This window comes from Emys orbicularis, chromosome 7 (genome assembly GCF_028017835.1).
Source record: "Emys orbicularis isolate rEmyOrb1 chromosome 7, rEmyOrb1.hap1, whole genome shotgun sequence".
In the NCBI taxonomy this organism is placed as follows: domain Eukaryota; kingdom Metazoa; phylum Chordata; order Testudines; family Emydidae; genus Emys; species Emys orbicularis.
Window position 1 is genome coordinate 69627560 of NC_088689.1, and position 71709 is coordinate 69699268.

At 45.6% G+C, this 71709-nt stretch overlaps 2 protein-coding genes across 2 annotated transcripts; one reads left to right on the top strand and one right to left on the bottom strand.

The window, feature by feature from the left end:
• Positions 1-1252: 1252 nt before the first annotated feature.
• Positions 1253-25823, top strand: DRGX (dorsal root ganglia homeobox). Its single transcript, XM_065408656.1, has 6 exons — positions 1253-1286; positions 5315-5412; positions 5695-5796; positions 8303-8475; positions 8590-8702; positions 25558-25823. The coding sequence occupies exons 1-6, from the start codon at positions 1253-1255 to the stop codon at positions 25821-25823; spliced, it is 786 nt and encodes a 261-aa protein (XP_065264728.1).
• A 39392-nt stretch (positions 25824-65215) lies between these two features.
• On the bottom strand, positions 65216-69832 carry C7H10orf71 (chromosome 7 C10orf71 homolog). Its single transcript, XM_065408637.1, has 2 exons — positions 68639-69832; positions 65216-68608 (listed from the first exon to the last, which is right to left on the bottom strand). The coding sequence occupies exons 1-2, from the start codon at positions 69830-69832 to the stop codon at positions 65216-65218; spliced, it is 4587 nt and encodes a 1528-aa protein (XP_065264709.1).
• Between the last annotated feature and the right edge of the window lie 1877 nt (positions 69833-71709).

Consider the following 71709-nt stretch of genomic DNA (forward strand, 5'->3'; position numbering starts at 1 on the left):
TCGCTGTGAACAAAATCAAACTTTGCTTTGGTACGGTCGCTTGGAAAGACAAGACGTGTGCAAAGCGGAGCCCCAAAAAACCCATCCGCGGGCAATTAACAAGCGCTTTGTCAGACTCCGCATCCAGGGGAAGATGCCGTGTGATCGTGCCATGCACAAGTACTAACAGTCCCCCACCACTCCCATCAATAAGGGGGCAACCCAAAGGGGATGTACAGAGGGTCTGGGGAGCTCTGTGAAAGCGTAATGCATATAAAATAATGGGATTTTTTGTTCACATTCCTGATGTTTGCTGAGAAATGACGCTTTTTTTTCCTCCTCCACACACCACGTGGGCCATTTGTAGGGCCCAATAGACCTATCCAAGTTACTCACTGTAGACAGCGCTGGAAATAATCAGATTAAGGCCAATTATGCGTGAGATTATAAAGGCAAGTGCTGAGAGGCAGAGCATGCTGTAGACAGATATAAAGACATCTGGCCACTTCCAGAACTCCGCAGAGCCCTTCTGTCTCTGCAGCCAACAACTCACAGCATCTTATTCCAATTAAAATCACCCCAAATCTCACTGCTGATTTTTACCTCTGTTTGTTTTAGGTATGGAATTTTTTTTCTTCTTATTTACCTTCCGGATTTGGGATGTCACGCTATGTACATTTTAAGAGTTATTTTGCTTAAAAGGAAACTGGTGCCCAAACTGAACGCAGCTTCCAGTGGATTGGATCATTTGAAATGAAGACAGCCTTTAGAGTAATGGAAGGTTTTACTGCTATTTACTTGGGTCAGAATAGTTTAGATTGGAAAATAACTTTTTTTAAAAATCAATCCATTAGTATTTCTAGGTAGTTCTCCTTTGTGTACGTGTTTTATCTGTGGAGAGAGAGAGAGAGAGAGAGAGAGTATTTAGAAACTTTTGTTGGTTCTGAATGCTGTCCACCAGCAATGAACTCTTCTTCTTTTAAGATCACTGTATACAGTATTGGAGGCGATTATTTTCTGATACTGTTGAGATGGGGTGAGGACTCACCACTACGTTTCTACAGGAGCGCTCAGTTTATTGTCTGTTCATTAATAATTATTTGCCGCCTGATGAAATCTCGCCGCTGGGGTTTGTAGTTGTTTTGTGTGCGGGAGGGAGGGGGTTGGCTGAATTTTTGGGGGGGAAATCCGTATTACTCCGATCAGGAGAATGACTCTTTGGTGTTTGTTTCGCAGCTCTGGACAGCCGCCGTCCTTTGCCCTGCTCCTGGCAATGTTTTACTTCCACTGTCCCCCGCAGTTAGAGGGTGAGTGTTGTGGCACAAATTCGTGTAAGTACCGAAGTTTCACTTTGGGCGGGGCGGGGTCTGGGCAGTGAACCCCCGTGAACCTTGCAGATTTTGCCATTTCTTCCTTGATTTCCCCTTCCATCGGGAAACAGCAGAAAAGCTCAGCGTTACCCGAAGAGGAAATATAATAGCACCCCTTGGTGTTTCCTTCAGCCTTAGGATGGAGGCAGGGATGGGGGGGGGTATTTTTTTTAATTTGATTTATGTTGGAAGTGCCTTGTTTTTGTTGTGTTCCCTCCCCCAATGACATTTTGCCACCTGCCTCCCCTCTGTGGATAGAGAGCCACAGATCAGCCCCAGGCTACGAAGGAAATGCTTTCCTCCCCTCCCAGCACAGATGTTGGTTTCACGGCTGTAATCGGGACACTTTCAGGACCCCTCCCCCCCTTGTAGCCAAAGGGGCCGCATAAATCTTTAATGCTATTTTACAAACGTGCTGCGGAGCGGCTAGAAAGGAGAGGACTTTAAGGGGCTTTATTTTTTATTACGGTTATTGCAGCAATTGCGATTCCACTGTAATCCCGGTATCAGATCTGCCCTGTCACCCGGGCCGAGGCTGAAGGAGCGTCTCTTGCCTGGTCAGAGGCTAGGAATAAAACCAGATTCAACTCATGTAAAGTTCATTTTCGGAGCGGAAAACCCGTGTGGGGCTGACTCTCCCATTGTCCTTTGCATGTGCTCCCGATGATTAAATAACCAGTGGAGGGTTCCTACCCAGCTGCCACATTTCCACCCAGCACAGGGGATTTTTCCCCTTTTCAGCCACTTACAGAACTAGCCTGCAAACACCAGAGTCAGGGATTTCAGCCGACAGAAAATACCCCATCTCTTCACCCGAGCTTTGATGTGCCCAGTTTTGTACACGCACCCCCGCTATTCCAGCTATTAAACCGGACCAGCGCTAACCAAGTGTTTTATATAGGGCTTCCCCCAAACTCCCATTGCATGCCAGACAATTTGTTCATGTAGTTTATTGCTCAAAAACAGACACGCTGTGACTTTTTAAAAAATGACACATTCAAAAGCGACCGTGGTGTGTTCAGAGATCAGCCTGAAGCCGATCTTGTCAATCCCCTTCCTGAAAATGACACCTGAAAGTTGTTTTCACTTTAGACGAAGAAGCAGAAGCTTGGCATATGGGCTGGAGTTAAGGCTATCAGCACCTCTCCTACGGAACAGCCTCAAAAATAAATTCTTTCTTCGTGAGTTTTCTCAGGATGTGATTTTTAAAAAAAAACAACTTGGGGAAAATATTTTGGCAATTTAAGTTAAACTCTCTTTTTTTAAAGCTCAAAATGCTCCTCTAGTACCCCCTCCCCCCCCCCCACACACACGCAAAAGTGTCATAACTATTTTTGTTTTTTGTTTTAAATGGCAATCGATTAGTGAATGACTCACTTTTCTCTACTTACTATCTCTGCTTAGGAAACTGGCTGAGGTACTAAATTATTAGCCACTGTGCATGAGGAGTGAGAAACTTTCCACACAATAACAGGAGTACTTGTGGCACCTTAGAGACTAACAAATTTATTAGAGCATAAGCTTTCGTGGGCTACAACCCACTTCTTCTCCTGTTATTTTTGCGGATACAGACTAACACGGCTGCTACTCTGAAACCTTTCCACACAATATGCATCGTGATTTGCTGACATGCAGATTCGGTCTGTATGTGCAGTAGAGAAACTGACACGATACCCCCTGGTTATTAATCTATGAATTATTTTTTTAAATAGATCCTCTTTCAGAGCATTCCCCCGGGTCAACATCCACTTTCTATAAGTATCTAAAGATTAGTTTATGAGTTAATTCTTATTTCCAAAATTAATACACATGCAAAATGCACGCCCAGGATAGATGAAAACACCTCCTTATCGCACATTATAACAGCTCCTTATCAATTTACACGTGCCAGATGTCATATAATACAGAACCCTAAAGACATGCCATATACAGGTATTCAACATGCAACTCATTACATGTAGTGCATATAATACCAACATGCCATTCAACTAATTAGTCGTATTATTTTTAAATAATTTGTTTAGTGAATTCTGAACAAGTACCATTCAGAACAATATCGTGTGTAAAATATGCATAAAATAGCAGAAAAGAAATATTTCGCTGGGAAAGGGGCCATCTGATCAAATAACTCTTGATTGCTCCTTTGTTGTTACTGAAGGGAAAGGAAAAGAAGTATAAAAACCAGATTTAAATAGTACTAACTCCGTGGGCCATAAACACAAAAAAGGTTATACTTGAAGTGAGGGCGACTGCATTATTTAAAATCTAGACTGTTTGTCTCCCTACCGCCAGCCCTCAACAAAAGGGGCATTTCCTCTGTTTAACACCCGGGTTTGATCTGAAACATGAAAGGGCCGTCATTGCTTCTGTTAGAAAATCCTTGTACAAGAATGGACAGGAACTGATTTTACAGTACTACATATTGCCCTAATGCAACGTCTATCTAAGATCAGTATCACACAGCCAGTAAAGGGTGCATTTTCTCGCTCTTCATAGTTTCTATAGACTGCTGGGATTCCTATTATTATAATTTATTTCTAGTGCGGTAGCGCCTAGGAGCCTAGATAATGGACCAGGAGCCCATTGTGCTAGGAGCTGTACAACCATAAACTCCTGTGTTCAACACATCATTCGGCTTTCGGGGGTAGAGGTTAGTAAGCAAAGCATTAGCTCTAGGGTGACTTTGAGTGCTTGCGGGTGAGTGTTTCTAAACATTCAAACAAAATAAGTTTTGCTGTTTAACAAACAGAAATGCACTGATCTGGGACTTTTCAAATACTATTCTATTTTTTAAAATACCTGGTTTGTTTATAAAAGGTACATTTGCAATTCAATCATCCATAATGTATGGAACAGGCTTTTGTTTTATTCTTTTTATAATTGTGAATGGACAGAATGTGAATATTTACGAGTTAGCTGCTATGCACGCATGCAACTGTTTCGCCGATCTTTTAGAAACACATACCACTGAATCGCTAGCATAAATTATCGAAGGGAATGAATGCAGTCCGTCAGGTGAAAAGTTCACTTGTTAATTCAGATTCATGCTATAAGTGGTTACTTCTATTTACACTATAGATCATAGCCATTGTGGTTGATCAGGAAATGAATACACATTTATATGTCAGGCTGGAGCCTTTCAGGTAAATAATATGCAGTTGATAATGCGAGAAGTTAATTTAATCATAATGAAACTGATGCGCTGATAGAGTTCGGACTTAATATGTATTTGTAAATACCCTAAATAGCTACCTGCCCCAAGTTACAGAACAACAATAACCATCTATTCTGTCCCCCTCTGCGTCCAAACCGCTTCAATATAGGTTTCTTTCTTTTTCTTTCTTTCTGTCTTTCTTTCTTTCTTCCTTCCTTCCTTCCATCCATCCAATAAGGGGACATAAACCACAAAACACAGATGTAAGGAGTTGAGTGCCTGAAAGCAGGCACCCTGTGTTCTTTCTCGCTATGCCCAAAGTGGTCACCCTGGCTGGCTCGTGTGCTGCCATCTGGGTTTCCGTAGCAGCGCCCCTTGACTTCAGCGGAGAGTCCTGTTGTGAAATGGATTGATTGCACCACGGCCCTCACACGCTCAGGAACAGAAGTTCAGAGCAGAGTGTCCGCTTCCAGCACCTCTGCGCCTTGCAGTCAGACACTTGGCGCTGGGTAAACGGAGAGGTTTAGGGGATATTTATAGTTTGGTACATTTTATTGTATTTTTGGGATTGGACAGGTAAAGTGGACATAGGGCCCGCTGGAGATCTCAGCCAGACTGATGTGAATCCGGGGTGACTTCAATGGAGTGACTCCGGATTTACACCGCCCCGAGGTCCGAGTCCGGGCCACAGGGGAGAACTGGTCAGGGGGAACCGCGCGCTGCAGGGCGCAGGCAGTGCCGGGTTCCTAGCAGGAACCTACGCAGAGCCCCACGCATTCCTCAGGCACTGCCCTGTCCCTTGCCCCCATAGGTTCTGCCCCCTTCGGAGGCCACTCCACGGGAGACTTCGACGATGGCTTCTTACGCAGGAAACAACGCAGAAACAGAACCACGTTCACCCTGCAGCAGGTACGGGCGCCTCCTTCCCTTCCCTGTCCCTGCAGGCTCACCTCTGCCCCTCCCCGCAGAGCGCAGAAAGCCCCTCGGATCCAGCTGAGCCAGAGCCTGCTGCCTACAGCCCGCAAGGTACAGCCTGACCGGCCTGGCTCAGTCTGCCCTGGGGCTGTGCTGTGGGGAACACAGCATCCAGAGATCCCCCCTTTACCAGCCTGGATAAAGCCCAGCAACTCAGACAGACAGCAAACCCAAACCCCTCCTCTTGATAGATATTTCCTCTTGTCCTTTAACCAGCTGGAGGCACTGGAAGCAGTTTTTGCTCAAACCCACTACCCCGATGTGTTCACTAGAGAAGAGCTGGCCATGAAAATCAACCTCACAGAAGCCAGGGTGCAGGTAAACATTCTGGTGAATTATTTAACTCTGATATTAAAACTGGCAAACTTTTTTTTTCCCTTTTGACATCATGATTGCAGAGTGCACATTTGGCCAAAGAAAGCAAATGAAGACGATCTGTCATTTTCATGATGCACTTTAATAACATCAACATAATGTGGAATATTAGATTAGGTTGATTAATCGGTCATTCATAATTAACTAGTGATAATGTTCTACACTAATTTGTCCGCGTCTCTAAGGTACTAAATTACATCAATGCACATCCATTTCCTTGCTTTGGAAAAAATAAAAAAGAGCTGAGACGTGATTCTCCAAAGCAGCTATGACCACTACCAAGCAACGGGGCTAGTCAATTGCAGGAGTCCAGTTGCCAGAATAGAAACCCTTCTGCATCACTTTAACTTTTCTCCCCTTCCACTACTTTCCAAATGCTGCATTTAGGTGGATTAAAAAGCTCGCAATACTATTTAAACACCTTTAATTTGATCCCATAATTAGCACGGCCCACAAACACCACTTCTTAAAAAAATTCCCCAGATCCATAGATTAACTTTATTTAAGTGTTTTCAAACTCTGCTGAGAGCTGCAGTCCTGCAGTCGCATGAGATGGATGCATATAGCTTTGCAAGCATCCACCGCTGGTTTTCAAGCCATTCTTTGAGCACAATTATGTATTCATTTTATTTATGGAGCTTTTCTGCATGCTGTTTTTCCCCCAATGTAGGTGCTCGGGGTTAAGACTATGCAAAGATCTAATTGTAGGAAATATAATAGCTTGCCTTTTGTTCCCTAGGGTCATGTTAGTATCTCTTAAAACCCAATGGCTGAAGAGCGATAATGGAATTCACCGCAGTAAATAGGGGATTGTAAACAAATTATTTCTCCTATAATCAGATTATGCGATCCTGATTATTAAATCTGAACATGAATCATTGGTCATATACAGGCAAATTAAACTGATTATTATTTGGAAATGAAAATCTCCTTTTGCCAGTGCATTGTAGGTGCTGTCTTTTTTTGCTTTTTTGTTTAAATAATGCCATTTTGGCTATTGGTGCCTAAAGACTGAACTGCAAATTGAGATAAATGGGACAATTATCGAGCATTCAGAAGTGGAAGATCATAACTTCTCTCTGGAAGGTGCAAGGGTGAGATAGGGGTGGTGACAATTAGATTGCTGAGGACTGGTGTTTAGCCTTGTTGTTGGCTATTATGCAAACAGACAATAGATGCAAGCATTTGTTTAGTCTGCTTTCATGCAGGGACATGGGGAAACACAGAGGATGGGAGATATGTTTACATTTATACCCCTTGCTCATTCAAATATGATTAATGTGCTATAAAGCAGAGTCTTAATCGAAGATGATGTTGTCAAACAATAACTAAATAGGGAAATAAACGACTTCATCATGCTCTTTCCTCAGAAGCAGGCAACTGTCAGTGCAAAGTCATTAAAATATGATAATGAAAAATAGCTCAATTAAATGTTGTTATAGCTGTGACCTTCATTCAATTAAGACGCAAGAAAGTGTCTGCATTTTGCTTTGCATTTAACTGCCCTAAATTTAGAATATAGATAAAATCATTATTCAACGTTTGCTGATACATGCAATTAAAAGCTAGCTAAATACAAATGAAGTTGTAGGAGAATAATAATTATAATAACAATGCTGGCCATTCTGTGATCATGAGGTGCATTTCCTGCCCCATGGCTCAAGGGGGGTTTTCAGCATTTTCAACCTGCCTAACTATTTGAAGGATGTAAACACCAAGGGGGAAGAAGAATGATATGGGGATGGGAGGGGAGAACTAGGAATAATGGAATGAAATTAAGAACATGAATGTTTAAGCTGAATGTCAGGAAAAAGTTTCAGACAGTGAGATCTGTTAGACTGGAATCTAACAGATAATCTACCATCCCTTGAGACATTTACTGTAGGCAACAATGCCAGAGAATATACTGTAGGCAACATCCCACCACTAAAAACTGGATGGAGAAAATGACCTCTCATGGGCCTTTTCATGTCTGACTTCTTTGATCCTAACTGAAACTTAGTAAGGATTTAGGTCTGAAATCATCTAAGCACTTAGACAAGTCCTTATGTGCATCTATCCCACACTTTGGCATGCACTTAATTTTAGTTACATGCTTAAGTCCCAAATAAGTCAATGGAAATTAAAGTTAAGCACTTGCTGATGGGTGTTGGTCAGTAGGGGCACTGTGTTGGATTGGGGCCTTACTATTGAAGAAAATTGTCATTAAAAATATTCCTATTGAGTGTTTTTAAACACAGTTTGGTTTTCAGAGACAGAAGTAACTGTGCTTGTAAGGGCTTAGCAAAAATCCTGCTGAGGACACACTTGATTGTTCCACAAGAGAAAAGGAGAAGTTTTCGGCAAGCTTCAGACAAATGTCTCTACTGAAATAGTAATTCACAGGCAGCTTTATTGCTTCGTGTCTGGTTAAACAGGGCATTCATCATTGATTTCTCTCCTCTTTTAGGTATGGTTCCAAAATCGAAGGGCTAAATGGAGGAAGACGGAACGAGGCGCATCAGACCAGGAAGGCTCTAAAGAAACAATGACTGAGGTGGCACCCCCAGTGAGGAACTTAAATTCCCCCTCTCCAGTTGATCAAACTAGGAACAAGAAGGAGAACCTAGAGATTCAGCAGAGGTAAGGGTAATGAATGCATTAATAATTTCTCTCTCTAAACGTACACACACACACTCACTGATGTCTTGAATCAAACAATTCTGCTTTTCTAAGTTGCTTTCTCTTCTCTGTCAGCCTAAGCCGATCAGTTGGCCCCACCGGGCCTTTCTTCCCCTCATGTCTACCTGGGACTCTTCTCAACACAGCCACCTATGCTCAAGCTTTATCACACGTCGCTTCTCTGAAAGGTAAAGAGTCTCTTTGTTTAAATGTGGAGTGAAGGACAAAAGTGGATTTTTCAGGTTAAAGGGCTTGCTCCCATGAAAAGCCAAATCCTGCCTCTCTGCACTCATGTGGTTAACCCCGCTGACTTTGATGGGGAGGAACAGGTGCAGTATTGGTTCCTTAACTGAATATTTTGCATGATTTTGAGTCAAAGCCTGCTCTCTTTACTCTAGCAGCTAGTCCTATTGCAGTCAGTGGGTTTACTCATAGGAGAAAGGCAAACAAGAGTTGGCCCTTTCAGATGTACTTTGCATGCATTTTTTTAGATTCAAATTTATACTAATAAATTAGTTCTACATGTCCTTTTGCAATATACATTACCTGGCACTATTACTGAGTGCCCCACCCGTTCTCTGTGTGCAGTTGCTTTTGCAGCAGATCTCTGTGTAAAGCCCAATCTTTATCTTTCTGCCTGGCAGGACCTCTCTAAAGAATTACATTACTTGAGTGTCAGTGTGTGAGGATATACAAAGGTAATTTCCCATTATTCAGGTCCATGCATTGAGATGGGAACACTCCGTACCCACGCCCCTTAGTGTTGCCAAAATGCCGCAGTATGCATCTTTTACAAATAAATTACCAGCTGATCCATTAGCTGTTCTTTGCCTAGCAATTTATAAGGCTACGGGTGTAACCAGGATGAATTCAATTTATAGATTTATAAAACATGAAGTCCCATAATACTGCCAAGCACAAAGTGGTACATTTCTGTGCCACATGCATCTATGTATTAAATACATTTCATAAGGAAAGTTACCGAGAGTTTAAGTGCATCTCCTGGGAGTAAAAACTGAACCTTGTCCCCTTCAGAATACTCTCTTGATTTGTGTTCATGCCACTTAGGCTGGTAGCAAGTGTTATCATTTCAATAAATGTACTTTGGTGAATTTTAAAGCAGGTTAATATTTGCTGATGCTGAGTCTGGCATTCTGGGACAAATCCAGCCATTGCTTCTACAGCTGCAGAATCCACACTAGTCATGAAGCCAGTGTAGTTCTGGTGAACAAAGGGCCAGGGACTGGATCTGGGAGGAGTCGCACAGGGTGTGCCCTGGACCAGACCCCAGCTCCAGAGAGGCTGCTGGCATGACAGTTCTCAGGAATTGGGCAGGAGGACATAAAAAGTTAGACAATCTGATGCTACACAGATCTTCTACACAAATCCTCAGCAGCAGTGGCAGGTTGGGGCTGTGGAGGTTGGCTTCATCCCTTGGGTTGAAACAGCCTCCCTGGAGCAGTCCCAGGGCCTCCGGGCAGGAGGATTCCTTTTCCCTAGTTTCCTGCGGAGACACAGAATATACAGTCAGCTACTCCGGCTGGGGACTGGCTCCCTGAATTTGGCTCCAAATATGTGCTTTGAATTGAGGCAGGTCAGAACTAAAGCTAGGTAGCTGAGCATTCCCTTCCCGCACAAACTTTGAAGAAGTTTGCACCCAGACCCAGATTTAATGGCTCAGACGCATGACTAATATTTACTGCCGTGCACAGGGGAAAGTCCTGAGCATGGCTAGGAGCTCTGGGCTACTGCAGAATGGTGTTACTTAAGAAATCCAGGGTGGATTTGCATATCTGTCTGTAGGGGGGGCTAGGAAGGGTCTGTTCTGCCTGGTATGTCACGACATTGCCAGTCACAGAGATGAACTAGTGACCTGAGATGCTGCTTTGAGCATAGGATACATTTTTGTACAGTTACCTTTTGGGGAGCATTGTATTCTATTGTATGTGTATGGGAGTTGGTTATTGTTGTTTGATGTGATAGGGTTGATTTCTAGCCCTTGGAAAATAATTGCAGCATCCCCTTTATGGTGATCACATGCAAAACATCGTCACCTTTCCCCGACACTGCTCCTTCCCACCTCCAGCGTGTTCCCTTTCTCTGCAGCACTGACTGCAATCCACATGGCGTGGGAAGGGGCTGTGCAGGTAGGGGAGCACGTGGAAGTGGTACACAACAAAGGTGTCTCTCAGAGAAGAACACAGCTCTCTCCCTGACCTAAGATATCTGCTGTGATCTCCATGGGAGTGTCAGTTGGCAAAGAGTAAGGAGAGACTCCTAGAGAGTGGGGTTGGTCAGCATCCGCTATGGCACATCATATTACTGGAGATAGGATGAGCCCAAGTTTTGCCACCTCCATCTCTGCAAAGGCCTCCCTCAAAGATCAGGTTTCAGAGGGGTAGCCGTGTTAGTCTGTATCAGCAAAAACAATGAGGAGTTCTTGTGGCACCTTAGAGACTAACACATTTATTTGGGCATAAGCTTTCATGGGCTAAAAGTGGGTTTTAGCCCACGAAAGCTTGTACCCAAATAAATGTGTTAGTCTCTTAAGGTGCCACAAGGACTCCTCAAAGATTAGTGACTGCAGAAGTGGCCCTGGAGATAAAGCAATAGGATTAAGAAAATTATGCACAGGGTGGCGGTTCAATGTCTGCATCCATCTCAGCCTTTCTTAACGGGTGTGCAGGGCATCTAAATGCTGTGATGATGGGTGCATTAAAAAGACAATGGATGTGATGAAAGGCAGACAGACTTACCTGGTAGGATTAGTCATAAAGCAAATCTCAAAGCAGGCATGTCTGAACAGGCAGGAAGGACTTGAGTAAGAAAAGGTTTGGGGCCAATTTAACAAACTTCTTCCCCTTGTTTGTGCTGTGTGATCCCAAACAAACCCCAGTCCACTGGCCTTTCAGGACATGATCTGCAGCATGGAAGCCAAGCTGAATTTTTATTGACTCTGGATTTTTTGTGGGAGCAAATTTGCTTACACTTTCCCAGCTCACTAGAGCCCTGAGTCAGGAAAACACTTAAGCATGTGCTTAACTCCCATTGAGCTCAGTGGGACATAAGCCTGTGTTTACTGGATGAGATTGTCTAGCTTCTGTTATTCAGGAGGTCAGACTAGAAGATCATAATGGTCCCTTGTAGCCTTAAAAATTGATGAGTCTGTGACTTTAAATTGTTTCTTGAGTCAGGACATAGGTTTGCAAATCTTGGACCATATCATATCACCAGTTTTTAGGTGGACATCCTCATTATTAAGACTTAGCTATGTTGGGTAAAATACTGGTTTCTGACCACACTGCAGATTTCAGTTGCATAATTGATAAACCTCCTATTTACATCAACAGAAGCTCAATATTTGCAGGATTGAGTCCTCAGCTGGTAAATTAGTTTCATGGTCAAACGGTGTTGGGTTAGAACTACTGGGCAAAATAGCCATGAGCCTTATCCTGATCTCAGTTATGCTAGCTTTTCACTAGTGGAATGCTACTGAATTACTCCTGATTTACACCAGCGTGAAAGCAGAACCAAACCCCAGATGTCAGTTTGGAGGGGAAGTAAGGAAAGGGAGAGAGACACAGTGTTTAAGAAAGTCTGTAAATCATTTTTACATCTTGTTGAATTCAACCAGTCAGAGGCTTGGTTTGTCCCTCTCATCCTGTGCCCCACAAACTATGAGTAACTTACATTGGTTTGTGAGTTAATTTGTAACCCAGGACAGTGGGGAAGTAGGGGAAAATCCAACCTCTGGGTAGATATTACTTTGTAGATATTTCAATCCCCTGGGTAGATATTACATTTTTATCTTTGGAGACGATTGAAGTGGCCTACATGGCTAGAAACTGCTTTTAGAATCACTTTGCAAGAGGAATCAGGGCTGGATTCTGCCACAGTTACTCGCACTGAGTAGGACCTTATCTTGCAAGTAGTCCTGTCAACATCAATGAGGGGTGTAAGATGCTAGTCTGGGTGAGTAACAATGGCAGAATCAGGCCTTCCATTTTTTCTTTGAGGAATGGGGAGGGGAGGAAAGGGGAGAATTAAGGAGAGTCTAACTTTGCAGGGAAGATCTGAAGCATTTTTGCAAAGTGCAGGAGTCAGGTGACCTAAAACTCTTAGGATCTCTGTCATGCTGGCCATGAGTGACAGCTTTTGAGTCAGCAGAAGTATTTATATCCTGTGGAGGTAAAACAGGCCCCCCAGAATCAAGGTGCCTTTTCCATAGTCATACACCACCCAGCATGAATCTCCCCAGAACAATGTTACCGGTGTCTCTGGATCCATCTGTGGTGGGTCCTGTGAATGGCAGCAAGGGCTGTGCATGCCCATGATTGGGAGAACAGCCCTTGCTAATGTGTTCCTTGATAAGACAGTGAAAGCAGCCTGCCTGGCAAGCAGTGACTCACAGATGAGTGGTGCATGCCCAGTGAACCAAACATTACGGGAAAGTTTAGGTTATTTTACAGTTCCTAATGAGAGAAAGGATTTGCTGGACTGTATTGGACCACTGAGCCATCTAGTTCAGCAACAGGCCGGTATCAGTGGACAATATTCAATGGATGTTTTAGAGGAAGACAATTAAAAATTAATGCTGCTAATAATAAATGATGATGATTCGCCTAGTTAACCATTATTCTACCCCCCAAGGCTCATTTTCATTCCATCACCTGAAAGCTCTACAACTAGGGGCAGCCTGTGTAAAGAAACCAAAACATTTTCTCCTCTCGGTTTTGGATCACCTGGCCCAAGTTCTCCAAAGCCATCCACAAATGCCATCTGGATCTGACACCTTGTGATACAATGAAACCATGGCAGGATGGGGCCTTCCTAGGGGAAGGCAACCCAGTTGAGACAAAAGATTTAGGCCTAGCCTCGTATGGCGCAGGGATTCAAGATGAGCTTCATCCTCAGAGATTACTACTCACTCGGCACAGCTTTGCAACTCTGGCCCGAGCCAGGGCCACCCAGAGGATTCAGGGGGCCTGGGGCAAAGCAATTTTGGGGGCCCCTTCCATAAAAAAAAGTTGCAATATTATAGAATACTATATTCTCATGGGGGCCCCTGTGGGCCCTGGGGCAAATGGCCCCACTTCCCCCCCCCCCCCCCGGGCGGCCCTGGCCCGAGCACAGCGAGTGCTACTTCCGACAGACTAGGAAATGTTGCTGTAGAGCAAAGCAAAGTCAACCCTGCTCTCTCAGGAAAAGAGCCCCATGCCTCCAGACCTCTGCTGGTTCAGGAATTCAGATCTGTTCCAAAGGGAATATTCCCACTCTAAGGCCATCCAGGAAGGAAACAGGGCATTGGTACTATAACATCAGAGAATCATGGTGCAGAACATAGACTATTCCACAGAGTAGCGCATCTTGCCATCAGGAAGTTTTCTTGATTTTCAGCCTATATTCTCCCCATATTAATTGTATTCCATTAACCCCTTCTATCATCTGGGACAATTCCTCTCCCTCCTAGGTGTTTATCCCATCAAATACTGTATTGAGACAGTCATCATCAAGCCACCACGAGAGCTATACATTTGGGAACAAACATTTGATAGTGGGCTTGTCAATCTAGCAGAGAAAGATCTAACACACTCCAATGGCTGGAAGTTGAAGCTAGACAAATGCAGACTGGAAATAAAGTTTACATTTTTAAAGGTGAGAGTAATTAACTATTTGAACACTTGACCAAGGATCGTGGTGGATTCTCCATCTCTGACAATCTTTAAATCAAGACTGGATGTTTTTCTAAAAGCTCTGCTCTAGGACTTATTGTGGGGCAGTTCTCTGGTCTGTGTTAGACAGGGGGTCAGACTAGATGATCACGATGGTCCCTTCTGGCCTTGTAATTGATAAATCTATTAATCAAGATGATACGGTTTAGCAGTTGAAGAATCACCATTGCATTCATAAATGGGATCAGCCTTTATGAGGGATATGAAGCCTCATGTTTCAGGATACTAGTTATCCACTAAGTTCCTGGGGATTGGAAATAGCTTGTTTTAGTCCATCAAAGCATCAGGGGTTGGGCACCATCAGAAATTGGACTAGGTGGACGGGACCACTGCACTGGTCCACTATAGCAATTCCTATGTTTCCCCTATGTTCCAAGATAAATCACTTACCGTAAACCAGGCCTATGCAGTCCATTTAGCAAATTTAATTGCAGAGCCTCAAATAAGAAGGGGAAATACTAGCTTTATTTATGGGCTGCATAACAATAGTCATCAGGAGAAGCTAGTGTTCTAAATGGAGAGACCTCAGAGCACCTCCTTAATGGATGACAGTATGAATGCAATTCATTAATGGAGAAGAGGTTATTAATGCGTGTAAACAAGAATCTCCGTTCTTAGCGGAAGTGCTCTGCTATTCTTGCGGCTGAGGCCAAAAGCGCGTCCGTTAGATTCAGCTGAAACTTCCTGAGAACCTGCGATACATAGTGCAGCGTATGTGGAGAAAAATAATTACACTTGCCAGGGAATGACTTTCATAATTCACTCTCAGCTCCTTCCCGTGCGAGTGAGAGCTGGCTCTGTTTTCCTAGCAACCCCATGCCATGGATAGAGAACCAGCATTGCACGTTATATACCAAAGCGGCTATTCCAAAGCAACATTGATTAGGGTCTTTCATGGTTGGTTTGCTGCTGTGCTTGCAGTTGGGAGCATTATGGAGGATTAATTGTGTAATGTCCAGTAAACGGGCTAGAAATGTAGCTCCGCTGTGCTTCAATTTTTATTATGGACAGATGAGGAGAATTTGTCAAACGTCACTTCAGTAGAGAGAGACTGGGAATGAAACATGCAAGAACCTGAGTTATGCTTGAACTGGTGTTTACAAGATGAAAGAAATGTTATCTAGTGTAAAAAATAGGGGACTGGAAATCAGGACTCCCAGGTACTCTTCCCTGGCTCTGTCACTAATTTGGACCCTGCTTCAGGAAAGCACTTAATTACGTGCTTAAGTGCTTTCCTCGGTGTGGGACCTTGGGCAACTCATTTAATCTGTCTGGATCTCCTTCTGCTAACCCAATGCAGTGATCTGGTAAGGTGGAAAAGCTGCTGCTTTGTGCACAGGTGAACACAGGTTCAAATCCTGGCTTATTTCGTGCAGAGAGGTAAAAGCGCTGCTGCCTTATGGGGGAAGGGCTGGTGCAGTTGTCAGAGTGCCGACCTGGGCTCAGTTCTCTGATCTGCAACGGATTCCCTTTGGGAGCTCTTGGACACGTCACTTGGTCTCTCAGTGCCTCAGCTCCCTGTGTACAAGGGGTATGCTAGCACTGCCCTACCTCACAGGGATGTTGCAAGGATAAATACATTAGAGAGCGTTAGGTGCTCAGATACCACGGTAATGGGGGCCAGATAAGTAGCTAAGATAGAATGAGGTAGATGGAAGTTTTGCTGTTGATTTCAGTGGGAAGAAGGATCAGGCCCTTTGTGCCATGGCTTTCCTCATGGGGGATGACAGCGATGGTGGGAGGATTGAATCCTGCCAAGCCTTGGTGGTAAGACCGATCCTTACTGGTGCAGGTGTTCACTCCGACCTCACACAGAGTGGCACACATCCACAAGGCGAAGGATTGGACCTGTTTGGAGAGGACTTGAAGATGCTTAGGGAAAAGGTGGTGGAGGAGGTGCTAAATTCTGGTTGTTTCTAAGGATTATTGTTGCTCTCAGATACACATGCCCTGCCCTTGTGGGCTTCCCTGCCCATGCAGCCAAAGGCAGAATCTGGCCACAGGTTCCTAAATTATTTTTGGAATTGCACTAACAGCACATAAAGGCTGGATACGGACTCCTTGGAGCTGGGATTGTCTCTTCTCACGTGTGTGGGCAATGTTTAGTGCACCACACATACTGCCCTAATAACAGGAATAATGGAAAAATGAGCTTCCCTTTAATGTAAAATGGGTGAGTACAATTCATGTAACGTGAAATACCCTGGGCACAAAGCTGTATTGTATGCCAGCCAAAGCTCACATTGAAATAACCGGGCCACCACCTCAGCCCTGTTTTGCCTGCTTTGCGCTGCTCCAGTGGCAAACCTGGCAGATCTGAAATCGTGATGGCATTAGACTATTAGAGCCAGCGTAACCTGTTCTGCACCACCCTTTCCCAGCCTCCAATGCAGAGGGCGTGGCTGGAGGAAAAGAGATGTGGGTGACATTCCCCTACACTAGGGCAATTGGGGAATGTGAACTTATAGCAGGTGTGAAGCTGCTCTAAGTTACACCGGGAGCCAGGTGGGCCCTTACCAGATCTAGGCTGAAGGAGCTACAAAGTTAGCAAAAGGCCACTTTTACCCTCCCACTGATCAGTCCTGAGTGCAACTAGGTACATTGGCTGTTTGTAGTAATCATGGAACACTGGGTTAGGCCCCCTTTGAATCAAATCTCAATAGCAATTTAAAGTCTGTATTCTGGGTATTGGCTGGCCATACATCCCTGGTAAAGGCAATTTTACTGTGTGGGGTTCATGTGGGTGCAAACAAGTTGAAAAAAAACCCAGCTGAATATTATAAAGAAAAAACTCTACCCCCACCCCCACCCCTTTACTGTAAATTAAACAGCATTTAGTGGTGTGCCACAGCCCAGGATTTTAAATGAGGATTTCAAAGGAGCAGAAGGTAGTTAGATACTCCATTTCCTACAATTTCAGGTTCCAGCTAAGATTTTCACCCCCACCCACAGAGTTTGTGAGAGGAGGAGAATTGGTTTTTGGCTTTCAAGAAGATGATCTATTGAATTTCTGAAACTGTTGAGCTAAAATCATATATACCCGATATATATTTTTGAATATTCCTAAATCGATATATGCGCCGCTCCACTTCCATTTTTCTAGGCTGACTCTGAACATTAAAACAACACAGCCTGGGCAAAAGGGTTCTGTGTGTAACCCAAATTGTAGTTCAAGTACCCTTACAATTAAAATGTGCTGTTGGCAGAGACAAGACAGAATTAATTTAATTTTTCCTGTCAGTCTCTGTAGTAGATCAATTAAACTGCCAAGTGGATCAAATATTTCAGACTGTATTTATTACATTAAATATTTATGTTCAGGCTGAGCCTTTAAAGCATGATGTCATATAGGAATGCAAGGAGGCTTCGATCAATTCAGCAGAATTTGCTGTAACTTAATGGAAACCTAATTGTGTATTTTAATTTAGTATACAGGAGGCAGAGAGTTCTTGAAATAAAACAGTTCACATGCTGTACTTGAGCAGCCTGATCCAACTCCCTTTGAAATCAATGGAGTAACTCTCATTGATTTCAGTGGAAGGTGGATCAGGTACATCTACGCTGGAATAAAAGATCCGTGGCATGGCCGCGTCTGGCCCGGATCAGCTGACTCAGGCTCACAGGTGTCAGGCTGTGGGGCTAAAAATTGCTGTGTAGATGTTCAGGCTTGGGCTGCAGCCCCGGCTCTGCGACACTCCCCTCCTCACAGTGTCCTGGAGCCCAAACATCTACACAGCAATTTTACAGCCCAATAACCTGAGCCCAGACCCGGGCCAGCCATGGCTGCTTGTTTGCTGTGTAGATGTACCCTCAGTAATTAAGAACAACTGTTTATTTTCCAGTAGTGTTGTATGCACTCCCAGGCTACTGCAATGAGATAACGGGCCAAGTTCTTCCCTGGCAAGCGTGGATGCATATACCAGTGAAGTCAATGCGCTCTTCCACCATAGGCCCACTGACAAGCATGTAGAAGGCAGGGGAACCGATTCTAAAGTCACTTATGCTGCTTTATTCCGATATAGCTCCACTGACTCCATTGCACTTACTGCCCATTTACACAGGTGAGGTTAGAATCAAGTCTGCCTTCACATGACTTGCTACTGTGTGTTGTAATGAAGGGCCAGTTCCTGCTTTCATTGACACCAGCATGACCCCGGAGCAACGACACTAGTTTAAATTGAGTTATTCTGGATTTATACAGGATAACTGAGAATGGAATTTGACCCACCGTCATACAGGCATTTTAGTGGCAAAGAAAATTAGGCAAGCAGTTCATGGATGAATTATTGATGGGGGTATCCATGTGTTCACCGGGGGTAGCTCAACTGCATTCGACTGCAGAAAGCCACTGGGTAATAGCAGATCTAATTATTAAGCAAAGAACCTAGATTGGTACTGAAAACTGATAAATATTTTATCCCTTGCTAACCATAGAGCAAAAATTATTCTTATTCGATTGAGTCTATTCACACTCACCTGAACTCAGCAAGGGTGGCCTCAGAAGGGGAGATACTAATTTCTACCTCCCCTCTCCTCCCATACAGCTGGCCAAATTAATGCTAGCCTCGCTTTTGTGTTACCTGGGCCCACTTCCTTCCCTTCCAAAGGACTCTGAGTGGCCGTGTCGGGAGGTCGGCTATTCTCACAAAAGGTTGCAAAAAATGACTAGCTGAGTTGGGTGCTGAACTTGATGAAACAGCAGGACTTTTCCCTCTCTTGGTTCGGGACCTAATCCTGCTGCCACGGAAGTCAGTGGGAGTTTTGCTATTGATTCCAATGGAGGCAGTGTCAGGTGCTCTGTGACTAAGGCCATGTCTACACTACACAATTAAGTCAACCTATGTTCCCAATTCACTACACAATTCAGCTACCGCAGTAATTACTGCATTTTTTCCGTGTCCACACTACCCTCCTTCAGTTGGTGGTGTGCATCCTCACCAGGAGTGCTTGCATCGACTTCAGAGGGGCAGCATGGGGGTCTGAGAGCTCCCAGCTTGGCTACAGCCCGTGATCTCAGTTCCCCGGTCCCCATGGGAGGGAGCTCCCAGCTGGAGCCTACCTGGCGCCCAGGATCTCAAGTCCCCGTGGGAGGGAACTCCCTGTGGAGGGGGGAGCTGAGAGTCTGGGCAGCAGCCGGGCTCCAGTTGGGAGCTCTGCAGGGAGGCCCCAGCCTGCGCTCTCAGTGCCAGGCAGCAAGACTGCAACTGTCAGCACTGCTGGGCTCAGAGCTGGAACACCCCCTCCCACCTCAATTTCAAAACAGGGATCCTACCAGTAGTGAAATTGACATTCTTGTCAATTTCACCACTCTGGCTGTCAGCCACCCTGACAGCCAACAGGCGATGCAAGTAACGCAGTGTCTATACAGACAGTGTCTGTATAGATACTGTGTCACCCGAACTATGTCGACCTAAGCCTTACGCCTCTTGTTGAGGTGGGTTTACTAGGTTGGCATAGCAAGCGAGTTACAGCAGCAGAAGGAACACTGTAGTGTGTACACTTACATAGTTAGGTTGACGTAAGCTGCATTACGTCCACTTAACTTTGTAGTGTAGACATGCCCTTATAAATCACAATGTTACAGCACTTGATGGCCAGTGGGAAATAATGACAGTGACGGAAATAACACAGCATTACTATCTGGATTTTTAAAAGAACTGCTGAATATTAGCATTGATATTGTGGTAGAATCTGCTGGCAGTTGCCACATCTGGATTGGTTCCCATTTTGCTAGGTGCAGTACATATAAACAAATGAATGATAGTCCCTGCTGAGCTTTGGATCAGATCTCATTTTGAGATCTAATTTTTGGATATTTTCTTTCCCTGTCTGTTTCTTTTTCATAGTGAGAAAAAGCAGCAACATTTCTTAAAAGCCTGGAAAAACCTAATCACGTTTTTTTATTGTAGAACATCATAGTCCTGCTTCCTTTCCTAAACTGTCATGATATGCTGCTCTGTGCTGTTAAACCGTTGCTGCATTTCACCCCAGAGGTGGCTGCATTTCAGTGGGGATAAGCGTACTGATGTATTTGTTTGTGGGTAGAAAAAATTATACTTCATGTTATATACTGTGCAGATTTTGTTATAAATCCCCTTTTTCATGTGCTCAAAACTTCACCTTGTTATTTAAATTTGAAAGCCACAAAATTCAGTATGCTGTGTTGTTGTAGCCATGTTAGTCGCAGGATATTAGAGAGACAAGCTGGCTGTCGTAATATCTTTTATCGGACCAACTTCTGTTGGTGAAGAGACAAAAGCTTCAAGCTTACACGGAGCTCTTCTTCAGGTTTGGGAAATGTACTCAGAGTGTCCCAGCTAAATACAAGTTGGAACAGATTGTTTAGCATAAGTAATTAGCACATATTTCAAGGGACCATTCAAGATGAAGTGGCCAGTTAACACCTCTCTAGTCACAGGGAGGGGGGAGGAGAAAAAAAAAGCTGGGGGCAGAGGGGGTTAGTGGGTTATAGATTATTGTAATGAGCCATAAATCCAGTGTTTCTATTCAGTCCATGATTTTTAGTATCTAGCTAAGTTATGCATTTAAGCTCCCAGGCTCATCTTCTGGAGGTGTTGTGCAGGTTTCCTTTGAGGATGAGAACTGAGAGATCAGATATAGTGTGATCTTTGTGATCACCCACCTTGTCTCTACCAAATTTAGTGTCCGATATCAAACACCCTCAAGGTAGAGATATTCAGCCCACTAGAGACAGCAACATCTGCAGGTTTGGATTGTGAATGCCAGTTTGGGAGGTTTAGTATCTGGGGTTTGTGCAATGGGTTAGGGCCCGTACACACTACCACTTATGTCGGTATATCTTATATCAGAGGGGTAGCCATGTTAGTCTGGATCTGTAAAAAGTGACAAAGAGTCCTGTGGCACCTTATAGACTAACTGACGTATTGGAGCATAAGCTTTTGTGGGTGAATACCCACTTTGTCGGATGAATGGGTGTGAATAAGCCGCCCCCCGAGCGACGTAAATTACACCGACCCCAGCGCAGGTGTGGACTGCTCCCACTGACATGCCATCACCTCTCCTGGAGGTGGTTTTATCTGTTGACAGGAGAGCTCTCTGGTTGGGATAGAGCGTCTTCACCAGATGCGCTACAGCAGCGCAGCTGCATTGGTGAAGCTGCGCTGCTGTTGCGCTTCTAGTGTAGACTAGCCCTTAGTAACACTTGCATGCACCGTGGGATTAATTTGGAAGTAAGGCACGGCAGAAGTGTTACTTCACCGGTCGTAAGCTCTGTGTCTAGGAGAATTGCAGGGGTTAAAAAGACAGCTCAGTTATATTAATAAACTCTCCACACTTCCTCCTGACTTTTTAGAAAGCATTTTCTCAAGAAGCCTTCCTACGAATAACTAATATCCAATAACTGTCACTGGGAAGTTTTGCTAATGTCCAGAAAACAAACAACTGTCTAGATTCATGTTGACCAAGTGGCACTGAGATTAGCTCTGTAATATGAAGAATACCTGCTTCATGGAGGTTATAAAATCCATCACTCTGTCATGAGCCATTTAACTTGGATATTAACTGCTGAAATTAACGCAAGTCCTTGGCTTGGAAAGATCAGACGCAGACGCTGCATTGCATCAGTAGTGGTCTGTCGTGCCATTGCCTGCTGGGGATTGGCTGAGGGTAGGATTCTGCCCTGAGTACTGAAGGGGGCACACAGGAGCTGTGGGGCTGCTGGAGTCCCTTGGAGGAATTCTGGCTGTGAAGCTCCCCATGGGGAGTGCATGTTGGAACTGTAGCTCAGCCATCGCTGCAGAGGGGGAAGGGCCATGGCTCTGCCCTCAGGTTGTCCCTGAACTCCCCACGCCTTTCAGACACGACCCAAGGAGGCATTAACGGGGATTCCACCCCCCCCGGTGGGATTCCGGCTTGCTCAGTGGTACAAGGGGAGGGAGTTAGACAGCAGTTGCTATGGGTTATTTAGCACACACTTGCCAGGACATTGAGGGGCGAAGTGGCAGCATGGGGCAGGCAGACAGAAAAGGCAGGACTGTCTGGAACTTAGAAAAGGCAGAGACACATTGCCCTGCTGGGGACAAAGGGGAGAGGGGCTTTCGTTCAGTTTGTCCCAGGCCAGTAAATAAATGTCTCCCTGGCCCCACTGGCCTTCATCTGCCCCCAAATCCTCCCAAAGTAAAATACAGCTGCACTGATGTAATGGGACTCCTGGCGCATAGCCGCCAGGTGAGTCCATCAGCACAACCTACTTCCTTCCAAAGCTCCCCCTCCTATTTCCCAGCAGGCCTTACAAGAATCTAGAATTACAAATATGACCAATGGCAGGGACTACATTTCTCATCACACCTGCTTTCCTGGCTCTCTGGGGGAGCCTGGCTGGGAACTGCCCAGGGTTTAAAGTCAATTGAACAAGAAGGGGGAGTTCTCACCACTCCAGCCAAGGAGTGGGGGCACCCCAGGCTAGGAAGAGGAGGGGGCTCTCCCTTCTGGTTTTAGCACTGGGGTGGGGAGGAGAAAGCCATGCTCCACACTCTCCCTATTGTTTTATCTCCTGCCTTGTCCCTCAGTCCTGCTGGGGGAGGGCAGCTCCAGCCCAACCAGCTAATGGAACTCCAGGCTCAGGCCCTAAAGCCAGGTATGCAACCTCAGACCACTTCCCCAGACCTCCGCTCCCCCTCAGGAGTCACGTCCTCTGCCCCAGAGATGTTGTCCCAGGAAAACCTGGCCACAAGGGCTCCCCTCAGTGGGTGGGTACAGCCTGTTAAGGCAAACATGGTGCCCATCTAGCTACAAAGGAGCCAAGTTTTTAGTATGGAACAAGTCACCTTGTATTTCAAGAGACGCCCACTCCCCTATCTGGTGTCTTGTTGTCTCTCCTAAGCTAAGTGTGAACAAGTGGGATCAGAATTGGATGCGGGGCCTTGTCAAGGACAACCCAGGAGGTAGTGCTAACTATTCAGTCAGTAGTGCTTGTTGCTGTGTGTTATGGCTGGGGGTGCTGTGTTGCCTTTTGATGAGCCATACAGCCAAGGTCCTCACCACTTGAGTTCATCAATGATCCCACAGCACTTTTTAGAAGAGTAGGAATGTCTCTGTTCCATCCATCCCATCTCCCTAACTACCCCTGTGCCTTCATGTGGATGTGGGATTCTTCCCTGCCCTGAACTGCTGGGTGGCGTAGCAGAACGTCTGCATTTCACGAGACTGCAGATCAACTGGTGGAATAAGTGGTTTCTTGCTAGAGATGGCAAAGTTTGCAGTGCCCTGTGGGATGGCAGGTGCAATGAAGCAAAATGATCCTTACAACACAGATAGATGTAATTGACACAGTAATTGACTAACAAGGCTAATGGGTGCGTGTTACTGCACTCAGGGTTAATCAGTTAATACCTGCCCCACAGCCCTGCTTGCCCCTTTCCTTTCCTACTTTTTCTTTCTCTGCCTATCGCCTGTGTTTTCAACTCCACCCTTACTCCAGTGCTCTGGCATCTGCACTTCCCCCAGGGCACAGGAATTCCTGACCCCCTCCGGCTGCCAATAATTTTCCCCCTCATTCCTGAAAAGAAAAATAGATCCAGGATCAAAGGGGTTAATGAACCCACTCACACAATCTGCAGTTTCCTGCAGTTGATCCCAGTCATGGACATTTCCCACCAGTTTAGCTAGTTTAGAGCCCAGCTCTTAATGTCAAACACAAGATACTGGGCTCACTACAGGCATAACTGGGTGAAATGTAAATGGTCTGTGATATACAGGCAGTCAGACAGTTGATCTAATGGCCCCTTCTGGCCTTAAACGCTAACCGTAATGCTTTTAGCACAATTGCCCTGATCAGGCCTGACCAAAGCAGCATGTTCAATATGCCCCTCGGACACTTCTCATAACTGGCAATAATGTCTTGCTTGGAAGGTCATGGGCAGTACTCATGAAACACAGAGAGGGGGATTTCCCAGGCATCTCCTGGCTCTTTGTTTGAAGACGAATACAGCACAAAATTGAAATGATGGTGATTTGCACAGACCTCTGGCATCATTTGGGCCCGGGTGCTTTTACACTTTAATCTTATTCCTGTTTCTGGGTGGGTTTTTTTTTTTTTTTTTTTTTGCTGAGGCGACTACCCATTTAGCACAATAAATATCCAGGGTTAAAGTTCAAAGATGCCTGTAGGGCTCAGAATTTCATTTCGGGGATCTCAGTATTAAGGATCTCAGTATTGGGGTTGATCTCCCATATGAAGCATAGGGAAATGAATTCAGCAGCATCAAATTGCACCGTGGGGCTTGGTGCTGAATTTGTGGAAGAAGACCACATATGACTCTAAACGGCACGACCAACTTCTATCTATGGGCCAGATTCTGCTGCCCTCAGTCACATTGATTAGTAACTTACTTTACAAGTTGCCCTGGGTAACTTGCGAAGCAAGGTACTAATCAGAGTAAGGGCAGCAGATTCTGGCTCTTATGGGTACTGATCCTGCAAGGACCTGAGCATCCACAACGCCCACTGACAGCAATTGAGTGCACTCAACTTTTGGAAGGATCAGGCCCTATAAAGAGGCCAAAATAATACCTGAGATGTAAGCATCTGTTCTCTCCAATTTTGGAGAAAGTTTGGATCCCAACTTCAGGGTGTTGGATTCACCTTATTGTTCATGGAGACTTTTAGCTTCAGAGCTAAGGAAGGGCCAGAATCCGAGCTGGTGTGGATCAGGGAACCTCCCTTGCTGCCAATGGCACTGTGAGGTTTACACCAGCTGGGAATCAGTCCCGAATTGTGTCATCAACTTGCGCTGGTTGAAATTTTTTTGTCGTAGTGGTTTTTCAATGGGAAATGACATTTTGATTAAAATGAAATTTTTTCATGACATTGTCTCACTTTCCATGAAATTTTGTTTAGAAAAAGAATCGGGGGGAAAAAACATTTTGACGTTTCTGGAAAGAAAAGCTTTGACTTTTCGTTTCACAACCTTTTTCTGTTTCAAAATGTAATTTATTTTATATACATTTTTTTTAAAAAAGATCAAAAAATGGTCAAACTGAAACATGATTTTCTAAATGCTGGGTTTTCATCCTGAATGGTGACAAATATTTTTTTCAAAAGCTAGACATTTTTCAGGAATGGAAAATCCATTTTCCTGCCAGCTCTAAGTTATCATGAAGCTGATTGTAGCTTTAGACCCAGTGAAGGTCCAGATCCACAGCTGCTGTGAATAAGGGAGCCTCTTTTGAAGGCAATGGTGCTGTGGGGGTTATGCCAGCTGGGGATTTGGCGCTGGTTGTGACACCACATTATCAGAAGCTGACAGTGGCTTGTCTCTTTCCTCCCCCAGGGAGCCCTCTGTGCTCTTGCTGCGTTCCAGACCCCATGGGCCTCTCCTTCCTCCCCACCTATGGCTGCCAAAGCAACCGCACAGCCAGCGTGGCAGCACTGCGCATGAAAGCGCGGGAACACTCAGAGGCCGTGCTGCAGTCCGCCAACCTCCTGCCATCCACCAGCAGCAGCCCCACCCCCTTGGCCAAACCTGGCCCGGAGAACAGCCAGGATAACAGGTCGTCTCCGGCCAAGGAACAGATGGATGGGGAGAAGAGCGTATGAGGATGGATGATCCCCACCCACCAGCTCCTTGCAACGAACCCTTGGCCTCAACCTCGGGAAATGCCATGTAATGGACTGTGACGTGGGCCCTTCCAAACCAGATGCCATGAGGCCACCATGGATCCTGAGGATCCAGAGCAAATACGAGAGAACTCCGGCTGCGCGTCACACATCCCTGCTTTCCTGATGCCGCTGTAGATTTATTCCTTTGATTTACTGGCACCTTCTGTGTTTGGAACTGTCCGTGATACCATCTTTAGCCTCCTTGCATCCCAGTGATACCAAATCATCCAGGGCTCTGGCCTGCTCCTGCTGAACTCAGCGATGCCCCCTGGCATTGGCTTTGTGAGGAGCAGGATTGACCCCAAACACCTTTGGCCTGGCCTGGGACAGTGCCTCGGGGTAGCCCGGGCCTTCCCGGCTTGGAGTCAGGGACAGGTGGGTCTTTACCTGGCTCTGAGCTTCCTTTGCGTGATGAGCGCCCACTCCCCAGAGGAGTAGCAGCACTCAGGAATCCCCTGGATGCCTCTCACAGAGCATCTGCCTCTCAAAATGGTGGTGCCTAGAAAATGACAGACAGCTCAGGGGGTGGAAAGCCACATATCACTGCCACTGGCCATGCACCTTCACCTCTGGCGGGGAGGGAGTTGGGCACAGGGGGCTGATGGGGAGACTCAGCAGTGCTAACTAGTGCAGTGCCTTGCAGTGGGACTCCCCAGGTCTGCTCTTGGCCAAGCCAGCCAAAACCACAGAGCCGCAGGGCTGTCACACAGCGTGGCTCCTGCTGCTTCTGGTGCAATGGGGGAACTAAGCCACAGAGGCACCGTGTATTTGGGGGCTGCCCTGGCCCATTTAGCTCTACCCCATAGGAGAGCTCGTAACACTTTGTGTGCCAGTTTTGCCTGCTACTTTCCACTGTCACCAACTTTCACTGAATCTGTCCCAGCCAGCCTCGGTCTGAAAAGCAGAAAACAGTCAAACACATTCCAATCGTACTAAAATGAGTGAAACTTCCATCGAGCGTTTCAGCAGAATATAGTGATCACCAGCAAAATGAAACTGCTAGTGATTGAAATCCCAGCGCCGGGCTCCATGTTAATGTTTTTTCCATTGTTTGTGGTACTTCCTGTATCCACTATAGGGAATGCTGGAAAGTACCATGGCGGCATGAATAACTCACAAGCAGCAATGTCAGCATTGTACTGGAGATGGCAGTAATTTCTGGGAATTTAAAGGCTTTTTTTAGGTGGGATTGTTGAGCTTTGAAAAAGTTCTAGGACAATTCCATGCCATTTTGCAAACGTGTTTGGAAAGAGAAGGTGGCAAATGGAGTTGCAAAAGGGCAAATGCTTCCTTGTGTGTTGTATTTTTAATAAAGAGGAAGAAAGGATCTCTGGATATTCCTTTATTCTAGCCAAAAACAGGCTGTCCTGTCTCCTGATGCTGGTCAGTTTACTGGAAAGCCAGGAGTACGTCTTAATTTGTTGGCTGTATGCACAGTGAGAAGGAGAAATTGACCCTACTGGAAATATAGTCTCCTCTCCAGCCCGAAACTCACCCTAAACATAGTAGCATATGGACTAATACTCTAGAACTCAATCTAAATTGCACTGAAGTTAATGGAAAGACTCCATTGACTTCAATGGTCTTTGGCTCAGGGCCTAAATTAATCAGGTTACAGAGCTAAAATCAGCCCTGGTGCAAATGGGGAAAATTCCACTGAAGTCAACAGAACTGTGCTGCTTATTGTAAGGGCTGAATTTGACCCACGATCTCAGCCAAGCACTGTTTGCAGTGCTGCATTATCCACCCAGGCACTGTGCTATCACTTTGGATCTCACCCTGTGTGATGGTGTGCTGAGAGCCTCCTTAGTTAGACGGGGTGGTGCCAGCACTTTGCAGGACTTGACTCTTGTGGAGCTCTGCTCCGGTGAGCCATGCCTGGAATAGGACTGTGCTGACTGCTATTGACAGGAAAATTCCTGCTCCTGCCTGTAGGATCTCAGTCCAGGAGTTTCACAGAACCTCATGACCCCTTTGGGATGCAAAGGGACTCTCCATTGGCTTATGGTGTTGGCAGGATTTTGTTAGCCCTAAACCATCGCTCGTTAGAAAGCGGAGAGGGGGAACGAACATGCAGGCCTGGTCTCTACAGGCTCAATCCTGCAGTCCTAAATGCCCTCAACTCCCATTGACTTTGAGGGGGTCGAGACCCCTCAGCACCTATCAGGAATGGGCCAGGAGTGAAGGGCAAACGCAGGCAAAAGGCGCAATCCCGCTCCTGTTGACACAGGCTGATCCGGGCTACGGTTTTTATTCTGGCGTCAGTCTGGTCACAAGGAAAATTCCAGTGGGTCTGGCACTGGTAGAATGGGATTCATTTTTGAATTTGGCCCTTCTTGAACTTTTTCTCCTGCACTGATGCTAAAACCATGTCCTATCAAAGGGGGAATGTGCAATAGCTTGTGATCATTATTGTTCCAACGCTGCTGAACGGTAAGTAATGAAGATTTCACTGACTATAAATTATGTCTCAATTCAAGCTATTATTATTCTTTTAAACAACAGCAACAAACCAACTCCTTCCTACCACCAAAGGAAAAAAGAGCTTACGTCCTAAGGGACAGGGGAAATCATTGTTTTCTTAGTGATCTTTCCAGTTATAGTTTGTGTTTTAGATTTCTGGAGCAAAAAAAAAAAAAAAAAAAAGATCTGTCTAAAATGGGCAAACCCAACTTCATTTCAACATAATTACTTTGCATTCAGTTACACTCCAGCCCCTCTGTACACTAACTCTTCAATCTAATTGTTTGATTAAACTCGTATTTCCTCCAGAAAGGTACATAAATAAGTGAATTGTTGAGCAAATTAAGAATACTTAACAGCATTGCATCTGAAAAGTAGTTACGCTGATTAAATTTTCTGTCCTTGAGGATTTTCAGGAAATTACTTTTGATCGTCAATAACACAATTAAGTAAACTACACGCACATTAGCATGAATAATTGATAAGAAATTATGTATTACCACGAAGCACTGATTTAATAATTCATGATGCGACACTCTAGTGACTGTGCAAAACTGGATAACATCAAAAAGTCTGCCTGATGTTGCTGGAAACTCTGCAATTACAAATGACACCGTAGTTTTGTTGTACAATAAAGAAAAGTATCTGATGCATGTTGTAGTTTCTGTTTGTTTAATAAACAAATAAATTTAGAAAAACTACACCAAGAAGAGTTCTGTATTATTGTCATTCATGACAGTTTCTCCATGAAAGATTCTGTTCTCATATTGATCAAATGCTGATTCTGCTTAACCATCAAAGTTATTGAAATGGGAAGTCTACTCCAGGATATGTGGTTGAAGCCCTGCTATCTTGCAGTTTTTCAGAACTAGGTGGCTCAGAGCTTTGCAGAGTATATTGTAGAGAACAAACGTCCATTGGCCACCCACAGGAGGAATGACCCAATAGGTCTTTTGACGCCCCAGTTTTGGATGATTCTGTGATTCCAATATTATGCTAAGGTGCTAACTCCAAGCAGCATTAAACGCGGAATTTGGATTTGCACTTCCTGGGTTTACAGAACACCATCCAGCTGAGACCCCCAAAGCATTTCACAAACAACTCTTGAAACTTCATTTAGAAGAAAGTAGATATTCTCATCCTCATTTAACACAGAGAGTCAAATTCTGCTCTTAGTTATAGCTGTGTAAATCCAGAGTTTGGTGGAATTATTTGGATTTACACCGGTGTCCCACAGCGGGTAAGTGACTTTCTCAAGGTCACAGGGTATCACAGTAGGAGAGGCAAGGCTAGAATCCAAGAGTCCTGAGTCTTGGGCCCCACTTTAAACACTAGACCTCACTCTCTTCCAGACTGGGGAATCTCACTGCAAATGGGACACCCAGCTGCCATCTGTGCTAAGTGTACTTGGAGATGTCACATAGATATATCAGAGCCATGCCCCTTAAACCACTACTGTAACGGTTGTCTCAGTATCGCTATGATTAAGTCTGGCCTTTAAAAGTTTATAACTCAGCTATAAAAAGTCACTCAGGCTGAAACCTGGCACAAAAGGCCCCACCCCCAGGGGATGATTTATACACACACAATTCAAAACCAGCACAGATGATATTTTTCAGTTCTAGGGATGAAAACTAGAAGCCTCAGGTTTGGGAGGCATTTCACATGCAAAGAATTTTTTGAAACGACTTACTTCAGTTTGGATTAAAGTCGATCAAGAGATTTAATTGTTCACTAATTGATATCACTGTGTCAGCCAGGTGTAGTGCAACCAGGCTAAATGCACACTTCAGCTACGTCATCCTGGCAAAGAAACCTCAGTCCTGAGCTATTGATGCCCCTTAGTCCTGACCCAGAACACAGCTTAGATGATGTCCCTCAACCCCACCTAGTAGCCTCCCCTCGGCCACTATCCCAGACTTTACTTCCCCCCCCCCCACCTCCCAGCTCCATCGACATCCCTCCCTCAGTCTTGCCCAGCACCCCCGCTATTCCAGTCCGGGATTCTACCAAGAGTCCTGTGACAGAGTGCTGAGATCTGACAGGTGGGTCAGCACTCTGATCCCGGTAGCCTCAATTAGTTTCCCCAGTCACAGGTGATGGAATAATTAACTAACCAGAAGGAGAGGCTGGGGGGGTAAGGAACTAATTAGCCCTCAGCTGACCAATCTGATAAAAACCCCGGATGGACTTGTTACGGGGGATGAGGACAAGGCTAGCTGAGCTACAATGAAGGAGCTCCCTAGAGAGAGGGAGACCTCCTAGGGTCCTAGCAAAGAAGGGCTGACTGGAGTAGAGGTTAAAACTGGTGTTGCACTACACTGGTGTTGGTGGATGGGGTTAGAATCACATGCAGCCTGAACCCAAAAAGAAAGTGGGTCTGAGCAGTTTTGGGGGCGTCAGAGGATGAGGGCAAGGCATGGCCCCGTCACAGGTCTCGATTAATTGCTGTTGATGCCTGGGAGGTGTAATTTGCCAGTGGAGCCCTATTGAGGTGGGAGAAGATTCACTCACGGAGGAGGCCATTACCACTTCCCCCATGTTGGGTTAAACTGGGGGCAGCTGCTCCAGGGATAGCAGGGAACCTTTCTATTATACCACAAATTAAAGGTCTGATCCAAGCCTATCCAGGCTGATTAACTGGAGTATTTCCATTGACTTTGATCAGGCCCTGATGCAGCTGCTCCAGAGAAATCTCTGATCCTCGCCAAGCCAACTGGGAAGGAGAGATTGGCAGGCATGCTCTGATTTGCTGCAGTGGTATTTCAGAAAGAGCTAATACTGTCCTCTCCTGAATCAATCAGTGCACCCTCGTTTGCATGTAACTAGCTAACATTGCACCTGGCCTCGGCACTGTGACCTCTGATGGGAGTAAACCATGTAAACTGGCCCACATGGCTGCTGTCAGTTACTCATGGTGAGGCTGGTTGGCTGTTACATCACCCTCCTCTGCCTGCAGGTGCTTTTCTGCTGTCATTACAGCCACCAGTTACCTGGAGGTCTGGACAGTTGGGTAAGCAGGAGCAGCTTGAGCTAGAAAGTGGCTTACCATGCCATTCAGCATGGGGAGCTAGGCTCCAGGACTGCTCCCATCCTGAGCCCCAGCTCCAGAGTCCAGCAGCAGCAGTGTCAAGATCCCTCCCTCCCTCTAGTGCCGAAGTCAGTGGAAGCAGGAGCATCTGCCCAAGTAACTCCCAAAGAAGGCAGGTCAGGATTGAGGGGGGAAGGACGAGATTGACAGAGTCCTAGGCCTATGGGGGAGCAATAAGTGTCGGGCACACAGGATAGTAGGTAAGAGATGGGCAGTGGCCCCAATTGACTGGCATAAGCTCTTTGGGTCCAGATCCCAAGCCTCTTGACACTACTGCAATATCAATGTGTAATGACACAGCAGTGTCAATGGTGACTGAGTGCAGTGGTTGTTGCACTGAGCTGGCTGCTGTTCTGGGGGACGATGCTGTTAACAGGGTTGGGGTTAGTGTCATGTCATGGGAGCATCTCTATCTGGTGGCATCCAGATCTGCCAAGTATCACTGTGATGGGGTCTATACCAACCTCATCCTGGCTCTGCAAGGGTTAATGGGGGCCTGAAAGGCCAATTAACCCACTTGGTTGCATCCGAGGGGGGGGGGGGCAGGCCTAATTAAAGAGGAAGCCCAGCTGGGGAGGAGCTGGGCGGTGCTATAAAGGCACAAAGCCTGGAGCAGAAGAGGGTGGTACAGGAAAGAAGGGAGAATTCATCAGCCAGTCTCTTGGCTGTGGAGGAACACAAAGGAGCAGCAGGAGCTGGTGCAGAGCAGGTTGTGATGGAGCTGTCTAGAGCTGGGATACTCTGCCGGTCGAGGCCTCGTGCGGGGCTCAGAGGTAAAGGGGAAGAATTAGCTCAGCCAGGGAGAGACAGAGCCCAAGAACAGGAGGACCCTGGAGGGGTGTGGCAGGGGTAGGACTTGCAGGCGGAGGGACCTGGGGAGTGGAATGCTGTCAGGAGCCTGGATGTGAGGGTTGAGGTGAATCAGGACCACAGCCACGGGCAGGATCTGGACTTCCATGGGGAGAGTCCTGGGAGGTGTTCAGAGGAACAGAGCAAGGGAAATCTATGAGGGACTAACGGTGAAACCAGAGGAGGATAGAAGTTGGGTTAAATTGGGGATTTACTGGATGATTGCAGGGTGGAGGGAGCCCAGAGAGAAGGGTGACCATAGAGTGGCCGTGGGAGAGGCCTACTGACAGGCTGCAGTAGGAAGGAGTCCATGGAGACAGCTTCAAGGAGTCTGACAGAGCAGACCTTGGCTGTTGGTTATTCGGTCCTTGGACTGGAACCCAGCATAGTGAGAGGGCCTGGGATCCCCTGCCAGCCAGCAGGAAAGTGGCCAGACACTCGCGGCAGTATGGGGATAAGGACACTTTAAAGCCCTGAGAGAAGGGTGGAAGGATCCTGGGCCCCAAAGCTGGGGCTGAAGACCCTCCTGTAAGGACGATGGACTCTTACCTGTTGGACTTTTTGTTTTCCCAGAAGGGGTGGGACTGTGTGTGACCTGGTTGGAAGGCTGAGTAAGAAGAAGAGGCTGATCACCGCAGAGCCGGCGGCTGTTGGCAGGGGGTGCTAGAGAGGAGGAGCTCTAGATGCCTGCTGGCAGAGCAGCATGTCTGGGAAGCTTGTCCTGCTGCTGCCCTGTAGATAAATTGAAGGCTTCATTGGCGAGGGCTTTCTGGTCCCTGCCTTTCACTAGCTCTGAGTATAAGCACTATATTTTTTAAACCTGCATTTTTAAATCTGGCAGAGGAAGAATGGTCCAGATGTTAGGGCGCTAGACAGAGATATGGGTTCAAGTCCCTGTGCTGCCACAGACTCCCTGTGCAGCCTTGGGTAAGTCACTTAGTGCCTCTGCCTCAGTTTCCCCATCTGTAAAATGGGGATAACAGCCATTGAAGATGGTGAGATGCTCAGGTGATGGACGGAGGGGCCACTGAAGTACCTTAGTTAGATTGTTTATGGTTATATGCAAACTTGTTGCAAAACATGCAAGTGAGCTCACTAAATTTATTTGCATAAAATGTCACAAATCGCTCTGACAGCCCTAACTGGCATTTGGGAGGAAGAGTGGCACCTGTGTTCTAAGTATCAGAGCGGTAGCCATGTTAGTCTGTATCCACAAACAACAATGAGGAGTCCGGTGGCACCTTAAAGACTAACAGATTTATTTAGGCATAAGCTTTCATGGGTAAAAAGCCCCACTTCTTCGGGGCTTATGCCCAAATAAATCTGTTAGTCTTTAAGGTGCCACCGGACTCCTCATTGACCTGTGTTGTAGGTTGTGCTGGCTTTCCTCTTTCTCCTTGTACCGAGGGCCCTGCCATGGTGTCTCTTTCGGTGGCCAGGAAGGGGCCTTCGCGGTCTGGTCCTTAAACAGCACACAGCTGGTTTACAGTGTGCTTGGAAAGCAAGCCAGTGGGAGTCAGGCAGAGGGTGTGTGTGTGTGTTAAGAGGATGTCTGGCAGTCAGAGGGAGGGCCCTAGTTGCCAGGGTGCTACGCTCTTTATGACATCACTCCTTTTGAAGAAGCCTAGGGGCTGCATCCCTGGGAAGGGAGAGGAGATCAAAGGCCGGTACCCGATGGAAAAGACAGGGTATGCCAAGGAGGCAGGATATAAATGTTCCCCTGGGGCAGAATTAACACCTCTGGCCTCGGAGCTCAGAGTGGTCGGGGGACTTCAGTGGTGCGTTTCGTGTGAAAAACAACTCCTGTAGCAGCAGTAGGTGAGGAAGGATGGTCTAGTGCAGGGGTCTCAAACTCAAATGACCACGAGGGCCACATGAGGACTAGTACATTGGCCGAGGGCTGCATTACTGACACCTCCCCCTGCCACCTTTGGCCCCGCCCCCACTCCACCCCTTCCATGAGGCCCTGCCCCCATTCCAACCCCTTCCCTGAAATCCCCACCCCAACTCTGCCCCCTTCCTGCCCCCAGGGAAGGGTATGGGGTGTGGTGTGCAGGAGGGGTGTGGGGTACAGCAGGGGGTTGGGCTGCAGGAGGGGCTCGGGGGGCGGGCTCCGGCCCGACACGCACCGGGGGCAGGGCAGGCCGCCTGCCTGCCTGTCCCCGCACCACTCCGGGAAGTGGCCGGAACCTGGGGGAGGAGGGGCACAGGGGTCTGTGTGTTGCTGTTGATTCAGGCACCACCCCCAGCAGCTCCCATTGGCCTGGAACGGGGAACTGCGGCCAATGGGAGCTGCTGGGGGTGCTGCCTGAAGCAAGAGCAACACACAGATCTCTGTGCCCCCCCTTCCTCATGTTCCGGCCGCTTCCCGGAGCAGCAGGGGGCAGGGCAGGCAGGGAGCCTGCCCTTCCCCCGGTGCGCGTCGGGCTGGAGCCGGTCTAGGTAAACGCTGGGGGGGGGGGGGCCGCGAGGAGCCCGCGGGCCGCAGAAAACAACCCCGCGGGCCGCATGCGGCCCCCGGGCCGCGTGTTTGAGACCCCTGGTCTAGTGGATGGGGACTCAGGAGATCTGGATTCACTTCCCAGCTCAGCCACAGACATCTTGGGAAAGTCACTTCATCTGCCCTGTGCCTCAGTTCCCCATCTGCCCAATGGGGTTAATACAGCCCCACCTCACAGGTCTCTCACACTAACCAGGATAAATCCCTTCATGGTCCTGAGGTGCTTAGTTACTATGGTGACGAGGGCCATGTAAGTATCTGGATAGAGAGTGCTCCCGAGTCCTGCTGGGGGACTGGTTCAGGACTGACTGGAGGGAATAGCACCACCTGCTGAAGTAACCATCCCACCCTCTGCAGCATCTGGGTTGTCTTGGAAGTTTCCCAGCCCAGCCCCGATCAGGCCCAAACCTGGTTAGTGTGAGAGACCTGATAAGATCACAACATAAGGTTCGCTGTGTCTGTGGTTCCTTTGGCTTCTGGTATGTCTGTCAGCCACAGGGTGCCATCATGACAGGTGAAGAACATTGGTTTTTAAAATCCTCACCTCAGCTGGCTTAATGAATTTTCAGAGAAACCAGCACAAATACAAGCTCCCTCAGGAGTGCCTGTGAAGTGTGTCCCCTTGGCTCATTCTGTCTCTTGGGTAAATACATGGGAAACAGCAGGATCCATTATAGAGTGAAATGTGTGGAAGAAATATCCCGTGAAGAGAGGAGGACGAATGGCCACTGAAAGTCGGATTATAATATTGAATGGTCTTAACTCATTTGTCTGTGTCTTTCTCGGAGATGGGGGCGAAATTCAAAGAATATCCCATCAGTTTTCATCCTGATTTTGAAATGAGCTTGCTGTGGGTCTGATTGTTTGGGTTCGTGTTCCAGAGAGGCTTGAGTGGTTGAGTTTGGTACAAGTGTTGGTGGGCAGAGGATCTTTTCAGTTTAATCAGTGGCAGATGCAGTGGGAACTCCTACAAAACCAAGTGTGGATGGTTTGAGTTTGTTTTTCATTGGATTGTTTTACCACATGAAATAACACGAGGTCTGATCATGGGTTACCTCAGCTGAAAAGCTGAGAGGAGACCAGATCTCATGCTATTTCAGCCCCATAAATGGCTCCACGAGACATTAAAAAAAACAAAAAACCTTGTGATAAACCTAATCATGAATAAAAACAAATACAAGAAGTAATCGGTGTCAAACCCCTGGCATATCTGACCTGTTTGATGTACTTATGTGGCCTGCATGACACATTCAGATTCTGCAGAATCTCTGCTTTCTCTCATCTAAAAAGTAAACTTCTAGCCCTCTTTATTGCAAAGAAAAGCTTCTGTATATGACCCAAGCATAAATGACAGTGACATTTGCCAGAGTCTGCAGACAGCCTGAAACAATAGCTCTGAGAGGTGTGAACACTCATCGCGCCTCATGAATGTAATTGGGTTAGTAATTGTCAGCATTAACTACATCATTGGCAATCATTTCAGCAGCTGGGGCGGCTGAGTGGGTGGGAGTGAAGCTGACATGGTGGAATTTGGAAGTTGCTGCAGGGCAAGAAATGCAGGAAGAACAGAAGAGAGACAGGCAGGTGAGAGAGAGAGAAACCGAGAAAAGAGGATGTGGGGAGGGAGAGAGAAGAGAAATGAGCAGAAATAGCTATAAGAGTAAGTGGGCTCTCAAGGGAAAATATTGTCACATTCAGCCTCACGTATTGGGAAAATAAGTTATTCTATCAGGTCTCTTAAACTATACTCTAGTATCTGAGCTCCATCCAGTAGTGCATTAAGCAATGTGACTAACATCTGTCGGGTGTGATTCAGTCTCCTCATCCTCTCTCCAGGGGGAGAATTGTGTGTGCAGTGAGTGTTTTGTTTTGGTAGGGCTCTGTTTTGAGTGTGTGTGGGGGGGAGGTGCGGTGTTTGTTTTAATGGCTGTACTGCCCTGTGTTTCTACTAGTGAAGCGAAGGCAGGTTGGAGAAGTGCGCCAGGCACATGGAGAGGAAGGTGTGCTTAGTTCCTAACTGAGTTTGTTCCACAGCCTTGGCCCACGCCCTGAGGTGGATAGTTCCACTGGGCCTGATGAGGGCAGTTCTTGACCATGGAACCCATCCCACAGCTTTAAGCTCTTTTAAATACCCTGAGTCCAGGGCGTGGAGTTCCTCGAAGATATGGACTGAGACTTTTGAACTAGACTCTCTAGTCCATGGGAAGCCAGTGCAGAGCGCAGAGGCCAGTTTTGATGTGCTAGTGGTTGTCTGCGTTGCTGAGGAGATGTTCTGCAGCAGTCTGTGCTAGTTAACGTTTTCTAAGGGAGGATGCCTTCATGCCCAGCTATGTCACATTTCTGTAGTTCCACTGAGAGATGACAAAGGAGTGAATAACTGAGCCAGGCACCTGCTGGGATGGGATGGAGTTTCCTAGCCAACCAGAGATGATAGAAAATGTTACTCGTGGGTGCTGCTATGTAAGAGCTTAGCATCAGTGAGGAATCCAAGAGCACTCCTATACTATAGGCTAAGCTACTGAACTATTAGTAAATAAGGACCATAACTAAGAACTAGATTGTGCCTGGACTGCGTCTCTGTGTGATCCACCATAATACAGTGTGGATCTTTGTCCCCCTCTAGTGGCTAAAGCACAGGAAGCGGTTATGAGTCTGCTGCTAAAAGTCCAGCAGGATGCAGGTCATTACCTCAAATAAGAGCAGTCCCTGCTCTTGGAGGTGGAGGCCCCGCGAACAGTACCTACAGGCATCCCTGTGAACATGGCTGAATTATTTCAAAGGCGATATTTTTGGTTTAGTGACTCCATGCATCTGAAGAAGTGGGTTTTTTACCCACGAAAGCATATGCCAAAATAAATCCTTTAGTCTTTAAGGTGCCACCGGACTCCTCGTTGTTTTTGTTGTTTTATTGGGGGGGGGGGGTTGTGAAAAGTGGTTGACTTTGTCAGTATTTTTCTTGTTTGTGAAAAATTTCATAACATTTTTCATGGAAAATGTCAAAATGGTTACTAAAGCTTTCTGATTACTGAGGAATGAGGCTTTGATACACATTTTAATGAATAATAAAAAGAAAAAGGGGTGTCTGTTTAGAAAGAAAGCAACTTGGGAATTTCAAAGCTCGTCTCAAAGCTGGACTCTTGCAGCTCTACCACCCAGGGGCATTATTACCATTGGGCGTTTGTGCCGCTTGCGTCCCTGCCTCTGGATGAAAGCCTGAGAACTACCTGGCCTAGCAGCAGATAGGTGTGTGGGCGGCAGGGCCGGCTCTAACTTTTTTGCCGCCTCAGGCAAAAAAAAAAGAGCGCTGCGCCGCCGAAACCCCCGCCCCCCCGAGCACCGCAGAACCCCCCGCCCCCCCCCCGAGCGCCGCGCCACCCAACCCCCCCCGCCCCGAGCGCCGCACCGGGCCGGGCCACCCAAACCCCCGCCCCCCCCCCCCCGAGCACCACGCCGGGCCACCCAAATCCCGAGCGCCGCACTGGGCCGCCCAACACCGCGCCGAGCGCCGCGCCAACACCCGCCCCCCCCCCAGCGCCGCGCCGCCGAAGCCCCTGCCCCCCCAGTGCCATGCCGCTGAAACAAAAACAAACAAACAAAAACCCGAGCGCCCCCCACCATCCCAAGATTGGCCGCCCCTTCCAAGGTGCCGCCCCAAGCACGTGCTTGGCTGGTGCCTGGAGCCAGCCCTGGTGGGCAGGCAGGGGGAAAGGGCACTATGTACCTGCTACTACCACTACAGGAGCAGGGCGTAGGTGAAGCTTTGGATCCAGTCCCCAGTGTCCCAGCCAGGAAAGCTGAATCAGTGTGGCATGGGAAGTAATAATTTGTCACTGGGATAGACCATTAGCCCACAATCCTTTGGGTGCCTCTTATAATCTTTGTACCACTAGCTAGCCGCAAAGTTCAGTTGCCATATAATGACCACGGTCTAGTCCTGCTCCTCAAAGCCCATTGAAGTCAAGTATTAGTCCACACGGTGGCTTCTTGCTGGTTCTCTGCCTGCTTCATGGATACCTCTGCATAGAGCTAGACTGGAGTGCCCTGGGGATCACAGTATGGCCCTTTCTAGGGGCCACTATACAAGACAGCACAACTGGAGGGTCACCACATATTTAGCTAGATCCCCATGGAGTGGCTTGGCCACTTCTGATGCCAGGTCGCCATGCAGTTAGTGACCTAGCTAGTTAGAGAAAGAAAAGGCCAGATTCTCCATTGCCCTGCACTCTGTAGTGTTCACACCAGTGCAATGAGTGCATCTTACTCCCAGTATGGTATAAATGACTGCCCAAGGAGAATCAGGCCCACAGTATCCAGGTAGTGAGGTCTGAACAATGGTTAAAGTTGATTAAATCAGGAGGAGCTTTCAACACTCTGGCCAGAGCTTTAAACGAGGGGAAGCCATATGCCCACCACTCCCTTACTTTAACCTCTGAGCCTGAAGGTGCATACTTTATTTATCTTTATGTTTCTGCTCTTCATATCTCTTGCTATTCCCCTTCCATCCCCACCCTGCCCAGATAACGTGCCATCAAGTGGGACCCTCTAGGCAGATATTTATACACGTTTGAATTTGTCCTGTACTCTGACCCATCAGAAGATACCATGAGAGCCTCTGGGGTTACTGCAATCCACCACAATAGTGCCACAGTGTAATTAAATGCTCAATAGGGCGCTGCGAGGCACCACGGCTGCTGAGTTGAAACCCTCTCTGAAGGCTGGTAACCACCCTGGGGAACTGATCAGCACTCTGGTATAAGAGGAAGTTGGATTTGCCTCAGCACCAGTGAGGAGTCCACAGAAATCCATAGGAGTCATTTGTTTCCAAGGCTGTGAGGAAAAGACTATCTCTGGTGCCGATATAGGAATGGAAGAGTCCTGCACTGAAACACATGAGATGATGCTTCAGTCTCCCAACGGGTGACCCAAGCATCTGACGTATTCAAGCCCAGGCCAAGGCCATGTTTACAGCCAGCGCTGTGGGAGCTCTAAGGAACTTAATGACTTCTTTGTTTCGGTCTTCACCGAGAAGTCTGAAGGAATGCCTAACCTAGTGAATGCTAATGGGAAGGGGGTAGGTTTAGCAGATAAAATAAAAAAAAGAACAAGTTAAAAATCACTTAGAAAACTTAGATGCCTGCAAGTCACCAGGGCCTGATGAAATGCATCCTAGAATACTCAAGGAGCTAATAGAGGAGGTATCTGAGCCTCTAGCTATTATCTTTGGAAAATCATGGGAGATGGGAGAGATTCCAGAAGACTGGAAAAGGGCAAATATAGTGCCCATCTATAAAAAGGGAAATAAAAACAACCCAGGAAACTACAGACCAGTTAGTTTAACTTCTGTGCCCGGGAAGATAATGGAGCAAGTAATTAAGGAAATCATCTGCAAACACTTGGAAGGTGGTAAGGTGATAGGGAATAGCCAGCATGGATTTGTAAAGAACAAATCGTGTCAAACCAATCTGATAGCTTTCTTTGATAGGATAACGAGCCTTGTGGATAAGGGAGAAGCTGTGGATGTGGTATACCTAGACTTTAGTAAGGCATTTGATACGGTCTCGCATGATATTCTTATCGATAAACTAGGCAAATACAATTTAGATGGGGCTACTATAAGGTGGGTGCATAACTGGCTGGATAACCGTACTCAGAGAGTTGTTGTTAATGGTTCCCAATCCTGCTGGAAAGGCATAACAAGTGGGGTTCCGCAGGGGTCTGTTTTGGGACCGGCTCTGTTCAATATCTTCATTAACGACTTAGATATTGGCATAGAAAGTAAGCTTATTAAGTTTGCGGATGATGCCAAACTGGGAGGGATTGCAACTGCTTTGGAGGACAGGGTCATAATTCAAAATGATCTGGACAAATTGGAGAAATGGTCTGAGTTAAACAGGATGAAGTTTAACAAAGACAAATTCAAAGTGCTCCATTTAGGAAGAAAAAATCAGTTTCACACATACAGAATGGGAAGAGACTGTCTAGGAAGGAGTACGGCAGAAAGGGATCTAGGGGTTATAGTGGACCACAAGCTAAATATGAGTCAACAGTGTGATGCTGTTGCAAAAAAAGCAAACATGATTCTGGGATATATTAACAGGTGTATTGTGGGCAAGACACGAGAAGTCATTCTTCCGCTCTACTCTGCGCTGGTTAGGCCTCAACTGGAGTATTGTGTCCAGTTCTGGGCACCGCATTTCAAGAAAGATGTGGAGAAATTGGAGAGGGTCCAGAGAAGAGTAACAAGAATGATTAAAGGTCTTGAGAACATGACCTATGAAGGAAGGCTGAAAGAATTGGGTTTGTTTAGTTTGGAAAAGAGAAGACTGAGAGGGGACATGATAGCAGTTTTCAGGTATCTAAAAGGGTGTCATACGGAGGAGGGAGAAAACTTGTTCACCTTAGCCTCTAAGGATAGAACAAGAAGCAATGGGCTTAAACTGCAGCAAGGGAGGTCTAGGTTGGACATTAGGAAAAAGTTCCTAACTGTCAGGGTGGTTAAACACTGGAATAAACTGCCTAGGGAGGTTGTGGAATCTCCATCTCTGAAGATATTTAAGAGTAGGTTAGATGAATGTCTATCAGGGATGGTCTAGACAGTATTTGGTCCTGCCATGAGGGCAAGGGACTGGACTCGATGACCTCTCGAGGTCCCTTCCAGTCCTAGAATCTATGAATCTATGAAGTGCTAAGTAATAAGAAGCAAGTCACTGTGGTTGCCTGTCGATGTTTCGCATTGCTATTGCACACAGAGTCAGTGCTGCTGAGCTAGGCAAGTGCCAGACAGGGGAATCTTTGAAACAGTTATCCTCTGGCTGCTCTTTGGGGATCTCAGGCAAGTAGGTAAGCACGGTCACTAGGCACAGGAAAAGGGAAGGCACCTTGGGAATGGGCAGGAGCAACAAGCAGTGAACATCCATCAAAAGGGTCAAACACCAAATGAGGACAGGTTCCCAGGGATGTTGTAAAACCCTGATGGGTCTGCCCCATTTCAAGTGATGCTCTCTGTACAACAGACCATGCACATTTGCGTGGGCAAAGCGTGAGGAGATGAGAGGCAGGATCTAAAGGGCCTATGGCGATTGAAACAACAGTCCTGAGACGGGTAACTAATTAGGATGCATGTTGTGGTGTACTATGGGGGAAGAACATATAAGGCATGGTGAGGTGAATGGGGCAGCCCAATAGAACCACCCTTTATTACAGAGCATTGGTAAATATGTAACAAGGGGACTTCTGTCTCTTGCCTTCGAACTCTTCTTGTTGATATTATAGTAGGCGATTTATCTTAGCACAAGATTGGTCATGGAGCAAACCAGGGCCGGCTCCAGGTTTTCTGCCACCCCAAGCGGCGGGGAAAAAAAAAAAAAGCCGATCGCGCTGCTCCATTCTTTGACGGCAGTTCAGCAGCGGGTCCTTCACTCCCTCTCTTCCTCTTCAGCGGCACTTCGGCAGCGGCTCAAAGAGGAAGAGACGGACTGAGGAACCCGCCGCCGAATTCCCACTGAAGACCCGGATGTGCCGCCCCAATAGCAGACGGAGTATTGCTATTGGCTGTATTTGTATTGTATGAGTATTTGTATTGGCTGCCCCAAGCACCTGCTTCCTTAGCTGGTGCCTGGAGCTGGACGTGGAGCAAACATCCCCAGACTTTTGGGGAAATCAGGATCCAGCCTGTAATGCTGGCAGACCAGGTGCCAGCTCATACCAAGGCCCCAGGCCTCACTGAACACTTACAAATATGCATCTGGAAACCAGTTTTGCTTACCTGTGTGTTAGCATTATTAAAATAGATATTAGATGTGAAGTTGATAAGTATGTGGCTAGTGTTTAGACATTATGATATGCTTGTACGATGCTGCATGTATTGATCTCACTTATCACCTCTATAGCCCATGGTATAAAGTTATATTGCGTGTTTGCATTGTAAACCTTGGTACTTGTGTAACTCACCAAACAGGAAAAGAAGCATTGATTAAAGTAAAGTGCTCGTCCATGGCTCATTGAAGGCAAATGACGTATTATGTAACATCAAAGGATAGAGACTTTGTTGATTGCATTCCTAACTCCCTCCAGGAAGGAGAGACCTACGCATGAACTCATCCCATCAGTTTGGACTCTGGAGTGGGGGGGGATAAAAATCTCTGTCAAGGAGAAACTGAATCTCTTTCACATGGTCTGGACTCTGAGGAGCAAAGATTCCTAAACATAAGCAAAGAGGTCCCCATGTTATTTGGCATGGGATAGCCCTGAAAGACACGTTGAGTTGACAGATTACTACAAGTCTGTCACCTTGTGAATGACAGACTGAAACTCATTTGTGTATGTATGCTTGCTTGCTTTCATGTGTAAACAACTCTTTTCTTTTTCCTAGTTAATAAACCTTTAGTTAGTTTATTACAGGATTGGCTGCAGGTGGTGTTTTTAGTGTGAAATCTAAGGTAAAAATTGATCTAGGGTAAGTGACTGGTCTCTTGGGACCAGAAGCAACCTGAATTTTTTGTGATTTGTGTGTGTGTGTAACTGACCATTTATCACTACGTCCAGCTTGCCTGTAGGAAAAAGCTACAGAAGGATCTCATAAAATGGGGTGACTGGGCAACAAAATGGCAGATGAAATTCAATGGTGATAAATGCAAAGTAATGCACATTGGAAAACATAATCCCAACGATACATACAAAATGATGGGGTCTAAATGAGCTGTTACCACTCAAGAAAGAGATCTTGGAATCATTGTGGATAGTTCCTGAAAACATCCATTCAATGTGCAGTGGCAGTCAAAAAAGCGAACGGAATGTTGGGAAACATTAAGAAAGGGACAGATAATAAGACAGAAAATATCATATTGCCTCTCTATAAATCCATGGTACGCCCACATCTTGAATACTGCGTGCACATGTGGTGGCCCTATCTTAAAAAAAGATATATTGGAATTAGAAAAAGTTCACAAAAGGGCAACAAAAATGATTAGGGGTATGGAACAGCTGCCATATGAGGAGAGATTAATAAGACTGGGACTTTTCAGCTTGGAAAAGAGACAACTAAGGGTGCAATATGATAGAGATCTATAAAATCATGACTGGTGTGGAGAAAGTAAATAAGGAAGTGTTATTTAATTTACTCCTTTTCATAACACAAGAACTAGGGGTCACCAAGTGAAATTAATAGTCAGAAGGTTTAAAACAAACAAAAGGAAGTATTTCTTTAAACAATGCACAGTCAACCTGTGGAACTCTTTGCCAGAGGATGTTGTGAAGGCCAAGACTACAACAGGGTCCAAAAAAGAATTAGGTAAATTCATGGAGGATAGGTCCATCAATGGCTATTAGCCAGGATGGGCAGGGATGGTGTCCCTAGCCTCTGTTTGCCAGAAACTGGGAATGGGCAACAGAGGATGGATCAGTTAATGATTACCTGTTCTGTTCATTCCCTCTGGGGCACCTGGCATTGGCCATTGTTGGAAGACAGGATACTGGGCTAGATGTACCTTTTGTCTGACGCAGTATGGCCTTTCTTATGTTATGTTAAGATAGACTGGAGAGCCCAAGGGAACTGTCTGTGACTCTAGAGTAAGGCTGTTAGTGATCCAGGAGTTTACACTTATTATTGTGTTAGTGAAATCTAATTATAGAACATGCCACCAGTTTGGGGTGTCTGCCCTTCTTTTGACTGTCTGCCCCACTCCAGGCAGCGTGATGGAGATCTCTATCTAGATCCAGACTTTGGTTCAGGCCTTTTCTCTAGAAAGGGTCAAAACAAAATCCTGACTCTGAGCTGCCTGAGCACTGGGAAAGTGTGAATTTAGATGTCAATTTAGCTCATCTCTAATTTTAACAAGAAGATGTTCCCTGGTTTCCCTGCAATTTGATCCCCCAAAACAGGGGAACATGTAGGAAGCAGCAATCAGAGGCGAGGTAGCTCCTATATAAAGGCCAGGCTTGCCTCAACTCTGCAAGGACAAAGATGTTCATCTTCACCGAGGAGAAATCTGGAGCAGAAATGACTCTGATGAGAAAGGGATAGCGATCAGAGTTTAATTAGATGAGCACAAGGAAAAAGCATGCCCCTGAGAAATCGCTGGGCAGGAAGAAATTAGCAATATGGGTGACCACAGAAATAAAGGGAAGGGACAGGAAAGAGCATATGGGACATCTAGTGTAAATCAGCAATGTGAGAGCTACCAGTCAAGGCATAGGAAATTAAGTGATAAACAACCAGGATGCAGAGATCAGACATGAAGGGAGAATCAAGACATGACCAAAATTATGCTATTTTGGCTCATTCTGCAGAGCTGAATATTTTAAGCTGAAGTATTTTACCAGGATAAGATATATTGAGGTAAAGACTGAACCTTGATTTAGAATCGGTCTCCATCTTTACCATGCGGTTTTAAGCCTCTACGGAAAGGAATAGAATTATCTTCTAGAGATATATGAGCTCTCTTTTCAAAGCATTGTTCTGGAACCACACACAGAGAGTCTTGGTCTAGTGGTTAGAGCACAGGACAGGGAGCCAGGATCTGCTGGTCTTTAATTCCAGCTTATTTTGTCCCTCTGCCTGAGCTGTTAGCCAGTATTCAGGGCCTGAAGAAATGGATATGAATCAGATATAACTTTGGCGTGAGGCTGTTTATTTATGAAGACTGTACAGAAAAAGGCTGGTTCCCCTGAACACAAACAACAATAGCTGGTTTCCGTGTTCAGAAATCCTCAAGCCTGCCTCTCCAGCAAGTTCTGTGCCCAAGAAGCTCTGGCCTTGGCTACACTTGCAGATGTACAGCGCTGTGAGTTAAACCTGACTTCGTGCAGCTGAGTAGGGAAAGCGCTGCAGTCTGTCCACACGGACAGCTGCCCAGCGCACTGTCGTGGCCACATTTGCGGCAATTGCAGCGCTATTGGGAGCGGTGCATTATGGGCAGCTATCCCTCAGAGCACCTCTTCCCATTCTGGCACCATGGGTTGTGGGAAGGGAGCGTGGGTGCAGGACATTCTGGGTCCTGTCCCAACGCCCCGTGATGCATCACTTCACATCCCAGAAATCCCTTTGTTTCTGTCCACCTTTGGCGCCATCTTTCAACGGTTTCTGTGCAGCACGATCTGTCTGCGGGAAATGGAGCCCGAACTGCTGAGGCGTATGCTGACTTATCTTGCCAGCACGTGACATTTGGCTGTCGAACTATTCCTTAAGATCCAAAGTGACAGTGAGAGTGAGGAGTCCGACGATGCTATCAAGCCGCGTACGACATGAAATTGCTTGTGGCATTCACGGACATGCTCAGGGCCGTGGAACGCCGCTTTTGGGCTCGGGAAACAAGCACCGAGTGGTGGGATCACATCGTCATGGAAGTCTGGGATGACGAGCAGTGGCTGCAGAACTTTCGGATGAGAAAAGCCACTTTCATGGGACTGTGTGAGGAGCTCGCCCCCACCCTGTGGCTCAAGGACATGAGATTGAGAGCTGCCCTGCCAGTGGAGAAGCGGGTGGCTATTGCAATCTGGAAGCTGGCAACTCCAGACAGCTACCGGTCGGTCGCAAACCAGTTTGGAGTGGGAAAGTCGACTGTTGGAATCGTGTTGATGCAAGTTTGCAGGGCCATTAATCGCATCCTACTCAGAAGAACCGTGACTCTGGGTAACGTGCAGGACATAGTGGATGGCTTTGCACAAATGGGGTTCCCTAACTGTGGAGGGGCGATAGATGGGATGCACATTCCTATTCTGGCACCACCCCACCTAGGATCCGAGTACATTAATCGGAAGGGGTATTTCTCTATGGTTCTCCAGGCGCTTGTGGATCACCGTGGGCGTTTCATTGACATTAACACAGGCTGGCCCGGAAAGGTGCATGACGCACGCATCTTTCGGAACACTTGGCTGTTCAGGAAGATGCAGGCCGGGACTTTTTTCCCAGAGCGGAAGATCACGGTAGGGGAAGTTCAAATGTCCATTGTGATCCTTGGAGATCCTGCTTACCCGTTAGTGCCGTGGCTCATGAAGCCCTACACAGGGAGCCTTGACAGCAGCAAGGAACGGTTCAACTACAGGCTGTTTATTTCCTGGGCTAAGGAGTCTTTTACTTTATGCAATAATAAAGAATGTTTTCAAAGCCAAAAAATCCATTTATTGAAAAGAAAAAAAAATTATTTATTGAAAAGAAACAAGGGGGTGGAGTGGGGAACGGTACAATCACAGATTCGCGTATGTCTGGTGTGCTGTGCAGTGAGTGCTGTACTTCAGGATAGCTATACTGCATGGTGATGGGGGTTGAGTGCAGAGGGTAAGGGTCGTGGTTTTCAGGGCTGGGTGGTGAAGATACTGGTGTTGGAGGCAGTGGGTGGCATGAAGAACATGGAAGTTGGGGAAAGTGGGTTGGAGGTGACAGTGGGGCACAACGGAAAGAGTTTTGGGACAAGGGCTGTGGGGGGGGGGTGGCGTTTGCGGTACTGCTCCTCTTTCTGCATGGCTACGAGCTCCTGGATAGCGTCTGCTTGGCGCTCTAGGATGCTTATGAGCTGATCCGTGCTTTGCTGCTGGTGCTCCGTGCTTTGCCGCCGGTGCGCTGCGTTTTCCTGGCGGATCCTGCTTTCTCTCTCCCTCCAGTTCTGTGCTCTCTCATTCTCTTTAATAGATTGCCGCATCACTTCTTGCGGCATGTCTTCTTTGCTTTTTCGCGGTCTCTTCCTGAGTCTTTGCAGTCTCTGAGCAGGCGATAAGAGGGACAGCCGAGGTCTCAAGGTTGATGCTGCTGTATAGGCAAAATGCAACATTTAACAGAGGCAGCATTGTTTATACCAGACAGAGTAATGATTCCCTCCGCACTTAAGGAGTAGAAAACACACAGGGTCTACACAATTGCATAATTTTCCCGTCCGAAACAGAGCACACATATCCCACGGGAGCCTCAAAATGGTGAGTAAGGGGGACTGATTGTTTCAGGGCTGCACTGTCCTCTGGGTTTCTGTGCCTTGGGGAGAGCCAACAGCTTCAGGGGGCACCTACACTGAACACTGTCCCAACATTTTCCACAGGAGTTCGTCCTGGACGATATCTCGCTGCTGAGGGTGACCTGGGAAGCAAGGGAGGGTCTTCTACTGCAATGCGGCTTCCGCCCTGGCCCATATGCAGCTTGCCTGTGTGCAGCAATGGTCCCCCCGCCCCTCGCAGCACAGTGGCGCGGACACGTTAGCCTGGCTGGGACAAGGACCATGGTGGCTCTCCCGATAAACCTGCGCAAGCGTGTTGCACACGTTCTGGATGAGACATTCGAGGAGATTACCGAGGCCGATTACCGCGATGTGATAAACCACATCAATGCATTATTCCGCATCTAGGCATGCATGACTAACCCTCCTCTCCCTCTCAAAGAGCCCGCACCGAAAAAATTCCTTCCCCCCCAAAAAAACGCTTACTGGGAACCTGCTCTTCTGTTTGTCCTCCACCAAGTACTGACCGCTGCGACTGGCTACCTTCCTCCTGGCTCGAGAAGAGCTCCTGGCTGCATGGCTCCAGGGATTCCGGGGTGTCTCCATCCGGCCCACCACCCTCATTCCCGTTTTCCTCCTTCCCCCCCCCCCCCCCTGGCTCTGAAGTGTCCATGGTGGTGCTCGGAGTGGAGGTGGGGTTAACCCCAAGTATCGCATCCAGCTCTTTGTAGAATCGGCAGGTCGCGGAGGGAGCACCCAAGCGGCCGTTTGCGTTGCGGGCTTTACGGTAGGCACTCCGCAGCTCCTTCACTTTAATCCTGTACTGCAGGGCGTCCCGGTCGTGGCCCCTTTCCATCATGTCCTTTGATACTTTCCCGAAGGTATCGTAATTCCTACGGCTGGAGCGCAGCTGGGACTGTACAGCTTCCTCCCCCCAAACACTGATGAGGTCCAGCAACTCACCATTGCTCCATGCTGGGGCTTGCTTGGCGCATGGAGGCATGGTCACCTGGAAAGATTCGCTGATAGCACTCCACGCCACGCCGGGCTGAGCAAACAGGAAAGGGATTTTTAAAATTCCCAGGGAATGTAAAGGGTGGGTCACATGGTTGGTTACCTGAGGCCAGGGCAGTAGAGTTTGAACTGATGACCAGAGTGGCTAGAACAGGCATTGTGGGATACTGCCGAATACTTCTGGAGGCCAGTCACAGCGCATTGGGCGGCCACACTGGCGCCGCAGCACTGAAGTGGCAGCGCAATACTCGCTATTCCTCTCAGGGACGTGGAGTACATGCAGCGCTGCAACCACGGAGATACAGCGCTGCAAATGCCTTGCCAGTGTGGACGGGGAGTGAGTTACAGCGCTGGGGGCGGCTTTACAGCGCTGTAACTCGCAAGTGTAGCCAAGGCCTCTGTCTTCTAGCTTCTGCTGAAACCACTCAGACCACAAGACTTTGCTCTGGTCATATTTTGCCATGCAGCCCTGTGCCTTGGCTGATAGCCTCCCATTGTTTCCAGCTATCACAACATAAAAGGGCTTAATTGCTTTTGCATTTAGCTTGAAATAAGGGTGCTTAGCACACCCCTTAGCTTTACTCTGGTCTGTGATTTTCTATAGATCAAAGACCTGCTTGGTGGCAGCCATTAACACCTTCCAGCATAACAATATACACAACAGAGGGCAATGGTATCAGAATTGACCATAGAGCTGATATCACTGATAATGAGAAGCCTCAGACTGAGGATACATTGGTAATGGATGGTTTTATAATTCCCACAGGTGCAAATGGGTAGTGACTGTTTTTACTGCCGTGCTTTTCTTGTTTTATGTGTGCAGAACTTTCTTTGCTAATTAAATTGTATTTGCTTTGTCATCGGAACTGGTTCCCCTTTCAGTTCTTCTGCTTAAGAATTATCCTTTATTAAACTTCAGCATCCAGTATTTCCCCCCGAGACTAACACTTGCTACAACAGCAAATTTATTAGTCCTCCCATAGGCAAGGTAGAGCCTGAGGATTTTTTTTTTTTTAAATGCACACAGCTTTTTTAGATCTGCATGTGCAAGAGTTGGTGTGTCACATGAGTTCCAAAGCCGCCTTTAATGAGAAAGTCCAACTCTGCAAAGATGCCTCGGGATCATACATTTTGCCTGTTGGTATTGTATCCAGATCACTCTGGCACCCACAGGCACCTGCTTTTTCCTATGCCCGGGGGTGCTCAACCTCTGCTCAGCCCCAGGCCCCTCCCCCACTCCACCCCTCCGCCCTGCCTCTTCCCACCCTCACTCCGCCCCATCCGTGCCTCTTCTTACCCAATTCCACCTCCTCCCCCAAGCACACCCCATCCCTGCTCCTCCCACCCCCAGCGCCTCCCGCCCACCGCAATCAGCCGTTCTGTGGCAGGCAGGAGGCACTTGGGGGGAGGGGGGAGGAACTGATCAGTGGGGCCTCCAGCAGATGGGAGGCCCTGCGGGGGAGCTGGCTGTCAGTGGGTGCTAAGCATCCACTAATTTTTTTCTGTGGGAGCACCCACTGAGTCAGAGCCGGCTTTAGGCCGATTCCCCCGAATCGGGCCCCGCGCCCATGCCTAAGAGGGCCCCCTGCCCTAAGGAAGAGCGCCTAACTTTTTAATTGTTACTCACCCGGCGGCGGGCCAGGTCTTTGTCGGCACTTCGGCGGTGGGTCCTTCGCTCGCTCCGGGTCTTCCGTGGCACTGAAGGACCTGCCGCCGAAGACCCGGAGCGAGTAGGACCCTCCTCAGAAGACCCGGACCGCTGCTGAATCGGGCCCCGCGGTTCCTAAAGCCGGCCCTGCACGGAGTGGGCGCCTATTCTGGCACCATCATGCTGACTGAATGGATCAGGTTTCTATGGCATGGTCTACATCAGTATAACTACGTCCTTCTGGGGTGTGAAAAATCCCTACCCCTGAGAGATGCAGTTGTACTAGCCTAACCTCTGGTGTAGACAGTGCTATGTCTATGAGAAAGCTTCACCTGTCGACATCGCTATCGCCTCTTGCGGAGATGGATTAACTATGCTGACAAGAGAAGCTCTCCTGTAGGCATAGTAGCGTCTTCGCTGAAGCACTACAGTGGCACAGCTGCACCGGTGCAGCGTTGTAAGTGTAGACCTCCCCAAAACGTGACAAAGAACACAGATGCTTGGCTCCTTAGGTTCAGTGCTGGTGCTGCCAGTTGGTATCAGCCTGAAATGAGGGATGGGGAGTGGTTGGCTTTTTAAATGAAATGTTTCTCTGGAGTAAAAATAATTGATGGTGGGCAGGCTCCAGCTGCATGAAGGACAGTGGGAAAGGAAGATTTTCAGGAGAAAACAGTAAATCCCATCTTTCCTTCAGACCATTACTCCTGGCTGGAGCGGAACTCACGTGGAACTGCGCTGAAGGTTCTGAAATCCTCCAGTCGGGTTTTTCACTTCCACTTGCCAGCCAGGATCAGAAGGGACGGTTCCATAATCCCTGCAGAAAAAGTCTAGTTCTTGGAGTATTTCTATTGTGAGCCTCTTCCCCAGAGCACTCCAGCTCTGTTTTTGCAGACTCAAGGTTCAGGTAGATTGCTTGGATGATATTCAGCTGTGTAATCAACTCTTTGGGTAATTATACAAACCAAACCACAGATGCAGTCCTCTTGGGGTTCCCTTATCAACAGAGTTGAGGAACTGCATGTTAAATAAATCAGTTGACTGCTTCAAGCCAACTTGGGGTGCCCTGCAAAGCCGTTTGACTTGCTACAAGGCCCAAGGGTCATTGTGCAACCTTTTGCGCCTACCTCCACCCAATGTCTGTGTCATGCCAGATTGGGAGGAGGCTCAGGACTGGGGTGTGGGTTAGTGGCAGCAGTTAGAGGGATCAGGGATGAGGGATTCATGTTAAACAGGAGCTGAGAGCAGTCTGCACTATGTCTCAGCCACAGGGAGACATCCTGATTTGCCAAGTTACTATCAGTTCAGTGTACTCAGTCCGTGTGATGCCTCTCCTGCTGCACCCCATGTAGCACTGGAATATGAGCCAGAATAGACAGACTCGTGTTCGGCATGGCTGAACTGGCCCTGCTAGGTGCATGTCTTGCAACTGTCCCTCAGTAGAAGGGATGTCACCCACTTTAGACCCCTAGTTTGCCTCTGTCCCATGCTGATCTTGTGCTGTCTTGTTTCCACTTCTGTTATCCTGCCATCAAAGATGTGGAATCATGAAGCTGGAGTTCTAGACCGTGTTATTTACAACAGATAAATTAATCGGACAGTGATAAAAGCTCCTTATGCCGTTAGTTTTTTGTGTCTTCACTTTGCACCTTCAACTCACACTGTCTCTCTCATTTGGATTTGGCAAATTGAGAGGCAAGAGTGGGAGGAATTAGGAAGGGAGGAAGCAGAGAGAAAACAAGCATCCATTATAATTTAAAAATGTAGTATGTTAATCATCAGGACTATCAGTATGTTATGTAGCCTTGTCGGTACCAGGATATTAGAGAGAGAAGGTAGATGAGGTAATATCTTTCTGGTCCAATAAAAGATATTACCTCACCCACCTTGTCTATCAGTATGTTAATCAGTTACTGGTCTAGTTAGTAGATGGGGGGAAGTAGAAGATGCAATGTATCCTAATTTTAATGAGGCTTTTGACACAAATGCCATTCTCATAAGCAAACTAGGGAAAAGTGGTATAGATAAAATTACTATAAGGTATGTTGCACAACTGAGGTTTTTACCCAAGAAAGCTTATGCCCAAATAAATCTGTTAGTCTTTAAGGTGCCACCAGACTCCTTGTTGTTTTTGTAGATACAGACTAACACAGCTACCCCCTGATACTTGTACTCAAAGAGTAGTTACCAATGGTTTGCTGTCAAACTCAGGGGACAAATCTGGTGAGGGTCCCACAAGGATCTGTTCTGGGTCCAGTAATAGTCAATATTTTTATTAATGACTTGGATAATGGAGTGGAGAGTATGCTTATAAAATTTGTGGATGAGACCAAGCTGGGAAGGATTGCAAGCACTTTGGAGGACAGGATTAGCATTCAGACAAACTTGACAAATGAGAGAATTGGTCTGAAATCAACAAACTGAAATTTAATAAAGACAGGTGCACAGTACTTCATTTAGAAAGGAAAATTCAAATGCACAATTACAAAATGACGAATAATTGGCTAGGTGGTCATACGACTGAAAAGGACCTGGGAGTTATAGCAGCTCGCAGATTGAATATGAGTCAACAATGTGATGCAGTTGCAAAAAAGGTTAATTACATTCTGGGGTTTATTATCAGGAGTGTTGTACGTAAGACACGGGAGGTAATTGTCCCCCTCTACCCAGAACTGGTGAGGCTTCCACTGTACTGTGTCCACTAGGCACCACACTTTAGGAAAGATGTGGTTAAACTGGAGAAAGTCCAGAGGAGAACAACAAAAATTATAAAAGGTTTAGAAAACCTGACCTATAAGAAAGGTTTAAAAAATTGGGTATGTTTTTTTTCTGAGAAAAGAAGACTGGGGGGAGGGGGTACGGGGACCTAAGACCAGTCTTCAAATATGTGAAGGGCTGTTATAAAGAGGATGGTGATCAATTGATCTCCATGTCCGCTGAAGGTAAGACAAGAAGTAATGGCCTTAATCTGCATCAAGGGAGATTTAAGTTTGATATTGGGGGGAAATTTTCTAATTATATGGTTAGTTAAGACCTGGAACAGGCTTCCAAGGAAGATTGTGGAATCACAGTCACTGGAGGTTTTTAAGAACAGGCAGGACAAACACCTCTCAGGGATGGTCTAGGTTTACTTAATCCTGCCTCAGGGCTGAGGCTGGACTAGATGACCTGCTGAGATCCCTTCCAGCCCTGCATTTCTGTGAGAAGGAAGAACTGTGGTTTAGTTCTGTAGTTATTGGTGGGCCTGCTCCAACTGCCATCCAAGTCCGTGGGAGAGTTGGCATTGACTTCACTGGGAGAAATGTCTGTCCCTGGCCCTTTGGACATGCACTGCCAAAACAGACAAGGTGTGCGGGGTTGAAGGTACCCTGTCACTCTGTGGGAATTACTACTTACTGAGCCCCATATGAGAGCAAGTCTTAGAGCTTGTCTAAACAGAAAGTAGTATCTTTTAGTTAACAGTGTGAATTAATGTCAACATAATCAAACTGATGCAAATCTCTGTGTGGTCACTCATTTCGGTTCAAGCTGCAGTGTGGCTTATTTTGGTTTAGCTTAAGTCGACTGACATCCAGTTTGAGATAAACCAAAATAAGAGCATCCACACCAGTTTAACTGAGGTTTTTTTGTAAACAAGGCCCTCCTGTGGGTTTACAGATGAGAAGCTTGAGAATCAACAACTCTGAGTCACATGGCCTGTTGGGTAGGGTAATCTGGTATCTCCTTGCAGGGTATCCTTGGGCCACAGAGTACACGCACCATTACTGTGTGTGGGATTCCCACTGAGGGAACTGGGACTAGAACCCTAGTCCTTTAGTTCTAAAGCCACAGGCCTCTGCCACCTGAGACCACTTACAACTAGTGAGAGCAACAGCTCCCCACACCCAGAGTTAACAGCAAAACGACCACAGCAGAACCTGTGAGTAACAGGCATCCAGAGAAGCTGCTTCCCAAGACCACAGCAGAGCTGTCATGGCCAACTCATCACAGGAGGGGAGGCTGGCACTATTGCTAAGGTGGGTGTTAGCACCAGTCCTGTTGTTAGGGGAGGTGGTTGCTAGGGGGTATGTTAACTATGGCTGGGGGGGATCCCTCCCTCATTCTTCACAGCCCTGCCTGGCCTCTTGCTGTGGTGCTGCTTCTGCCTTGGGTTTGATGGCTGCTGCTTCCCCTCCAACTCAGCATGCCTCTTTGCAGGGCAGAGCTGAGGGACAGCTAGCCCCCACCAACCCGAGGAAGCTGGGTGTGAACATGAGGGAGACTTGGGGTGGGTGAGGGGATCTAGTAACCTCTCCCAATGAGAGACAGTAAGGAGCAAAGACACATATACATCTCCCTCCCAACAAAGGGGGTGGGGATAGCCCAGATGAGGAGCACAGGGGAAGTCAAAATAACAGGAGTACTTGTGGCACCTTAGAGACTAATTTGTTAGTCTCTAAGGTGCCACAAGTACTCCTGTTATTTTTGCGGATACAGACTAACACGGCTTCTACTCAGGGGAAGTCAGTGCCCCCTTGAGGGGGAGCTAGAGACTCTCAAGGAGAAGCAGGGACACCCCCACCACCACCCCGAGTAAGGGGCAGGACAGAGAAACTAGCAACCCCTGACTTGGTGGAGAGAGGAATTTGGAGTGAGCCCCAGGGGGACAGGACATGAGCAGAGAGATCCCAGGAGGAATGGGGAGAGAAACCTCTACTGGGGGGAACAAATGAGTGGGCCAAGGCAGGGGGAGAGTGTTGGGACAGAGAGAGGGAAAGGGAAGAAAGACAGAAGAGCAGAAAATTAAACTGCAAAAGATGGAGACAGAAGAGCGAGATGGGACTGAAAACTGTGGAGGGAGCAGGAGAGAAATACAGGGAGACCCGGTGAGTTCCCTTTGTCATTTACTAATTATATGGCAATCTGCATGGCACTTGACACATCATGCAGGGCCTGCCCTGAAGAGGTTATGGTCTAAATAAAATACACACTATGCCAATGAAAGGGAGCAGGCAGCAGTGAAAGCTGGCATGACTGGAATAGAAAGTGGAGCATGTGGCATTCTGTTTGGATCATTTTTATTTATTAATTTTTTATTAGACAACTTGGTGCCAAAACATTGCCTAAAACTGTACACCTAGGCCCCGATCCTGCAAGCTAATCCACACAAGTAGCCCCTTACCCTGGGTGCTTGCACAGGGGTCCTCTGCATGGATCTGGCTGTAGGATCAGGACCCTGCTGCTTTGATCAGATTTATACAGCAGGAACCTTTCAGGCTGTGTGAATGTGGACAAACAAGGAGATTGGAGTGACCTGATTGTGGGTAGCAAGTGAATATGCAGGGCCGGCGCAACCCATTAGGTGACCTAGGCGGTCGCCTAGGGCACTACAATTTGGGGGGTGGCGACCGCGGCGGTATTTCGGCGGCGGGACCTTCCGCCGCCTCTGTGGGAGGCGGCATTTTGGGGCGGGACCTTCCGCCGCCTAGGGCAGTAGAAAAGCTGGCGGCGCTCCTATGAATATGGAAGCTCTGTAGCTCTGTGTATGGGAAGAGGCAACAGCTTTTAGCTTTATGTTTGTTTTTGCGGTGTTGTGAGTGTTATTTTATTAAAAAGCAACAGAGGGTCCTGTGGCACCTTTAAGACTAACAGAAGTATTGGGAGCATAAGCTTTCGTGGGTAAGAACCTCACTTCTTCAGATGCAAGAAGTGAAGAAGATGCATCTGAAGAAGTGAGGTTCTTACCCACGAAAGCTTATGCTCCCAATACTTCTGTTAGTCTTAAAGGTGCCACAGGACCCTCTGTTGCTTTTTACAGATTCAGACTAACACGGCTACCCCTCTGATACTTGTTATTTTATTGTGAGTCTTGCAATATTGGATGGTTTAATTAAAGCCCCAACTCCCGGAAACAATCTCGGCATTTATTTAAAACAATAAGTACGTTTCCAGCCCTCCCGATTGCGGAGGAAAGCTTGAAAATGTGACCCAAGTGCAAACTAAAGGCTCAAAAGTCAGAAGGCAAATAAAAAGAACCCCCACATTTCTTTATTTATTTTAATTTCATGCTTTTTTAAGGACTGGCTGATGAGTTTTGGACTCTCAGGCTTGGTTTTTTCTCCACAAAAACATGGCTGGCTTTTGAATATCTTTTCTGTATGTTTCTTGTGCAGCCACTAGGAAATGCAAGAGGGCATGTAGGGCACAGTGCTTTTAGGGTATGTTTGTTGACATTGTATTGGAACAAGGTTTGGCATGATGACAAGTTAGACAAATGCAGATGTAGAGATAAACACCGGGAAAGTACACCATTGACCTGAGAATTTTCTGACGTTGACCCCCCCCCCCGAACCTCCTTTTTCTTAGCCTCCCCAAAGCTTCCTCCAGCCATCTCAGTTTTGATTGGCTGGCTACAGATCCGGGTATGTGATCATGTGATTAAAGACAGTGGCCTATATTCTCTCCTGCACTAAGATCTGCTTGGTGTAGGGGGAGAGAGGGCCCTCAGGGAGCAAACTGTACCTCCCTGCTTCTCATGGTTCATCTGTACCAGCCCTGGCCCATTAATATAGTTTAGGGTAGCCAGCAAGATGCTCTGACTTATACCAACTGGCTAGAAACCTTACCCCAGTTGCGAATTGGCATAGCAGATACACTGTGCCCCACCTCCAACACAGCCCCTCCTGCTCCCTATGCCAGAGTGTGTGCGGGGGTGGGGGGTAGGGCGGGGAGGTGGCATAGGAGCTGTCTCTGCTGCTTTGTGCTAGCCAAGAGCTCACATAAACTGAGGGAATTCTCAGCTGGCCAGTTAGGGCCTGATTCTACCACTTCCTGAGGGATGTAAAGAATGGGAGAACCTGAGCCAGTACTGTAACAAATACACACAAGAGGAGAAAGTGAAGGTTGTCTGGGCAAACTTAACTTGGGGGTGTCCTGATTTTTGAGTACTTCTTCAATTGCAACATTTTTCTTCTTTATGAAGAATAAAAATTACCTGAAAGTGTTTTTTAAAGTGTTGTTTTTTTCTGCTTGGATTCCACCCCCGTCCCCCTTAGAAATACCTGAAACGTAAGAACATAATAACATAAGAGCGGCCATACTGGGTCAGAACAAAGGTCCATCTAGCTCAGTATCCTGCCTTCCGACAGTGGCCAATGCCAGGTGCCCCAGAGGGAATGAACAGAACAGGTAATCAACAACTGATCCATCCTCTGTTGCCCATTCCCAGCTTCTGGCAAACAGAGGCTAGGGACACCATCCCTGCCCATCCTGGTATAGTTGGGATTATGTTTTCCAATGTGCATTACTTTGCATTTATCACCATTGAATTTCATCTGCCATTTTGTTGTCCAGTCACCCAGTTTTGTGAGATCCTTTTGTAGCTCTTCACAGTCTGCTTAGCACTTAACTGTCTTGAGTAGTTTTGTATCATCTGCAAATTTTGGTACCTCCCTATTTACCCCCTTTTCCAGATCATTTATTAATATGTTGAATACAACTGGTCCCGGTACAGACCCCTGGGGAACACCACTATTTGCCTCTCTCCATTCTGAAAACTGACAATTTATTCCTACACTTTGTTTCCTATCTTTTAACCAGTTACCAATCCATGAGAGGACCTTCCCTCTTATCCCATGACTGCTTACTTTCCTTAAGAGCCTTTGGTGAGGGACCTTGTCAAAGGCTTTCTGAAAATCTAAGTACACTATATCCACTGGATCCCCCTTGTCCACATGCTTGTTGATCCTCTCAAAGTAAATCTTGTCTTCCCAGTCCTTGCTGAAGGACTTAGACATGTTTCTTAGTCCTTAACTCAGAGTGAGAGTTCTGAATTCTTAACAAAGTGAGCTTTTATCCAAGTGTTTGAGTTAAGCAGGTGTTAACAAAAGCATAGAGCTTTAAATAGACTATTAATTACTTTTATTCTCAGTTATAGAAGTTCAACTTCTTTAGTATTTGTGAAATCACAATAGAACCAGTTCTCTAGTTGCCCATAGAGTCTTCCAGGGTAGATAAGACCTGAATATGTAGTGTAACAGTGAGAAGGAAAACAAAAAAGACACCATCCTTTCAGCACTTCTTTATATATCATAAAGAAAGAAAACCAGGATAAGGGCCCATCTCCCCCACTTTTTTATAGGTCACCTTTAACCCTTTTCCTGCCTATTTTATTCCCATGGTACATTGCATTCCAGTAGTATACACTGGCAGAAGATCCAGAATAATCATGGTGAAGAACAGTTCATACTTCAAAATAAATAAATCATTGACCCCTCCTGATATAATGGACAGCTTACAAAAACATTAAGGCTCAATTTACTCAAGTACTCCATGTTCTTTCTATGTCCTCAATGGCTCTGAAGCAGAATTTCCTCAATAAAAATGACTGATGTACTTAAATTGCTCCAAATTACCCATTTGTATTTATTCACTGGAGCCTTTGTAACCCATCATGTACAATATATTCAGCCCACGATGCTGTTTTTGACTCAGAAGCAGAGGATCTAGCTTCAGAATTTTCGTTTATTCACACAAGAAACAAAAGTTGAAAATATTTCCCCCAAATGCACATATGAAAATTACACCCAGTAAACATGTAACTAGTCTCTTTCTCCATTTGTGCTTTGCTATGTGTTCAAAACACAATAATGCTTTCATTGCCACCAAAGGACACTCAGTTACAAGGCCAGGTGCGGTAGCATCAAAGCAAGAAAAGGTCTAGGTGCAAGCCACTGTCAGGGCAGATTGGGATCTCATCTAAAATTGCTTTGAAAAACAACTTGAATATGTTCAATAATGTAAAAGACAGTAGCATAAAACTGAAACAAGGAACGTGCACTGATTGAGATCAAATAAGTACAAAGTCAAGAATTATCTGCTAAGGTAAACATAGGTCTTTCATTACATAATACTTGTAGTTATTGGGTGACCCAAGGATCTGAGTATGTAGGGGGATAGAATACATTCAGCTAATCCTTCACTATACCACTGATGTGTTTATAAAAAAGGATTTAAAAAAACAAATAGAATGCAGTGCATTTGGTTGCAGATACTTAAGTGCATGAAGTTCCTGCTTCAGAAACATATATATCATGTTGCATAAGTATATCGTGTGTTGGTCAAATAAATTGGAGGTCTCATTCCTGATACTAGTAGATTGTGTGTCCATATAACCAAAATTTCCCCCATCACAGTTGGAACTGAGTTGGCAATCTCGGCACAGGCTAGGGTGACCAGACAGCAAGTGTGAAAAATCGGGTCGGGGGTGGGGGGTAATAGGAGCCTATATAAGAAAAAGCCCCAAATATCGGGACTGTCCCTATAAAATCAGGACATCTGGTCACCCTAGCTTAGGCCCAGGACTGAATAGGCCATGGAGAGCGCACCCACTCAGCCCTAGAGGTTGTCTTTTCAGGTCAGGGTTGAGGCACAGTGTGGGGGATATTCTGTGGCCAAAAAGAGAAGATCACTCTTCAGAGATGTCCATGTGACACCACATTTACCAGCAGGGCTGGATTAACCACTAGGCACAATAGGCCCCTGGCCCTGGGATGACATTATGTATGGGATAATGTCATATCCTACACAGCCTGGAGCCCAGGAGGAGCAGACAGCCTTCAGCTTGAGGCCATCAGATGTAGGCCCACCAGGCTGTCAGACAGAGCCCACCTCCCCACCGGAGCTCTGCCACATCAAGCCTTCCCACACAAGGGCCCTCTGCTGATCTAGCAGGCAGGGGGCCTGCTATCCTGGCCTTCACTATGGCTGGGGCCTTTCTCCTCGGTCTGCTGCTCCCTCTCTTTAGGTGTGTGGTGGGGTTGCCCCCTATCCAGGTTTTCTCTTTTTGAGGGAGCTGTCCTAGGAAATCTGTCTGGGTGCTCAGTATACACTGACCGCTGTCCAGTTTTATGAGCTCAGGATCATCCTGGATGTCCCAGGTTTTTTGTACATCAGAGGTGGCAACCCTAGCAGATGGGGTCCATGCATGTGTGTGTTTCTTTCAATCAATCCCTACTCTAGGTCCTTATTGCCCCTTGAGCCAGCTGGTTCCCCGGTTCATTGTCTTTTGACTTCTTTTGCACAATTAACAATTGAAATGTAATTAAAGAGAAAATGCTGGGTAACAGCCTTGTAAAATAAGTCCCATTTATTTTATTAATTATTAATTTGTAAATACAGTTTCATCTGTAAAATATGCCAGCCACAGATATTTCTGGAACAGATGATCCAGTCAGAGACTGAACAATCAGGGAGTTGTTTATAAAATCCATACATGTGGGCCAGTTAAATCAAACTGCATTCATCAAAACAAATCCAACATTCATGGGGGAGAAAATGCCACTCGAGCTCTTGGGGTGGCGAGGCAGCAACTGGCGGTGTGGATGCTCGGCCTCAGTCTGAGAAGTGGCATTTGGAGGAGAAGGAGTTGTGGCTGTCTAGAAAGGTGAGAGGAGTGAATTTCAAAGGGAGAAAAAGCTGGTGCCCAAAACAAATGACTATGGAATCTCAGGTCCCTCTCTGGTTCAGCTTTCGAACAAGCCATGCCTTTTGAGGAAGAACCACCATGAAAAAGCCCCAGAGCACCGAGAAATGCAGCATGCAAAGGAGGCCATTTGTAAGACAAAAGGAGGCTTTTGTGAAATCAGGGTTCATAAATAGTATTCAATCTGCTGTACTTCTTTGCATTCAAAAAGTCTATTGTTTTTGATAGTCCTATCATTTCTCTTCTGGAAAGGATGAAACCCTGCTTTGTTCTAGATTCATTAGTCTAGAACTGGCTTCACACTTCTATTTAAAGTCAGCGTTATTCTTTGGGAGTTAGACTCCCAACCCAGTGATTGCCCATTATTTTTATGAATCTTGCACATTCCCCACACAAATCAGAGCTACGATTAGTACTTTTGCATTGTGATCATAGAAAATGGACTGTGCATCACAAACCTTCTAAGTGCAGTGATGTAAAAAATCTAAAGCAGTTGACATTTGATATCACTTGATTTTCCTCTGGTGCACAAACATTTGATGTTAGTAACAAAAACCATTGATGCTAAGTGATATTAATATGTAAAAATAGAAAACTGACAGTAATGCTACAATCATTGTGTTGCCTATACGCAGTTTGCTTATAAAAATCTAAAACAACTGCATTTCAAAAATGGATGGAAAGAATTATATGAAGTTTGTCCTATACCAAGATCTCCAGCAGATGTAAATGGGTGCACTTCCATTGAAGGCAATGAATTCGCACCACTTTTCACCAGCTGAGTATCTGGCCCCCTATTTTTAAGAATATTAACCATATTTGCTTCACATATTTAGGTTTACTAAAGTGCCATACCATAACAAACTATTGCTCATTTTCTCATTAGATATCTTTTGCTTTTAAGATGTAGTCACATGAAATATAAGCACCAAGGATTTTTAGTTACTATTAATAAATCTAATCTGAAAATATATTTTTTTCTGAACCTAACCCAGAATTCCAAGTAAACAGTGTTTGTGCCCACTAGGAGTTTGACCCCACAATGAGCTCCATACAGGTGGATGAAGTCATTGCTCACTCATGCAGAGTCATTGCCGAACTGGGATACTGGGCAGTAAAGCTGCATCCTTTCCCCCCTCCTCCCCCCCCCCCGAGAAGGATCCTAAGAAAAACTCCAGACATATAACAGGAATCATTTTCAGATTTGTTTTCAAAACTCTCTATGTATGTGTTTTTCTCTTCTTTCGATGGATGCTCTAAGGAATGTCTCCCTCTCAGGTATCTACTATTTTAGAGACTCAGTCAGCTATTAATGAGCTTTGTTTAACTGCAGAAATGGGTAAAAAGAAGTCCTGCATGGCAGTCTATTTAGGACCTGCTCCTTCATTCCTTGCACACCCAAAGTTCTCAGTGACTTTAGTAGTGTTTCAGGTGAGGAAGGAATGGATGACTGTACCTAGTGTTGTTGAATATTGAATATATAAGCCTTTATTTTGTTAAGACTTGCCCAGTTGTGCCAGCACACTCATTTCCAATAGCGTGAGCCAGGCTGTTGAGTGTAGGCACACAAAATATACAGCTACATGTGCAAAGCAAATAAATCATGCAGAATATCCATTTGCATGAGCAAAAAGCAAATTGCAACATCTTTGTCTATGCAACTGAATATTTTATACCAAATATTGAGACATGGCAGAATTCAATTTTTTATTTTTTTTTATAATTTTGACAGATAATATTGATATTTATTTTTAAGCATTTGTTTTGTTTAAATTTTCAGTTGCACAAAATTATGGGTTTTAAGCACTTTTTAAATTTTTTATCTGTTTAAATTTTCACAGTTGCAGGAAATTATGGGGAATCAGACAATAAGGGGGGGGGTCAAACAATAATTATTTAATGATAGTAGACTTTGAGATTCAAAAAACTAAAGCTTTATAACTGCAAAAACACAAATTATCAACATCACATGTCAAAATATACAAAGTAAGTATCCTTAAATCCAATTCTAATAAGTTCTCAAGCAGCATTTTTCTTTCTTTGCCTATGTATAATTTTTGATTATTATTGATGGAAATATTTTTTCGATAGCTTGTGTGTGTTCAGTGAAATCAACATTTACCAATAACAATCTAATCATTCCAAGCCTAGAAATATTTATATACATACTTCATACTTGTTTTGTGCTTGATAAGCTGTTGTGTTGTATAAAGGTTGGCACAGCAGACAGGAAAGTATAATGCCTTGAGGGCAAGGGACTGGACTAGATGACCTCTTAAGGTCCCTTCCAGTCCTATGATTCTAATGTGGATGGTACCATGTTAGAAGTTTGCAAAATATTGGTAATAAAAGAGAAAAGCGTTCAACACTGGACTCGTGCCTTACCATACCAATTTGAGAAGGGATATTTGTTCCTGAAACACTCATGTTTTACAAATGCTTGTGCTCAAAAATGAGCCCCTTTTCCAGGGGAAACTGGAATGCATTTTTCTGAGGTAAAATGAGCCTGCTCTAAGTCAAAGATTGCATAGAAATTTGAATTGTCACAGAATATTTGCTTATATTTAGACATCTTGTTGAATTTCATTGAAAACTCAAATCTGAGAGGTGCAAACTGGCCCCCAAGTCACAAAATTGCATCAGTTTTGCATACTTCTGCACAACCATTAAAATATGCATGAAAAAATAATTTAGGGCCCAATCCAAAGCCCACTGAAATAAACAGAATGATTCCCATAGACCCTTGACTCTAAGGGAACTGTATCATTGAATGGGTGCAATGAACGGCGGCATTTGTTGGCTAGTATAGGTTCTGAATGTACAGGTGTGTGTCAGCGATGGGTGAACCTCAGATGGTTTGAAATCCATGCTCAGTTTGGGGAAATATCCAAAAAGTGAAGTTTAATCAAACCCCTTTTGTCTATGTCGTGAGAACAAGCTCTCTCATGAGAAATCCAGAATTTCCTGGGGCCAGTTAGGTTACGCCAAGAACAACCTCTGTCAGACTTATTGTTTATAATTCAACTTTTTCTCTGTTTTTCTTCAACTATAGACAAAAGTCCTGATTCTCCTCTTACTTACTCAATTGTAAATCAAGAGAAACTCTACTGGAGACAACTGAGTTATTCTGGTGTAAGAGGAGAATCAGGCCCAAAGTTATTCTTCCATAGAGCTTTTACTTTTACATTTCCTTTGGGGAGGACAAAATGAAAGGGGGAAGGATAAAAAAAGAAACCAGTGCACAGAATAGAGACATTTATAAGCAGACATATTACTGTGTATTATACTTGTGCCATCTTGTCCCCATGCATTTCTGATTATGCAGATCTTTGACAAGGTATCATCCAGTATATGGTGAAAAAAAGAGCTTAAAAAAGGGTGGTACAAATTTGATACAGATCTTTCAAAAAAAGTGATGATCAAAATAAGTTGCTTGCTTACTGCACTTTCTAGAAATTACTAACTTGGCTGTTCCTTGTCATTTTTTAAAATCACAGAATGCATCAGTCCAAAATAAAGAACAACTAAACATTTCTCACTTCTTTTAAAGTTAGCTTTGTGTTTCACTAGAGCTTGGTAAGAAAAAGAAAAGCATCTGAAATACAATGATCCAAAGTTTTCCCATTCTAACAAAACATATTGCAACTGCATCTCTTTCAATTTTGCTCCTTGGAAGACTATTTCCAGGCCAAGTTTCAATCTGTAGTAACTCCTGAGACTGTGGGTGAATATATGGAAATATTCGTCAATCTTAAAATGCTAGCAGCACTTTAGCGGGCATACACAGGTATATCTGAAGAGTAGAGCTGCTGCTTTTACTTTTCAGTGTTTTGATTTGTTTTCAATTCAGGTGCTGTTTTGTATATACAATAATGTAGTCATTAAATTCTGGCTTTTCAGTGTACACAAAAAAGGTGACTCTCTGTCAAGTATATCTGATATTCACAGCCCAATAGAGTAATAGTGAAGAGTCTTAACTAGAGTTGCCGTCTGTTCTGTTCTGAGACTGTTCTACTCAGCACTCTTACTCTCTGTCACCTGTCACACAGTACCATTCCAAGCACTGGACAAGATCACCTCCAATTTTGCCATCTTTGCGACCCTAGTGGCAAAGCAACAGCGGTAGCAGCAGCAGTGGGTGGTTTCCTACCATCAGATTTGGATTTTGCCAGCATTGCCCCTTTGTTTTATTGACAAGCCGGGGGCTCACCCCAACAGCAAATTTCTTCACAGTGACACCTCTCCCCTTTGAAGATAGAAGCCTTCATTTTCTTTCTCACCCAAACCAAGCCACAACAAGATTCAGACTTTTAGTGTTTACAAATATCAAATGTGAGTCTGTGTCTGAATATATTTATATTTCAAATAATTTATCATTTCAGTTCTTAAGATATCCCTTCGACAGCAAAATCCTCTAAATCACTGATTGAAATGATGTCCATGTTTGTAGCTGGACTCGTGTCTTTTGTACAATTACACTGAATTTCCTCAGCTTGTTGACTGTAAGAGTCAGATACAGGTTCAATATAGGGTTGACTCTCTGGCGATTGAGCATCTCTGCTGTCTTGCTGCCAGTCTTCAGCTGCTTCTGCTGGTGCTCCTGGTACTTTCTGCACTAGTGAAAGAGGTTCAGAGAGTGGGGAAACTGATCTCATAGTTGTCACAGGTAAAGGTAGTACACTAGGGTACAATACACAAGGAGAATTTAAATTTTCCAAAGAGGTGGTTCGGTGTAAGCCCCTTTCTGAGGAACAGATGGGTACTTGGATGTATTTGCCAGTTTCTGGCTCATAAAAGGTCTTGAAATGAACTTGACCGGATAGATCGACAACGAAGTACTGCCCTGAGTCAGGATCTTGAAGGAGTTTACGCTGAGTTGCAGGTAAAGAGGGTGTGGGGCTTACTGACTGGGCACCTTTGAGTCTCACCATGCTAGATTCTGTAGGAGGGAAAGGCGAACAGGACACAGGAGATGGTGGAGAATGGATCAGGGTTAAGGGGGATAATGGAATCTGTCCAGAATGGGACAGCTTTCTCACAACAGTATCTGTGTGCTCTGTTTGAAGGTTCTTCTTCTGTGCCTCTATCTTTTTTCTCTTGTTTGCCAGCTTTTTTGCTCGCCGCAGGGCCTTTTCGCTTTTTGGTGGCACAGCAGGTGGCTTGCCCAGCGGTTTCTCCATACGACTCTGCGCTCTCTCATTTGTCATTCTAGAATCGCTGGTGTCCTCAGCAAGCAGGCTCCTCTGCGATGAATCGAGTATTTCCTCTGCCGAAATATCAGCGTTGATCTTTGTTACCAAATTCAACAAAGTGGAATTTGTAATATCCTCTGCCTTCGTTACACTGGAACTGGCAATTTTCTCTGACAATGGACTAGTAACAGCTGAGCACATAATGCTGTCTGACCTTGGGCTCGTTACAATGGTACACGCAAGATCGTCTAACACAGCAGGTGTTTCTTCCAAGTGTCTGATGTCTCTTGAAATGTCACTGGTTACAGGACAATGCACGTAGTTCTCTAATATCAAGCTTATTGCTGGAGAATTTATCTCCCTAGTGATTATTTTTTTCACACATGATCCACCTCTCCGATTAGACAAAAGATAATTCTTAAAATAATTTGTCTTCTCTTCTGAAGGGGAGCCCAATTTGTTTTGTGCTGAGCTAACTCCTAAAGCTGATTTTGACCGTGCTAAGTAGTGCTTCAGCTTTCCAACCGTGGGCTTCTCTTTGCTGCGGTGAACACTTTCCTCATTACTTTTCCCAACTTTATTTAATAAAGTAGGAGTCACTTCATTGTCTTCCCTTGATGCCCGTAATGAAAAACTCTCTACATCTTCCGAAAGGGTGGGCTTCCATATTAGTTTGGTGTTATCTGCCCCTTGAAAGCCCATGCCAGCTGGAATAGATCCCAGTGCATTGGCATCCTCATTTCTGATTAGTGCATCTTCTCTTGCATCCTGGTCTTTTATGTTTCTTGATAATGACCGGTCAATCTCTTGAATGCTAGGTGTACCTTGGCCCTGCCTGTAAAGCTGCTTGTCCTTGTCTACAGTAGCTTCCAATCTGCTTTCTGTCTCCCTGTAACTAATACTGACTGTGTCTTCTGAGGACAGGGACCTAAGCAGGGGCAGCTTGACTGCCTTTATCACAGGAGATGATTTGAATGTGTTGTCTTTAATCAGAAACAGACTGGGTTTGAATGAATTTGAAGAAAGTGGTGATGCTGGCTCTTCTGACTGGGAGGTGGAAGCATCCTTGTTGCCTTCTGCTGCAGAATTCATACTACTGACCTCTTCCCTCTTCTCACTCATCAATCTCTCTTCTGCCATGCTCTCGCTCTCACCCTGTGCCACCTTTCCTTCACGCTTTTCTTCTGTGCTAGTGTCACAGTTACTAAAAGCATAATACTGCAACTCCTCTTTCCCTACTGGTTTCCCTTTCCCTTTACTACTTTGCTTGTCATCTACATTCATTTTACTCCTACTCCTCTGGCTTTCCTCAAGGCATGCTTTCTGAAACAGCTGAATCAGTGAAAAGGGCTCCGCCTGAAACGGCTGATCTACTGTGGTCACAAAACAGTATTCAGAAGAACTACTGCTGCTTTTGCCTTTATTTTCATTGCTACTTCTTACACTGGTTTGATTTGCATTGTAAGGCGCACCATCTTCTGCTGGTGAAAGAAGTTTTGGGGGTATTTTAGGGTCATCATTTCCATTCCGGCTTTCAGCATCTCTCTCACTTTCGTGGCCTTGTACACTGGAATTATAGATTTGCATTTGCTGCGCAGCTTTTGCATCTGCATTGTCTCTACGGTAGCCTTTCAGTGAAGGATAATGTCGACTTTTCCTTAAACCGTGTTTGTTTGACTGGTGTCCAGAGATAGACACATTTTCACTGTTCTCAGTGTCTTTCAATAGATCTTTGTTTTTTGAATCATCCTGTTGCAAATTGTCCTGATTTTGGTAAAATGAAGTATCTACTGTTACTTGGGGTGAACTTAAAGATAGGTAATTATCTATGAAGTGTCCCTCTAAATCAGTTTTATTGTCCTTTTCCTGGATACTGTCAGTTTGTACAAAAGGTCCATGGCTTAATTCATCTCTCTCTGCAAGCTCTAAGCTACTTTCTTCTAGAAAAGTGGACACTGTAGCATTCATTTTTACACTTTCTTGTTTCATGTTTTCCTTAGTCTTATTTTTCTCTTTTAAGAGAGGAGAGGGACTATAAGTGCTTTTAACACGTTTTCGAACATCCTTCAGGTTGAATAATAAACTTGGTGCTTTAGACTTGTAATTATCCCGAGATTGATAATCACTAAATCCACTTCCCTCATGTTCTTTTGTTGCTGCAATGTCAGGTATTGGTGGTGTCACCAGCACTGGTTGATTTTCTGTCTCTTGTTTTAATGGTATAATTGGTGTTAAAAGTTTTGTGATGTTGAAAGAGGGGCTAATGGATTCAGGGGAGTTTACCTGGTTATCTACTGCAGTTGTGTCAGCAAAAGGTTCAACAGCAGATGGCTTTTTATAAAAAGAGAATTCTTCTCCAATGAGCTGTAACTTTTCATTTGAACTCTCCTGTGCTTTTGCCACTACCCCTTTTATATTCCTCTGTTTCCTCCACGGTGGACAGATATAGTCCAATTCAGGCTTGGTTGCCTTCTTCTGAGTGCAAGTGACTTGGGACACAGACGGTGGTGAAGCAGGGGGCTTGGATACAGGTGATGTGGGGGGAGCAGGGGTCAGGGACGTGGGTGCTAGGGGTGGACCAGAGACCTGGGGTACAGATGTTGGTGGAACAGAAACCTGGGGTACAGATGTTGATGGGCCAGAGACCTGGGGTACAGGTGCTGGTGGAATAGGAACCTGAAACTCAGCTGCTGGAGAGACAGGGTGTACAGGTATTAGTGGGCCAAGGACCTGAGGTACAGTTGCTGGTGGGACATGGTCCTGGAATTCAGTTGTGGGGGGAAATAGATCCATTAGAAAATCCTTTTCCTGAATTCTAGCACCTATGACCTTTCTGGGTGGTGGTTTATGTTCAGATGTGTAGGATCGTTTAACCAATGGTGTTTCTTCAAAGCGTGTAATATCCTCCTTTTTTGGTATAAGATCTGCAAATCCCTCTTTTTCACTCAGTTTATTATGATGGGCATTCCATGATTCAAAAGCACTGTTCTCGCTGTGAAGAAAATTGCCCTTTTTGGCTGGCTCTTTAACTTTCCCACGCCTGTTTTTGACTGTCTTTTTAGAAGAGCTGGTGAGATTTGCCTTAAATACGTTTGAAGTGTCCATCCTTGCAGGATGATAACCATCCGGACCACAATAGCCCCCATCAGTTTTATTATGTCTTTTCTGGACCTCGTGTTTGTCACTGAGCCAGTGGTTATCTCGACACACATCAGAAAAGTGGGAAAGTTCCCTTTGGATATTTAAAATTGCTGTGTCATCCCAGAAAGCCATGCCATTTCCCTGAGTTAATCTGCATTTTTGAGAACTATTTTTAACTGGCTGTTTGACTGCTCCCAGGGAACCTTCTGGACATTGGTTTTCAGTCTTATCAAATGTCTTAATCAAACAGGACACTTTGGAGGCATGTTTGTTTTTCCTTGGACCAGATACTGGCAAATTTGGCTTTTTCCTTTCCACGGTGCTGTTTTTAGCAACTTTTTTCTCTTCTTGAACACGTTTTGGTAATTGCTGGAATGTTGAAGCCCGTGTTGTATGCTCGTTGTTTTTCGATGATAACTTATTGCAGATATTACTTTTCTTGATGGCATGGTTTAGTGTTCCTTGGTGAATTTTACTAGAGAATTGGTGGGTGATTTCCGGTGAAATGACAAGCTCCAATTCCTTGTCAGATGCTTCAAGTTCTGCCACGCACAAACTCTTGAATGCTCGGTCTGTGAGGCTACATACCTCTCTGTCTGTGTCATCCAGGAGGCTCCCTATACTAGAGGAGTCACTAAGTCCATCCATGTGTTTCTTATTTCCCTGCATTGTCCTTGTGAGTCATGAATAAATTATCCCAAGCATTAATTGCATATGTCAAATAGGTAGAAGATTCTGTTGGATATTCCCAACCGTTTGCAATGTTTTCTCCTAGAATTCTTCTTCCAGAACGTATTGCTTTATATTAATTCACCTTATGGAATCACAAAACGGGAGTTTCTCCTCTGCAAAACCAACAGACATGAAAATACAAATGAGCATACACTGTACAATTATCCTGTTCTACGTACACCATCTTCCATTAATTTGATCCTATATTTAATCAAATCAAAATCTCAGGAATCAAATAATTAGTGTTTAAAAATACTCTTACGTTGGTCACCTTAAATGAGTATCGCTGGATAATTCAATCACTGGAAGGTGCCATTGAATTCATAAGAAAGACGGGGTTTCGATTCAGCAAAGCACTTAAAACCCATTGATTTAAATGGGTCTTAAGCACATACTTAAAGTTAAGCATGTGCTTAAGTGCTTTGCTGAACAGGGGCCAATGCTTTTACATGAGAAGAAAAGAGACAGTTGTAGGTTTAACACATGTAAGCAGACTGAAGTAAACTCTACTCACCCCTAACTGGTATGAAAGCTACAAACTGCTTTGTCTTCAGTAGGATTTTACCACTTGTTAGTTAACAAATATTAAATAATACATGGTAAGACTATTAATTTTTCCTACAGTGAACACACCCTATAGAGACCCGTAATAATCAAAGATTGAGTAAAATCTAGACGTTATAGGCCGAGATTTCAAAAAATGTGATCCCATAGTTAGGATCCTAATAAATGGCTAGATTTTCAAAAGAACTGAGCACCCAACTGTTCCCATTGATTTCAGGGGTTTATTTGATCATTTGACCACTTATTTAGGTGCTTAAACATGAAGGTTCAGGGTTTCAAGCTACACAGAGCCCTTTTTCAGTTCTCACTCTGCTTCCTTCCCCAGCCCTGAAGTAGAGCTTCCTGTAGCTCAAAAGCTTGTACCTTCTGTGACGTTGTGCAGTCTATATGGTTTTATAAAAATATAAGTGAGTATAATGTAACTGGGATATGCTTCATGCAAAAGGTCTCTTGTAAGGTATCATTACAAAGCTTATAATCTACTGAGTGTGATCATCCGATTTGTATAAATGTACCACTCTTGTATCTAAAACTAGAAATATAAAACATAACTCTGAGGGCCTATTGTAATTATGTAAAGTGTGGGCCATTAATGATGGTTTGGAATCTTGATGACTCCCATTAACAAGGACCATTGTCTGCAGATGACTGTGTTTACCTGTGAGTCTTCCTGTATATGTGTGCTGGCAAGTGAGTAATAAAGTCTTGCAGTGACATGTGATCATGTCACCTGAACTGGAATCCATCTTTAACCTGGTGCTTTTCCAGTGAGGGGGGGTGGAAACCCAGAGAGACAAAGGGTTCCCGCCTTATGCAAAAGATATATAAAGGGGTGGAAGAGAACAGAGGAGGAGAGGAGCCATCATGGAGAATCCCCTAGATAACACCTAAGCTGGAACAAAAGCTGTACCAGGGGAAAGAATTGTGCCCAGGCCTGGAAGGTGTCCAGTCTGAGAAAAACTTACTGAAGCATTTCTGAGGGTGAGATTATCTGTATTTAGTTTGATTAGGCATAGATTTGCGCATTTTATTTTATTTTGCTTGTGACTTACTTTGTTCTGTCTGCTACTACTTGGAACTACTTAAATCCTACTGTCTGTATTTAATAAAATCACTTTTTATTTAGTAACTTACTCAGAGTATGTATTAATACCTGGGGGAGCAAACAACTGTGCATATCTCTCTATCAGTGTTATAGAGGGCGAACAGTTTATGAGTTTACTCTGCATAAGCTTTATGCAGGGTAAAAC

Excerpts from the sequence above, each read along its gene's own strand:
- C7H10orf71 (XM_065408637.1), bottom strand. The coding sequence starts at position 69,832 with ATGCAGGGAAATAAGAAACACATGGATGGACTTAGTGACTCCTCTAGT. Across the intron at positions 68,609-68,638 it reads CATCAACATCTGTACCCCAG|GTCTCTGGTCCACCCCTAGC; the intron begins GTTTCTGTTCCA and ends TCTGTACCCCAG.
- DRGX (XM_065408656.1), top strand. The coding sequence starts at position 1,253 with ATGTTTTACTTCCACTGTCCCCCGCAGTTAGAGG. Across the intron at positions 5,413-5,694 it reads CCACGTTCACCCTGCAGCAG|CTGGAGGCACTGGAAGCAGT; the intron begins GTACGGGCGCCT and ends TCCTTTAACCAG. Across the intron at positions 8,476-8,589 it reads AACCTAGAGATTCAGCAGAG|CCTAAGCCGATCAGTTGGCC; the intron begins GTAAGGGTAATG and ends CTTCTCTGTCAG.